The sequence below is a fragment of the Watersipora subatra genome, chromosome 8, assembly GCF_963576615.1.
Source record: "Watersipora subatra chromosome 8, tzWatSuba1.1, whole genome shotgun sequence".
NCBI lineage: Eukaryota > Metazoa > Bryozoa > Gymnolaemata > Cheilostomatida > Watersiporidae > Watersipora > Watersipora subatra.
Genome location: NC_088715.1, coordinates 22,575,509 through 22,647,597, shown reverse-complemented (window position 1 = coordinate 22,647,597; position 72,089 = coordinate 22,575,509). Strand labels below are relative to the sequence as shown.

General features: G+C 34.1%; 1 protein-coding gene across 1 annotated transcript; it reads left to right on the top strand.

Annotated features, from left to right (window-relative positions):
• The first annotated feature begins 38,734 nt into the window (after nucleotides 1–38,734).
• On the top strand, nucleotides 38,735–39,235 carry LOC137402375 (coagulation factor V-like). Its single transcript, XM_068088876.1, has one exon. It carries the CDS (start codon nucleotides 38,735–38,737, stop codon nucleotides 39,233–39,235), a length of 501 nt encoding a protein of 166 aa, XP_067944977.1.
• The last annotated feature ends 32,854 nt before the right edge of the window (nucleotides 39,236–72,089 follow it).

Here is a 72,089-nt window from a genome sequence, read left to right as displayed (position 1 = left end):
ATATATATATATATATCTGAGTACAGTAAGTACAGCTTAGGGTGTGAAATGTTGAAAAAATACTTTACCGAAATTGATTTCTCACCTTGGAGCGGATTAAAATCTACCTAATTTTTTTTTAATGGGAAAAATTGTTTCGGATCTCGAACAACTCCGTTTTCGAACTACCTTCAGAAACCGATTATGTTTGAGGACCGAGGTTCCATTATACGATATATATATGTAAGAACAACTGTTATCCCAGTAGTCATTGGGGAACTGGGCGCAATAACACTGGCTCATAAAATGTGGCTTGCCCAAATTCCCACAGCAATCAACTCAGGTGAGTTGCAGATTAGTGCGCTACTGAGAACAGCTAAGATATTGAGGCGAGTGCTCAAACTCCCAGGTCTCTGGTAGGAGACCTGAGTTAGAGCAGAAACTACCACCCATACGGGTTAACCGGGGTAAGAAAACAATTATATAAATATATGTGTACATATATCTTTATGTATACATATATATATATATATATATATGTGCATATATTTATATACATCCAAATATATATACATCCATACATATATACATACATATACATGTATATATACATACATATATATATGTAAGTGTGCGTATATACATTTACCATAAAACCTCTGATTGAACGCCATGGCGCTCTATTTTCAACTGATCTTCTAAAGTGGCGGTCAATTGGAGGCGGTGTTCAAATATAGGCTGGCAGTCTATTTTTCAACTAGCTTGTCTGAATTTTTGGAAGATAAATTTAGCGCTATTACGTGTCACCCATATTTGGCACACTTTTTCGGTAGACCAATAATAAACGTTTTGAATGCAGTAAATCTGCTAACCTACCTTTTAACTTATCAGAGAACTTCTAAAAAATGTGAATAAAAAACCAAGAATTATCTCTGCCAGATGATATCTGGCAGAGATAATTCTTGATATATCTATATATATATATATATATATATATATCTATATATATATATATATATATATATATATATATATATATATATATATATATATATATATATATATATATACAGTCAAACATGGATAACTCGTCCTCGGATAGCTCGAACACATGGTTAATTCGAACATTTCCTTTGGTCCGTTCCCACATAATGATAAATTGCTATAGATAACTCAAACTCAACACTGTTAATTCGAACTGTTTTTTTGCCCAACGGCTACCGAAACGGTTGTTATCGCTTTAGAAAATCACTTTATTCAAAGCCATAGAGGTAAACTTCATCTTTTCGTAATTCATAAGCGTCGTTATTATCACAATCGGCAAAATATTTTTGTCAACGACTTTTCTAAAAGTTTGGTGAAATTTGATTTATACTGCGATACGATGAATAGCACGGGCTAGCCGGGTCACGCGCGCAAGGATTTTTGCCACGCACATACAAAACAAAAATTGCATGTTGTTTTGTATGTGCGTGGCGAAAATCCTTGAGTGCGTGACCCGGCTAGCCCGTGATGAATAGTTTTCTGACGCTGATTCCGTGTTGAATCAACATCGGAATTTTGAATGTTTAAAACGTCTTAAAAATTGTTGTAATTAAACGTATGTTGTCTTAGCTACACAAAAACTATTCATCGTTTGACCTAAACACAGAATACGTGTGTACATTCAATAAGTATCTATTAAAAAAGCGTGAGTGATATAGAATGTACCATAAAACCTCGTAAAACTTCTAATTGAACTGCCTCGGAGTGTTGCTCTTAACGAATCCCAGGTAAAGTAAGGTAATCTGCATAAACTTCAAGAAAAACCGGCAAAATTGATCGTGGGTAAAACCCCAAAAGAAAAAAATGTCTTTTCTTTTGAGCATTTCAACAACGATCAAGTTTTGTCAATGTCAATCTGAAAAACGTCCTGGCAATAACATCAGTAGTTTGTAGAGAGCAGATCTACACAAAAAAGTGACGGATCCAGCGGGGGGATAGAAAAAGGGGGTTGCGAATAAAATTGGCTAGGGGTGTAGATTGAATTGCGTGGAGTTGAATGAGATGTTGGGGTTAGGGGGGAAATTGTGGTGTAGAGTAGGGGGTTGAATTCGAGGGGGTATGGATCCACTCCTGGCGTAATCGGCGGATTATCTGTGGATGAGTCATCCGATTAGTGGGGGTATGAGTCATCCGATTAAACGTGGATTATCGCGAGATTAGTCGGGGGAATCGTTGCGGATTAGTCGGCCGAATCGTCGCGGATTATCGGTGGATTAGTGGGGGTGAATATCTGGGACATCGAGGGCTGGTTGGTTTTCCGGAGTGGATCTCGCGGATTATCGAGGAGAGCGAGAGATTACCGGATGAGTGAGGGGGTTAATATCTGGGACACCGAGGGGTTGATTTTCTGGAGATTGTTATATATTTGAAACATTGAATATATATGAGAAAGTGTTTATGTACAAAGTTATTTTTTGAAGATTTGATGTTTTTGTAATGTTGAAGCTCTTGAATGGTTAAGAATTTTAAGGAATTTATTTTCGGTTTTTTTTTTGCGTATATGTAAGATTGAAATTTGTTGGAGAAATTAATATGTTGAATGAAAGATCAGTTTTATTACAAAATTATTCACTTTAAAAGATATATTTATATGTATTATTCATTATTTCCATCATCATTTTGTTTCAATAAAAATAAAATAGTTTATGTTTAACTTGAAATATATGAAAATGTTCAAGTAGATAGGTCACAATAAAGATAATATAGTATAAATGAAACATTGAATATATATATAAGAAAATGTTCATGTACAATCTTTAAAACGAAGTTTGTATCGAGTTGTTCATCAATCACTCATCGTCATCGGAAATATCTATGATAGCAGGATCCTTTTTGCATTGTGCCGAACTCTCGTAAAATCTGCTTGCTTCTTCATGTCCCATGACTACTACGTCGTAGTATTCGCGAGTATTGTGAGATGTTACTAGTCCCTTGTATATAATGATACCCGGATAATTTTCTTTCAACGAAAGGGAATATCTCGAAGGCATCGTTAAAGTTCCTTGAACTTCCTCTCCATCAACTTTGGTTGAAAATGCTACAGTTGGTACCACATTCACCTTGCCTTCAGCATCTTTGTATTCACTTGTTCCAACATTGTGATAGTAGAAAATAGATGGTGCTTTGATCTCCTTGAGATGACGAGTCTCGAAAAGTTGTATAAGTTTTTCAAGTCTCTTCGTTCTCAGATTGGCTAGAGTGCGTTTCATGTCCAAGGGAGTTGAGGTTCCTTCTGTTACTCGTCTTAAGTCATGGTAACTTCCCTGTCCATTACTCTTAGGTTTTAATCCAAGATATACCATAATACTTGGATAAGACAGCGATTCATCTAGAAATCGTTTTGGAGCAAATACAGCAGTAGATTTACTAATCCCATTTTCCACATAGTTGAAGTGAATGATACAGCACGCTCCATGGATCAAATGAGCTTCTTCCGTTTTTGTCACCTTCATAATCAATCCTACTGAAAGGTCTGTCATTTTCTGCAGTGATTTTGCTTCCATTAAAGTATCCTTACTTAATGTTCTTAACTTGTCTGCCACATCTTTTGCCCTTTGCTCCAAATTCGTTTCGATTTGGTTGGATTTCTTCTTCTTCGTTGGAGGAGTCGTGTTAAAAAGAGTTACAGGTGAAATTTTCTTTTTCGACATCTTCACTGAACTATTCGATCCAGGTTTTATCACTCCAGATTGAGTATTATCCTCCATAGTTGTGTAGTGTGTTAATTCTCTGAGTTTGAATGAAGAACTGATATCGTTTTAGTAAAATTCCGCTGGTTATATACAATTCTCCTCATCAAATGATTAATGAGTTTTGATAAATTTAGCTGCATCATCCATAATATCAGAAGACTTTTCGCGAAATTCACTTTCGCGAAATTCAATTTCGCGAAAGTTGACTATATAATATATAATGTGTAATTTCGCGAAATCCAATTTCGTGAAATTCAATTTTGCGAAAGTTGACTATATAATATATATAATGTGTAATTTCGCGAAATCCAATTTCGCGAAATTCACTTTCGCGAAACTCAATTTCGCGAAATTCACTTTCGCGAAACTCAATTTCGCGAAAGTTGACTATATAATATATATATAATGTGTAATTTCGCGAAATCCAATTTCGCGAAATTCACTTTCGCGAAATTCAATTTTCGCGAAAGTTGAGTGAGACAAGATGGATTAGAAGTGATTTATAGCGTTTGTCCGGGTTCCACCTCCTTGAACTTGACTAGTATAAATACAGCCAAGTTTGATGGGCTCACCATTATCGAGACTTTTTTTTCCTGGAGTTATTATACATGAAATTCTCAGAACTTCGAACTATTTCTATACCTAACTGGATTATATATCTTACAAAAGTTTGGATTAATTCTACAATTTGGATATCTACGTATAATCTTCTCTCAGAACTTTGGATTATATTTCTCCGAACTAACTGGATTATATATCTCACAAAAGTTTGGATTAATTCTACAATTTGGATATCTACGTATAATCTTCTCTCAGAACTTTGGATTATATTTCTCCGAACTAACTGGATTATATATCTCACAAAAGTTTGGATTAATTCTACAATTTGGATATCTACGTATAATCTTCTCTCAGAACTTTGGATTATCTCTGTTTCACTGGATTATATTTCTCCGAACTAACTGGATTATATATCCCACAAAAGTTTGGATTAATTCTACAATTTTGATATCTATGTATAATCTTCTCTCAGAACTTTGGATTATCTCTGTTTCACCGGATTATATATCTCCGAAATTTGAATACAACAAGGAAATGTATCCGGCATCTTCCCATTCAGAAGGAGACTGGAGCAAATCTGATGAGGTAAGTTGATTTACAATAATTGGTGGAAAAAATTTTTATTGAATGAATAAATGTAGAGAGAATAGTAAAATGAGAATTCTTGGCAGCGGGAAATCTTCCTCAAAGATGTTCAAGCTTTCACAAGAGCATAATTTAATTTCATCGGAAAATTCTACTCCTTCCACTTCAATTGATAATAGAGAAAGAAGCAGAAGTAGGGAAAGAAGTGCATCATCCGTTTCAGTTAATAAATATATCTGCTTAGAATGTTCGACTTCATTTAACAAAAAATCAATCCTCAAAAGACATGTTAAACACATTCATCTCCAATCGAATGAAAGTTCAGAATCGTTTACAACATCAACTAATGATTCTTCGGAACAATATCACGAATATGATGACGATGATGATGCCTCGATTATTATACAAGTTTCCAATCCCCCTTTCATTTTCGAAAAAGTAAAGAATGTTTCTCATCATTCTTCATTTCGTTCTGCTTCAACTCAAATTGGAAGAGGAGAACCTAGTCGATCTAAGATAACAGTAACTCCTATTACTCGAAATCTTGCTGATGATGAATCCGATGAATCAGATGTATCAGAAGAAGAAAATACAAATGAAATCGAAGAAAATAGATATTTATCTGATCAAGCTACAAAACAAATCGAAAGAAACGAAAATGAAGTTGACGCTGATGATGACAATTTAGTTGGTATTAATGATAGAGTCGAGCCCATCGTTCCTATTGAAAATGAAAGAGAACAAGTTAATCAGGATATCATTCCTGTTAATGATGATGAGGCATGGGATGAGTTAATAAGAAGATATTGGAATGCTATGAAAACAAAAAGACGACGAGGAAGAGTTGTTGAAACGTTAAACGTAAATTTATGGAATGGAAATATTCCTCAAGCAGAACTTCCAACTCCAAACCATTCGGAAAGAATATGGAACGATATGTTGACAACTTGGAATGGGTTACAAACAAGAGCTAAGTTAAATTGTAGTGTGGGATGCATTCTTGAACATAAAGCCTCAGGAGAATTAAGATATTTTCATGCTTCATCGAATAATGCTACAATTTTCAAAAAAGCAAAACTGATTACAACAAGACAGGAACTACAGAATTTCTTTGAAGAATTGACAAGATCTTGCTGCTATAGCGATTCGAGAACGCCCGAATACAGCTTGGAAATTGAATGTAATTACCAATATTTCATTCTATTTCTATAAATTGATTGGAATGGGGCAAATAGGAGTGGCTTCAGATCTTCCGACTCACATTCTTAACAATCGACATGTAATCACTATGAGCTGCACTCCTTACACAGACAATCTCTGTTTCTTCAGATGTTTAGCATTGAAGAAGATGTGTGAGTGTTCAAAGCGATGTAGTTGCACCAGACAAAGACCAAAACAGCAACTTGTGAAGATGCTATTTCAAAAGTACTCGAAACACATTTCTTCTTCTTCCTCATCCTCCAAAGATCTGATGAAGAATTTTCCTGGAATTGAGTTAGGAGACTTAATTTCTCTTGAGAAATGTTTTAACATCCGTATAACCGTATTATCTCTGAATGCTGATGAAACCTCAACAGTCATCTGGACATTGACCCAAAAAGAGGGAAAGGAACTCTTCCTCGATTTGCAGAACTCTCATTTCAGTTTCATCAAGGATGTTAATGCTTATACTAAAGGGTTTAGTTGTCCTTCCTGTGAAGTGAGCTTTCCAAAAAGAGGAAATTTCAAGAGACATAAATGTAGTCAAGAAACAGTAACAAACTTCATCTTCGAAGGAGGAAAGTTTGAGGCAACACCTACAATTTTCGAACAACTGAAACGAGAGATAGGAATATCCGTGGCTGAGGAAGATACTTATTATCCTTTTTTAATCACCTATGATATCGAGTGTTATCTTCCAAAATCCGACCTTCCACCAAATTCCAATTCGGTTACATTCACATCGAGACACGAATTGATGAGTATATCAGTTTGTTCAAATGTACCCGGATTTAAGGATCCAAAGTGTTTTGTAAGTGAGGGAGATACTGATTCTTGTATATATTTTTTTGTTCAGTATATTTCCCAAATTGCTGATGAAGCCCAGGATATCCTTGAAGAAAAACTTTATTACATTAGACAGTTGATGAAGGCAAAAGCTGAAAAGCAAGGAAAAGTTGAAGAAAGATTTAAATCCTGCAAATTTTCCAATCCTCGAGTATACCATTCAAGAGAGGGATTTCGTCATTTATTTCAACGTTTCGACAAATTCATCTCATGTAGTCCGATTCTAGGATTTAATTCACAAAACTACGACCTGAATGTGATTAAAAGACCTCTACTTCGATGTCTTCAAGACACAGAAGATGAAGATTTTGATTTTGTAGTGAAAAGAACAAACAAGATGAGCTGTATTCGATCAAGAAGATTCAAATTCTTGGATATTTCCAACTTCATTGCTCCAGGATTTTCCTATGCAAAGTATCTCAAAGCTTTCAAATGCTCTCAACAAAAAGGATTCTATCCTTATGAATATATGGATGATCTTGAGAAGTTGAAACAACCGTTTCTACCACCTAAAGAATGCTTTTACAGTTCTTTGAGAGATGAACATATTTCGGATGCTGATTATGAAATCTGTTTAAACATTTGGAAACAAGAGAAGATGAAAACGTTAAAAGATTTTCTTGTATGGTACAACAATCTCGATGTAGTACCATTTGTTGAAGCTGTAGAAAAACAAAAAGAAGTTTACAGAACCATGGGAATCGATATGTTGAAAGACGCCATTTCACTTCCTGGATTGGCAGTAAAATGGATGTTGAAACTTTCAGATTCACCTCCTCATCCTATGAGTTCTCATCATCAGACAATCTCATCACAACATTTCAAAACTGTCAACCTGTCTGTCTGATCAAGGAAAATGATAAAGATATTTACTTTACCATCAAGGACAATATCGTAGGTGGACCTAGCATTATTTTTCACAGACTTCATGAGTCGAAGAAAACACTGATTCGAGAAAGAAAGTTTGGAAAGGAATCCAAACTTTGTGAACTTATTCTAGGAGTTGATGCAAATGCATTATATTTGTGGAGTATGATGCAAGAAATGCCTACTAGAAATCCTAGAATAAGGCGATTCGAAAATGGATTTGCATACACTCATCCTCGAAAAAATAGCAAGGCTGCTCATGGATGGTTACAATTTTTGACTTGGAAGGACAATATTCAAATCTTACATGAAAACAATGATAAAGAATTTAGAATTGGACAACATAATCTTCCTGTTGATGGATATTGTGAAGAATCAAATACAGTGTTTCAATTTCATGGATGTTTCTGGCATGGACATAACTGTAACAAGACCAAAGGAATAAGTATACATCCATATAAGAATCGACCCATGAGTGAAGTTCTGGAGGAAACGATAAAGAAGGAAGAATATGTTAAAGAACTTGGATATCGTTTAGTAAGAATCTGGGAGTGTGAATGGGACAAGATGATTGAGGATAACACCGAGATAAAGAACTTTATTAGTATCTTCAACGAAGAGTTTTATCCTTCCAATTCCTTTGCCACCGAGGATGAGATTATTCAGCAGATTATAACAGGGGAGGTATATGGATTCATTGAATGCGATATATCTGTTCCTGAAAACTTATACGAAAAGTTTTCAGAAATGAGTCCCATTTTCAAGAATACATCTTTGAATAGAAATCATCTTAGTGAAAGTATGAAAGAATTTGCTGAAAAGGAAGGAATGCTACCTCAAGAACAACGAACTTTGGTGGGGAGTATGTTTGGACAAAAAATTTTACTACTCACCACTTTAGCAAAATGGTATCTTAATCATGGGTTGATTATAACCAAAATATATCAACTCATAGAATACACCCCTAGAAGAGTTTTCCAGTCATTTGGAGAATCTGTCTCAAATGCTAGAAGAGCTGGTGACAAAGATCCTGACCAAGAGTTGATAGCCACAACCAATAAACTCATTGGAAATTCATCTAACGGGAAAACAATCACTGAGAAATTAAAACATCGAAATGTCAAGTATATTCAAGGAGATTATGAAGCATCCTTGAGAATACGATCACACAGATTTGAATCTTTGGAGGAAATCGATGATAGCTTCTATGAGTTGACTCAACACAAGACTTCAGTTAGTAGTATATATTTATTATCTTATTGATATAATTGATTCATAATGAAAAATTTACTTGGACTAATATATGTAAAGGAATCTAATAAGACTGTATATATATTTATTCAGATGAAGATGGATATACCTGTACATATCGGATTCTCCATATTACAACTGGCTAAACTTCGGATGTTGGAGTTCTACTATGACTTCATGGATAGGTAAGTAATCTCATTTGTATCTTCTAGAAAAAATATGTATAATGGTAAACATTTGAATGATAAATTTTTGAAATGAGAGTATTATAATACTAAGATAACAAGAATTAAGGATTGAAATTTTTTTATTTTAGATACTTCGACAGAAAGGACTTCCAGTATGTGGCGATGGATACAGATAGTGCCTACATGGCTCTTTCAGCACCTATAGATAATATTGTTAGAAAAGAGATCGCTGATATATACTACAAAGAATATGGAAAATGGTTTCCTAGGATGTATTGCGAACGACACGCGGATGATTTCCAACTCTGTGAATCTGATCCTACAAAGTTGTGGGAATTACAAAATTGTTGCAAAGAAGTATATCAATATGATATAAGGACTCCTGGTTTATTCAAAGTAGAATTTTCAGGTCATGGAATAGTAGCCTTAAATTCTAAGACTTACTTTTGCTGGAATGCTGAAACTCATCCTACAAAGCATAGCAGTAAAGGATTAAGTAAAACTACGAATAGTTTTACAAAAGACACTTTTTTAAAAGTATTACAATCAAGATTTCCTAAGGAAGGGATAAACAAAGGCTTTGTAAAAAAAGACAATAGAGTGTTCTCATACACTCAACTTAGAACCGGATTAACATATTTTTATTCAAAAAGAAGAGTATGTAACGAGGGAGTGAGCACAGAATATATTTTAGCATAATTTTTAGAAGTGATTTTGTTGCTAAGTATATATGATAGTAGAGTTTTGCTCCTCGATGTATTATTACTATAAAATTTTATTTTCTTCATTGACTCTTCTTTTCGTATATACAATATCAATAATATATAACTAAGCTCATATAAATTCAATATACTATCCAATGTAAAATCATTTCGAATGTAGACTTTCTCATAGTAACATGGCTCAAAACATTCTGATTAAAGATTTTGTTCCATTCGAGGTTGCAGAAATAATCCCGGATAACATCTTGGTTCAACTTGACAAAAATGAACAAATGTGTACACATCTCACCAAGGAATGTTTATACTACATTCTAGGAACAGTGCTTTTAGAAAAGTTGTGTCATTGAAAAGATTAAAGTCCAACTGTGTCTGCAGTGCGTTGGAATGCAGGGAATGTTTGGAATCAACAATATGTGTAAAAGAAATATCGATAACACCCTCAGATTTGAAGATGATCTTTGAATGGGTTGATCTTGAAGCTACCATTCGAGAAGGTAAAATTGGAAAAGAGGTTGATTTAGAATGGATTAACAGATTTATCGCGATCGATTTTAAAACGATGGAAGAAAAGATTTTTGAAACCGTGCTTTGGAATAGAATTCGGCACTACATGACTCATCCTACACAACATGATGAAACGAAACAACTGCTCTTCAGAAGACTCCTTCATATAGCACAATTTCCATTAATCGGAGAAATACTGGAAGAGGAAATCGAGCATGAAATTGATGATGTAATTATAGATGAAAAAACTGTTGGATGAAAATAAAAAAAAGATTCGGAATGTTATTAAGTCTACTCCTCTAGAATTCTCCACCATTCTTCAATTTAGCTCTGTTGGTGAAGGAACCAAAAACGAAGAAAACAGAAACAATGTCGGTTATATTTCTAGAGGAGTTTATTCCAGCTCATCTTAAGGATGGACAATTATCAAGAGTGGTTGTAAAGAAAAACACAAAAAAATTCATCAGAAGAGTTACTGAAGAAACTTTTTACTATGTTATCGGATTCTATATCTATAAACGCTTCGTAACATATTTAGAAAGTCAGTGTAGATGCTTCGAGGGAGCTCAAGGATGTCAACATTGTATTAGAATAATGCAAGTACGATATGGAAATGAAGGATTGACTCGACAAGAACTTCATGAGACTTTTGCCGAACTCGATATTGGAACGTGTTTGGAATCTGCTCAAATCGGACCAAGGAGTGACAAAGTCCAACTATCATTATTATCCTCACTTGATTGGAACACACCTTCAAACATAATATTAACCGAATCAAGACTTTATCCACATTTGAGAAGAGAAGCCAATGATCAACAAGTTACAAATCATTACCTCAGTGAACTCCTACATATCAATGGGAAGAATTGATAAACATCACAGTTAGACTTTGCATAATTCTTTATATTTAATCACTTCATATCCAAGAAGGATTGAGTCATCAAACAGAATTGAATAACTTTTTTGTATAGTATTTCAAGATAATTTTGAAGAATGAACTATATATATTATATCGACATACTTTTTATTCATTTTCTTTGCCTACTTCAGTCAAGAGAGTAGTATTTTAAAAAGACACTATGACTATAATGAATTTGCACATTATAATATTTCTCATTTTACGGTTTACGGGAATAATAAATGGAAATCAAATAATTCAATATGTTACCGATGCGAATAACTGCTTAAGCAGAACACTCAATGAATTTGAAGTTTCATTACTACTTCCATTCGAAGAAACTACTTTATATCACAAGAATAATGAAACATGCGGAAGAATATTTCCATCAGACTACTTTCATTGTGGTTATCCATTACCAGGCAATCACAGATTTGCGTGTAAAGAACTACTAAATGAAGATGAAACAGATGGAGAAAACCTATACCTTAATCCTATAGTGTCAGCTTCATCGGAGCAAGTTCTAACATATTCTGAATGTGAATATTCAGCTCAAAATTCCACAATCAATATTCTAATTGATTTCAAATTATTCTACAGAGGAGAATTATGTGGATATAACTCTACTCTTTCAATGTTGCAATGTCCTCCAGGATCGAATTTTCCAGATATTGACTTTATCTGTAATCTTCAGCCTATTTCAAATTCTACTACACCTAAAAATACCTTAATTTATGATAATATTGGAAATAATGAAGGGTTAGATTTGTTACTTCCTGTTCAGTTTCTCAATTCTTTGGGAAAATCAACTCTTATTTTAGTTCTTCGATGTGACACAGAAATTGATGAAAGATGTATTCCAAAACTTTCCTTTTTAAAACGAATGACAGAATGATTTTGAATTTTTTGTAACATTTATAGTTTATATTTTATAATAAAAACTTATCTCTCATTCAACCAAATATATAACAATCTCCAGAAAATCAACTCCTCGGTGTCCCAGATATTAACCCCCTCACTCATCCGGTAATCTCTCGCTCTCCTCGATAATCCGCGAGATCCACTCCGGAAAACCAACCAGCCCTCGATGTCCCAGATATTCACCCCCACTAATCCACCGATAATCCGCGACGATTCGGCCGACTAATCCGCAACGATTCCCCCGACTAATCCCGCGATAATCCACGTTTAATCGGATGACTCATACTCCCACTAATCGGATGACTCATCCACAGATAATCCGCCGATTATGCCAGGAGCGGATCCATACCCCCTCGAATTCAACCCCCTACTCTACACCACAATTTCCCCCCAAACCCCAACATCTCATTCAACTCCACGCAATTCAATCTACACCCCTAGCCAATTTAATTCGCAACCCCCTTTTTCTATCCCCCCGCTGGATCCGTCACTTTTTTGTGTAGATCTGCTCTCTACATACTACTAACATCACCTCAAACAACAAACCAATCTCAAGTGATAGAAAAATCTCTATACTTTTTCATGAAAACGTTTTAAACTTTACGTTAGAAGCATTTAATTTGAAACAAGCCATTTGTGCTTTTGATTCATATTATAGTTTGTATATGTACATGTGTCTACTAATAAATAAGTAAATATATGGACTTGTGACAGTGCTCTGATAACTTGAACGCTCTGATAATTCGAACACTTTTGCTCGGTCCCTTGAAGTTCGAGTTATCCATGTTTGACTGTATATATGAAACGGTTTGTTATCGCTTTAGAAAATCACTTTATTCCAAGCCATAGAGGTAAACCTCAACTTTTCGTTATTCATAAGCGTCGTTATTACCACCATCAGCAAAATAGTTTTGTTAACGTCTTTTCTAAAGCTTTGGTGAAATTTGATTTATACCAAACATCCGATTAACGATCCTCCTTCGGAAGCAAGGTGAAGTGAGGTAATCTTTGCCAATGTCAATCTAAAAAACATCCTAGCAATAACATCACCTCAAACAACAAACCAATCTCAAGTGATAGAAAAAATCTCTATACTTTTTGATAAAAACGTTTTTAAATTTACATCAGAAGCATTTAAGTTGAAACAAGCCATTTGTGCTTTTGATTTATATTATAGTTTGTATATTTACATGTATCTACTGATAAATAAGTAAATACATGGGCTTGTGGCAGTGCTCTGATAACTTGAACGCGCTGAAAATTTGAACACTTTTGCTCCGTGCCGTGAAGTTCGAGTTATCCATGTTTGACTGTGTATATATAAAAAAAATTGATTACTCACCCCGGTAAACCCGTATGGGTGGTAGTTTATGCTCTAACTCGGGTCTCCTACCAGAGACCTGGGAGTTTGAGCACTCGCCTTAAGATCTTAGCTGTTCCCGGTAGCGCACTTTTCTGCAACTCACCTGAGTTGATTGCTGTTGGTATTTGGGCAAGCCACATTTTATGCGCCAGTGTTATTGCGCCCAGTGCCCCAATGACTACTGGGATTACAGTTGTTCTTACATCCCAGCATTTTTCAATCTCTTCTCCAAGAGGGAGTTATTTCTCTACCTTTTCTTTTTCTTTGCTGTCTAAATTGTAGTCATTGGGTACTGCTATATATATTATAGTAGCTCTCTTGTTCTCCTTGTCCACCACCACTATATCTGGTTGGTTTGCTAGGACATGCTTGCCAGTCCGGCTGTAGAAGTCCCAGAGGATCTTAGCGCGATCATTTTCATTGACCTTACTAGGAGTTTCCCACAAGTGTTGTGGTTTATTAAGGCCATACTTGTCACATAGACTTCTATACACAACACCTGCGACATGATTATGCCGCTCAGCGTATGCATTTCCTGCTAGCTGCTTGCATCCATTGATGATGTGTTGGATGGTCTCAGGTGCATCTTTGCACAGTCTGCATCTAGGATCGTCTCTAGTGTGATAGATCTTTGTTTGGAGTTGCCTTGTTTGGAGCACTTGCTCCTGGGCTGCCATGATTAGCGACTCTGTATTGGCCGTTAGGTTTGGTTATATACATATATATATGTATATACAAATATATATGCATATACATATAAATACATATATACATATATATATATACATGTATATATGTATATATATATGTATGTTAGTATATTTATATATATACATACATACGGGTTAACCGGGTGAGGTAACAAATTTTTTTTAATATATATTTATATATATGTACTATGTGTATACATAGTACATGTATGTATATGCATATATACACATGTATTTTTATACATATTTATATATGTATATATGTGGCATATATACATATATACATTCATATATGTATATAAGTTGGCATTCATCAAATCATTCTTGTTGAATAAAGTATTCATGCAGTCTGGTTGTTTTATATCTGACTAGCGAAATGGCCAGTGTGACCCGGGGTAATAAAACTGTCTTTGCGCTAAAAATTGATTTCTTTTTAACATATAACAGCAGTTACCACTTTAATTTTCAATTTTCGTATCATGGAAATTATTTGTACGGTTCAAATAAACTGAGAAAAAAAAGTGTAAAACTGAATCATCATAATTTCAAGTGTTAACTAAAAATACTAAAAATTGTCAACATAAAGGTGCTAAAGTTTGTAACTATATTTATTTATAGCAACCTTATTGAAGTTATAAGTTATGATCTGCAAAAATGGTAACATTAAAATGTACTATGTGCAGTACATACCATAAAAGGTTCTTACCTTTGAGGCAAACGTTTAACAAGAACGTATGATAAACTCTAATGAATTTAGCTTACTAAACAACTCAAAGCTACGTTTTAGTATGTAGTTTACAAAACCATATTTCAGCCTTTTCCTTATCTAAAACTTCATCAAATACCTGGTATCGCTTTTGTTTTAACTATAACCTAAAATAAATATCAATGAACTGAGATTGAGAGCAAGCAAACATCAAATCTCTTTCAGACGGTGTGAGGGGTACTTTGGTAAATAACATTTTGGCTTTTTCGTTATTTTGACATGATTATCATGCCAAATATGAAATTTTAATTTTGATATAATTTCTGGTCGATATCATATGGTCGGAAAAATCAAAGGTCTTCTTCCTTGTATGGCCAGCGCAAAAAAAACATTGTGCCCAACTTTTGTGGGCAAAAAAATCCTTAAACCGATTGTCATAATCAAAAAGGGCACTGAATAAATCGATAATAAAAAATTGCACGACTAGCGTGTGCATATGCAAAAAGAATATCTACTATATAAACGGCAATCGTTGTCTGTGGGATTGATTGATTGTCCGCGTTATAGAGCGGTCTTTTCTTTTATCGTCGTACGAATTTCGGTCGTACGAAGCAAACTGAATTAATATGTGTAGTAACTGTAAATAAATTATAGAGCGGTCTTTCTTTTTCCATTCGGTCGAACGAAGCCAACCGAACTAATATGAATACTAAATATCGTAATATGGACTATTAGCCGCTACTTTTCTCTGACGATTTGAGCCAAGCGGCTTATATAAAGGTGCGGCGAATCTGTTGTTTTTCTTTCACCGCTCTGGCGCATTAACCGAAATCCCCGGTTAGCACGCTTTTTAAACGGCAAATTTTCTGCCGTGTTAAAAAGCACCTTCCTGAGTTCTGCGGCCTATACAAAGGTGTCTATACAGCTATACAAATGTACTATTCATTAAATAAAATAAATTAACGAGTAGTTATTTACATGCAATTAATATTTACTGCCAACGTGTACCGAGAAGGTCACGTAAACGTTTGTTTCTTGGAGCCACTGGGAAAACGCATTACTCACCTACTAAATTTCCGCATCAAAAAGGTAAGTGTTTCTTATACGATGTTGTATTGTCTATGAATTGCCACATCTCTACTACTTAATAAAGTTGGATTTGCCGCTGTTCGTGATAGTGGGTCATGTTCATTTCCTTCAGCAGCCGAGTTACTAATTTTTTCCAGCTACGAGTAGGCCTACTGTAACTTACTATTACAGAACTTTCACCAGTACTCCGAGGGTTGCGATACGCTATTGTGAAAAGAAAGAGAGCAGCTGCTATCGACTTACTGTCACCCTGCATCAGCTATGACCAGCTATACGTCACCTGCTCAAAAGTAGGTACACACCGAAAACTGTTTCTTCATACGCCCGACAGAAAACCCAAAAATGTTGTCTATCCGCAAGTGTTGCGTTGAACTAACATTGTGTTATTGTTTTATGTCCTTCATGTTCTGCTATACCACATGCAGCATTTTTTAACATATTTTTCAGTATATATATCTTTTCATTCATTTCTTTTCCTTATTGTATCTCATACAAAGGCTATCATGTCGGCGCTTTGTTTTACTATTGTAATAAAGTGCTAATTCTGTATCTGCCTTGACATCATACTGTCTGTGCTGTTATACTTATAAATTTTATTGACACAACCTCATTACTGTTTGTATATACCATGTCAAAACACAGGCTATAGACGTAAAACTGGTGAGCTATGATTAGTGTTTTAAAAATGTAGAAGTCTCCATTCAATAAATGCTGGCGATAGCAAAATATTTTGTATAATTTGTTAAAAGATGCAAAACTTTTCAATACTGCCAGTTTGAAGAACTTCAGTTTGCCTAGCAATGTCAATTTCATTATCAGTTCTCTGTACACAAATAGGGCAACTCCGATTTGAGTGGTTTGAGACTGATGCATTGTAGACTAGCTGTAAAACGTATGGCAGATTTACATTGTTCTCCCCTACATTATTGACCTATATGACTGCATATGTGTATGCGTAGTGTGATCAGGGCAACAGAATTCAGTAAACTGCATATTTGGAGTTGTTTTACAGTATAAAGGACAACTCTCACTAAACCTCTTGCTGTACATGAATCTGTTCCCGTGGTCGGGTTATGCAGCTAGCGGTTTGGGGCCGTGGCGTCACTTGGGGATGTGCGGGAGACCTTTTTCGCCCCGAGTGCAGCGAGTGTATCCAGGCGCGGCTTTCCGAATGAGTTGGCGAGTGCGAGGCGATTGATTGCGAAGCGATTGATTGCGAAGCGATGGAGTGCTAGGCGATTGATTGCAAGGCGATTGATTGCGAGTGCGAGGCGATTGATTGCGAGTGCGAGGCGATTGATTGCAAGGCGATTGATTGCGAGTGCGAGGCGATTGATTGCGAGTGCGAGGCGATTGATTGCGAGTGCGAGACGATTATTGCGAGTCGATTGATTGCGAGGCGATTGATTGCGAAGCGATTGACTGCAAAGCGATTGAGTGCGAGGCTATTGATTGCGAGGCGATTTATTGCGAGGCGATTTATTGCGAGGCGGATGCGGTCTGGTTGATTGCGAGGCGATTGATGGCCAGACGAGTGCAAGAGCGCGATGGTCAACTGCGAGGCGGGTATAGACAGGTCAGTCAAGGCGGATAGACGCGCCATGGACGGGTATGACGGGCCAGGCCATAGACGGGTATGAACGGATGCATGAATCTAGACACATGAATCTAGAATATTTACTAGATTTTACACGCATCTAGCTGTAAAACACATTGTAGATATCTATTGTTTTCCTCAACATTATTGACATCATAATATGTGTATGCATATTCAGGGCAACAATTTCAGTATCCTGCATATTTGGAGTTGTTTTACAGTATGAAAGACAACTCTCAATAAACCTTATGCTGCACGTGAATCTGTTACTGTAGGCGGGTCATGCAGCTAGTACAGTATATAATAAGAGTGATGGGTTGGAAAAGACAGCTTAGCCTTTTAACAAAGTAGATTTGTGGTTTCAATGTCACAAGTTCAAGTCCAGTACCAAGGTGATAATTATTGCTAAAACTTTGTCACTATTACTGGCCAAATGACAGACTGGTCAAATGTCACTATAGCTGGACAAAAGACAGATGACAGGAAGATGAGAGACACAGAAACTTTAAGATGCGTATACATGTATATTTTTGATTAGTAATTTAAAAAGTAAATTATAGTCACTTTATAGTCAATATTTTCTACCTAAGAAGAACAGTTATCAGTGAGCCGTTCATTCGCTAATCGCCTCTACGTTCTCAATAATTGAATTCTGCATAGAGTTCTTCACCTATTGCTACCTACATGTATTTATTAATAGATAAGCTCTTAAGTAATTGTTATTTGATATATGAGAAATTGATTTTTAGGAATACTGCAGCTGCAGGTGACTAATCTTGGAAAATCAGTTTTTGGGAAGTTTCCAAAAGTCATGCAAAACAACAATCTAATATCTCTAGGAAATTGGATTTTCCAAGTTTCTATAGCCTCACAAAAGAACAATCCTTGAAATGTATCAGAGTTTAGCAGACTGACAACCAGGTTTGATGCACACTTACTTTGTTAATAGGTACACACAATCTTATATGTTAAAGGTTAGTAGACTGAGTATTTAGTTTGATACATATTTTGTTAAGTTTGAAAAACGACCTAATTGTATATACTTTAATTTTTGAGATACTTTGGATCATTTGTTCAAATATTTTACACATCAGAAGGATAAGCAGGTGCTTTCCAGTTTCTTGTGTGTGTGTCATCCAAGGTCAGCATTTAAAATGTTTGCTGCTCCACAATACTTTCATTTAAATACTCACATTTTCAAAATTCAAACTAATATCTTTGTAAAATTTTATAGAACAACCTTTCATGGTAGTGTGTATGAATATAGCGTAGCAAAGGGCGGCAGTATTTGTAGATCGAACTGTTCAAATGCGGCAGTAATTCTGTTGCCATAATATTTGAGGTTGAGTTTGTGTAACTCATATCAGCTATTCAGTAAAGCAGCCACGTAAACACAATGACATTTTAGATCTCTAACATGTATAGTCACCTCTTTAGCTAAGATTGGCTAAGTCTATTGTATATATCCTAATTTTTAGGCACCTCCTGTATCAGTTCTTAGCTTTCAGATCTAGCATCTTCTCCTTCACTTATAAGCATAGTAAGTGCTGTTTCATGTAAGTTTGCTCTAAGTTTTTTTGCTGTAACAATTACACTTTTTCTAACCGTATTGTTAAAACATGAGCCATAAACATACATTACCTACAGATTATATACATACAATAAAATTATTCATGTCATATACTTCAGTTTAAAAAATGATAGAGCACCTAATATCGTTATTTGTCTATCCATATACACTTAATTGTATTCTTGTGTGAGTATATTTATGCATATCTAGATACCCTGTATATGATGTATATAATTTAAAATAAAGAAGTTTATATCAAAAAAAAGTATATATATATATATATATATATTTATATACATTCATTACATATATATACAGTGGAACCTCAGTTCTCGAACACAATCCGTTCCAGAAGGTTGGTCGAAAACCGAGTTGTTTGAGATCCGAAACAGGTTTTCCCATTAGAATTAATATATATATAAGTTTTAATCCGTTCCAACACCCTGAATGTTTACCTTTTTAGCATTTTATACATTATTTTATGCATGAAATTGCACATTAAAATGCTGACCAACACATGAAAAGCAATGTATATCTCAGAAAATGTTAAGCAAAATGGCAAAAACACAAATAACATAAACATAAATGTAGCCCAGGCTAATCGTACGTTCGCGTTGTCGTAATCTTCCATACGAAATATTACACTAACATGAACGTGTAAAATTTAATAAAAAAGGATAAAGAAAAGAATTATGAATAGGATTTTTTACTCGGCTGCAGGATGTTCTTTTCTCTTAAAATATCTATCCAATGAAACTTGCTTCTGCCTTCTTTTTAGCACTTTTCGGAAGTGGTTCATGATAGTGTCGTTAAAGTCATTGATGACTCTGGAGGCATCAGCTTTATCGGGGTGGTGGAGTTCGATGAAATTCTGTAACTCGGCCAATTTGCTACACATTTGTTAAATCTCGGACAATGCGACAACAGTTGGTCACGGAGAGAGCGATCTACACCCGTACGCCGCTCAGCATCCCACCCTCATGTACGCACTCACACGTCGTACCGGCGTTCGAATTCCGATTTTTGTTCGAACTACGAAGCAAGAATTTCTCGAATTTTTTGTTCGGACTCGGATTTGTTCAAACTGCAAGTGGTTCGAAAACCGAGGTTCCACTGTATATATATTCATTACATATAATGTATGTCAATTCATACCTGGTCATATGAGTCTAATGCTTTTTAGGACCTTATATGGAAATTCTTTGGTCTCTCATATTAATTTTTTAAATGTGCATATTAAAATACTTATTAACTTGCTCACATCCTCTGAAACAATAATAAAAAGTGGGATATCTCAACAAAAAAAACAAGTTTTTGTTTGTTCTAATTTACCATCCTACAGTCACTGCCTATCTGGTGGTTCCAATCTGCCATGAAATGTAAAATTTAATATGCCAGTGAGGTATATAGTTTTTGCTTTTAAGACCAACAGGAATAGGGAATGGCATTATGATAGAGACGTTACAGCAGAACATATATAGTTTGGTGCACTCTTGTGATGCTGCGCAATATAATACCAAATTTAATTATTTGTAAAATAACAGCTCGCGATGTGCAAAGTAAAATAGGTTAACATTTTACATTATATTCCAATTCCCTTTTGCAGACCTTGTTAATGTATTATACAAAATAATGTATAAAAAAGACTAGCAGTGCTGTGAATGTGGTCTCTTACATATTTGGGTACCTAACAATCGAATGGCTAACGAACATGTATGGTCGTATTTAAGACTTGTCTTGTGTCTCAATGCAAAGACCCGCTTTGAATTTTCTTTGAATCTCAAGTTTCTCAAATGTTGGGAAATGTTTGAACTTGTTTGTTTGAACTTGATTTTATAGATTATTCAAAATGGCTAATTGGACCTCACTCATGTCAGCCCTGAAAAAGTTAGGAATACCGACAGAAATAATCGTAGCAGGTTGGTATATTATATTACTGACTACTTTGAGTCAAACTCAAGCAATTGTTTCCATTTTTACAAAGCTGTTGGAAAACCTCTGAAATTCTTCTTCTATATAGAATCATTTTTTGCTTACTTGAAAAAAATTAATTAGTATTCAAGCTGCTTGCACGCTATCAACTCAAACTCAAATTAAACTCACTTCTGGAAATAAAATTTATTTATAGCAGATTTTGCCTGTAATTTACGACTGGTAACAATGCTCTAGTACTTTAACATGTACAAACGTCGTTGACAGCTTGCCTTGATAATATTCACTCTATAATGCTAACCAAAATGTGCTAAACTTGCCATGCTCAAAATGTGAAACTATATTTGCTACCCATCTGTTTATTATATTTGTATTGTAGCTTGTGAAAATGAGACACTTGAATGGGCATTAGCAGCCCTTATAAAGGGGATGACATATTGTACTATCGGCTTGACTGCTCTAACAGCATTGATTTTGGCAGTTGATGCAGCTCACTGGTGGTATGCGTGGTGGACCGGTCATGAATACACCCCTTTCACAGTAGAGCTAATAAAAACTGTTAGCAATTGCTTAGCCAACAGGCCATAAAAACTGCAAGCTATTGAGAACAATTTTGTACCATTTATCCCTGTTTTCATGTATGTGTTTGTACGTTTAAAAGATAAGCACATTATAACTATAAGTACAAGTACATATTTGTGTACTTGTATGTACTTGTATCTGTTTTCATGTATGTGTTTGTACGTTTAAAAGATAAGCACATTATAACTATAAGTACAAGTACATATTTGTGTACTTGTATGTACTTGTATCTGTTTTCATGTATGTGTTTGTACGTTTAAAAGATAAGCACATTATAACTATAAGTACAAGTACATATTTGTGTACTTGTATGTACTTGTATCTGTTTTCATGTATGTGTTTGTACGTTTAAAAGATAAGCACATTATAACTATAAGTACAAGTACATATTTGTGCAATATTGGAAGTGCTAGTTGTATTTTGCTTTTAACCACTAACAATAAAGAGACAAGAAGTATAAAGACCTCTCTATGGTTTTACGATTTCATCATTTTAAGTTAATATCTCTTTGATAAATTTGGCTATTATTATTTTGCTTTTAAATACCAGATATAAAGGGTCTAGGATTAGCGAGGTAGCGGCTAGCACGGACCCTTACATAGAACAGTTCTTGCAATAAAATTTTACCAACCTGACTAAAACTTCAAATTTTAATTATTCATATTTATTCTCAGCTGTGACATAGTTATGACCTAGACTTCTTTGTCACTACAAACTTTAGGTGAGTTTGAATATCAAGGGCGGATGATGGGACTATGAACACCAGTTAATAGGAAGAAAATGCTTGATAAACTCAATGTGAGCAGCTCTCTGCGACCAGTTACAACTACTTTACTGCTTACAAAAATATTTTTCATCAAATATGTTGTTAATGAGTATAAATATAGCAGAAAAATTGAGTGTGAAGGCAACTGCACAGTTTGTTTATCATCAACATGTTTCTGAAAGATGAAAATGGAGGATCAGTCAGCAATCTCATGTCTCCCATTTTACTGTTTAGTAAAACTCGCATTCAACGAATAATTATTATTAATTAACGTGCAAAGAATGAATGACATTGCTTGTGTTTACAGAATCAACTTATTTTTAAAACTGATCAGTTGTTTCGACAGAATTGAATATTACCGATACTGTAAATAGATTTTTAGTACATAAATCCCATTGAGTATATAAACTATCAGTGAGCAGTCATTCGCTGACCACCCTCATTTTTTCACCGATTGGCTCTCTATAGAGAGGGTTCTTTACCCATTACTACCTCCTTACTAGCAGGGAATGTCTGATGTAATGATTATTTAAGATATAATAAACTGATATCTAGGAATACCAAAGGTGACTACTTTTGGAAAACTAATTTTTTAGACGTTTCCAAAAGTCATGCAAGTTTTCAAACCTAAATATCTAAAGGAAAAAGGAGTTTCCAAAAATTTCCAAACAGCCTCACAAAAGTTCCGGCCTAGAATGTTATCAAAGTTTGGTGGAGTGATAATCAGGTTTGATGCACATTTTGTTAAGAGGTAGCCACCATCTTATAACATAATTTTAGGGACATATTTGCGTTGTTTGTGAAAAACTTTTACATATTTATGTTTAAAAGATGGGTGTAGGCTTTTAAGTTTTTTGTGAGTGTTATTCAAGACCAGCTTAGACATTGTTTGCTATTCAGCTATAAATATTTATTTGGTTACTCACATTTTGAGAGTTCAAACTACTCTGTTTGTGCAAACAACTATCTTTGTACTAACCTTTTGTAGAAGTGTGTAAGTATCTTGTGCAAAATAAATAACATCAATTGTAGATTGAACTGCTCTATTGTGGTGGCAATGTTGTTCACACGGTTTCTAACCTCTATTTTTTTGAAACTCATATCAGCTGGTAAGTTGATTAATGTATGTAAACACAATGACAGTTTATATGGCTAACAAATCCGGTGATACTTTCCAGTTATGATTGGCTGGATCCACTGCATAATGAACTTACTCATCAGGCATATCTTGTATTAGTTGATAGTTTTCAGACTAGAGTTTGCTCATACAAATGGAAGCATTTTACTTGCTGCTTTGTGAAAGTTTCCGTCTTGCATAATTCTATGTCGGCTTCAGTTGCTCATGTGTATATATATAGATATATATAGATATATATATATATATCTATATATATATATATTTATATACATATATATATCTATATATATATATATGATGAATTTATATATATATATATATATATATATATATATATATATATATATATATATATATATAGTTTGAGTAAGGTACTGAGGTAATTTGAGTCGGTTTTAGTAAACCACAGGTAAATGCTGATGATGGTTTCATTTTAGCTAACTGCAAACAATGCCTATATCCACAACTCTGTGAAAGGATGATGAATTTATTTAGGTTGCAATGAGTAAGACGCTTGACGGTTTTGGATAATAGTCACCTGTGCTTGCTATGTAAAGCTGCTTGTTTGACAGAATTTCATAATGGTACATTGTCCATAGCTCTTATCAGGATAAGGTTTGCTATTACTTTGATTCAAGTCAGCAATGTTGTTGCTATTTATTAGCAAGTGTTTTCTCCAAACTAAAATGGCATAAAAAGCTCATGTCAACAAAAAGCATTTGAAAATGACAAATAAAATAATAACAAGCATTATATATGCAAAAAAATAAAATTATGCCGATGAGTAACATATCACTTTTATGCTCTCACGAAACTACCCAGTCAAAAACTACAGATAGTTTGGTGGATGCCATTGGCCTTCTATACCGATTCTTACCCAAAAGAGATACTAGCTGTTTGATGACTTGGCTAACCGTATGAAGAAGCTGCAAGCAGCTGAATCAACCTGGTTCAAAGCTTGTTAAAAATAGCAGCTGTTAAAAAGCAGCTGTCAATAAAGAAAAGTTTTAACAAGACTCATTGCTTACATACTTTTGTGCAGCTATAAGAATGACCATGTACATTATGCCTAATTAATACGTATATTAGCAGATAATATAATGTCATTTTTTTATATAATATTTATTTTGTGACTGCCATCGCCAAATGGTTTTTCGGTCACTTTAATTGGTTCACTTTAATGCAGTTATCCTATTGCACTGCAGTGCCATTTGACTGCTAATATTGCATTCCTCAACCATCAGTACCCTTTCTTTTTTTCCAATATCACTTTGGTCGTGGGCTGCATGACTAGGGAATTTCTAGTAGTATTTAATCTACTAATCTAAATTTTAGTTTTTTCATTGGCTAAAACTTCATCCATTAGCTGAGTTTGGTTTCATTTTCACTATAACCTACAGCAACTATTGCTGAACGGCAATTGAGAACAAGCAGGCATTGTGTCTCTCTCAGGCGTTGTGGGAGGTATTTTGGCCAATATAATTTTTGCATTTTGTTACTTCGACGTAATCAGCACACTGGCTGTAAAATTTTATTTTAAAATGACTTTTGAGTTGATGTCATATGACGGGAAAAAGTCAAAAAACTTTCTTTCTTGTATGGCCAGGACAACAAAGATTGTGTTCCAATTTTTAATGTAAAAAATTTGTGTAGCCGGCCATTGTAATCTAAAATTGCACTGCATTAATAAAAAATAAAAAGTGCACACCTAGCGCCCGAAATTGCAAAGAAATTATATACAATATATAATAGGAGTCATGGGTCGCGAAATAATGGCTTAGCCTTTTAAATTTAAAACTTTTTGTAAATTCAAACTTGTGTATTCCTTAAAAAATAGGACTTTCAAAAGTTTCCAAACAAGCCTCACTAAAGGTCAAACTGGGCGGACTGACTATAAGGTTTCATGCAAAATTTATTAAGGTATACAACAAGCTTATGGTACATAATGTAACATATTTTAGAGACCAATTTTGAAGGCTCGTGCAATTCTTCTCATTAAGAGGATAAGCAGGTGCTTTCCAGTTTCATGTGTGTGTAACTCGACTACGGCCTGTACAATGGTTGTTGTTCGGAAAAAAATTTATTTAGCTACTTACACTGTCATAATTCAAAATACTATTTTTTGCACAAACATGTTAAAACAACCTTTCATGGTATTGTGCAAAAGATAGCGTAGCTGAAGGCTGATCTTTGTAACTGATATCAGCCATTGAGTGAAGCAGCTTATGTAAACACAATGACAGTTTAGATGGCCAACATAAATGGTGATAATCCTTAGCTCCTAATGGCAAAATCTACTGCATATTTCCCATTCATTAGGCCCCTAATGTATCAATTCTCAGCTTTCAGAGCTAGCGTCTGCTCATAAAATTAGAAGCATTTTACCTGCTGTTTCATGTAAGTTTGCGTCAAGTTTTTTGGCTTTAGTAATTCCATTACTTTCATGTGTATCATTGAAACATGAGTAAACCATGTGGTACCATTTTTATTGGTACCACATGATTTCAAGGCATAGAAAAGACTCAATGCAAAATTTATCACCTTTACAAGTCTGTGTGAACCATCAAAAACTAACTTTTGTTATAAGGTTATTTCTTTCAGAATTGAAGGAAATGAATTAAGCTCTACGCTGTTTACATGATATCCAATCAAACTCAAATTAAATTCATTTTTGGAATTCGAGTTTATTGATTGCTTATTTTGTCTGTATTTTATCACTGGTTATTAGTGCTTTACTAACTTAAAGGGTATACAAGTTGTTAACAGCTTGCTTTGATAACAATCACTTTAATGCTAACTAACCTGTGCGAAATTTGACACACTCGAAACACGAAGCCAAATTTGGTACTCATTTGGCTGTTCTATTGGAGTTGCATCTACTGAAAAAGACATCGCATTGGCTCTCAGACTTAACATATTCAATATCACACCGTATGATTGGCTTTACTGCAATAACAGCAACGATCCTGGCAGTTGATGCAGCCCACTCGGGGTAAGCTGGGTGAACTGGCACAGAATACACCTTTTTTACATCAGAAGTTACTAAGGGTGTGCGTGATTGCCTAGCTAACAGGCCATAAAAAACTGCAAGCTGCTGAAATAATGTATAGACAATAGAACGCTTTGAGGGGCTACTTTTAGATAACTTCTCCTAAGTTTTATGGTTTTTTAACGTGTAATATCATTTGCAAGCTATTATTTGTTCACAACATTAGAAAAGTGCTAATGGCATTTTGCTTTTAGATACTGGCTATAAAGATTGTTGTTGTCTTGTTTGGAGTTCAGTTACAAGAAAGCCTAAAATTAAATAATTACCACCACTTTACTGTTTGTAAAAGATTTTCATTAAATATGCTGTTAATGAAAATAAATATAGTGCACACTTTGAGTGAGAAGGCAACTGCGCAGTGTGTTGATCATCAGCATATTTCTGAAGGGTTAAGATAGATGATCAGTCAGCAATCTCATGCCTTGGGAAAACTCATATTCAACGGATAATTATTGTTAAATAAAGTACAAACAACCAATTACATTAAATGTGTTTACAGATTCATACCACTTTTATAATTGATTGGTTTTTTAAAGTTTTAATATTGCCATTTCTTTAGGGAGGGTTTTAGTCAACAAAATCTCATTGAGTATAACAAATATCAGTGATTAGTTCATTCGCTTCACATTTTCAAAGATTGAGTTTCTAGGAAGTTTCCTTCACCTATTGCTACTTATTTATTAATAGATAAGCTCTTAAGTAATGGTTATCTGATATATGAGAAACTGATTTTTAGGAATACCAAAGATGACTAATCTTGGAAAATCAGTTTTTGGGGAGTTTCCAAAAGTCATGCAAAACTACAAACCTAATATCCCTAGGAAATTGGATTTTCCAAGTTTCTAAACAGCCTCACAAAAGGACAATCCTTGAAATGTATTAGAGTTTAGCAGACTGACCACCAGGTTTGATGCACACTTTGTTAATAGGTACACACATTATTATATGTCAAAGGTTAGTAGACTGAGTATTAAGTTTGATACACATTTTGTTAATAGGTACACACATTATTATTGCATATATTGTAATTTTAAAGACAACTTTAGATTGTTTGTAAAAATCTTTCACGTATTTATAAGATATGCGTGTGCTTTTATGTTTCTTGTGTGTGTTATTTAAAGCTAGATTGTACATTGTTTGCTATTCAACTATAAATTTATTTAGCTCTTCACATTGTAAGAAATCAAACTACTATCTTTGTGCAAACCTGTCATGGTAGTGTGTAAGTACCTAGTGTAACAGTAAGTGGCAGCAATTGTTGGTCAAACTGTTCAAATGTGACAGCAATGTTGTTTACATGATGTTTATGCTTGATTTCATCGAAACGCATATCAGTTGTTGCGTTAGTCAACATATGTAAACACAATGTCAATTAAGAAGGCTCACAGATCTGTTGATACTCATTAGCTATGATATGTAGGGAGGGCACTTTGTATGTTAGGGCACTTGTTTTCTGAGCTGAGACTGTGTCATATATACATACATTTAAAAATGCACAAAAATACAAAGCATTATCTTAGAGAAGCTATATGTTTTAGGCATGTGAATATGGTTGATCGGAACTTGTTGAAGTTGGCACTTGAAGGGTGTGAAATAAGTTTAGCTTTTATCACAGCAGGTTGGTAAATCATACCATTGAATACTTTTCGTCATAGAAAAAACTCAAACAAACTACATGTATAAGACTTTCACAAAACTGTGTTAAACATCTGAGATTCCTGTTTAGTATAGGATTACTTTCCTCAAACTTTGAAAAAAATATTTAGGCTTCAAGCCGTTTATACACCGTCAACTAAATTCAATTTGAACTCATTTCTGGAATTAATTTTTATTAATTTATGATTTTGTCTATAATTTGTTACATTTTGTAAGCGCTCTATTATTCTAAGATGTATCAAAGCCATTGATAAATTGCCTTGATGGTAATGATTTAAATGCTTATCAAGTAAAATATCGCCCCAGCCCTGCCTGTAGGGACTGTGATCAACGTGAAGAAGACATGAGATAAATTTGGTACTCTCATTATTGGCAGCCAAACTTGGTACTGATTTACATGTAGTTGTTCTATTTTTTATTGCAGCTTCTCAAAATGGGATACTCACATTGGCTGTCGTATTCATGATGCGTTCAATGTTGCATTGTATGATGGGGCTTACCGTTATCACCGCGATGATTATGATAGCTGATGTAGCCCACCTGGCGTACGCTCGATGCAGTGGCCAAGACTACACCATGTTTACAGATGAACTCATGAAGGCTATTAAAGATCGCTATGCTAACCGCCAATAAAAAAGAGCCAAAAAGCTGGCGTATAATAAAAATAATGTAAAATAATCATGAAAAACTCTTTATCTGGAAAAAAGGCTTTTTCTGCATATTTATATTCTAATAACATATTCATTCATAACAGTTCATTAATCCTCGTTTGAAAATTATTATGCTGTCAAATAATAAGTTGCTTTGAATTACTGGTATTAGAATGGGTTTTCTTTCTCTTTGATTTCCAGTAATACGAAAGCTTATTGTTCACAAAATATTCTACAATAAAACATATGATGACCCAGCAACAACTTCAAAGTTTTAATTAGTCTTAGTGATTTGCAGCTGCGTTATAATTATAACCTAACATATTTTGTCACAGTAAGAAAGACGATTCAGGGCAGAGGACGGGACCATACACATCAGTTGAATTTAAGGTACCGCCTGATAAATTGAAAGTGAGCAGCTCTCTGAAAGCTATGACAAGTATTTTACTGTTTGCAAAGATATTTCTCTTTAAATGTTTGATAGTTTAGGAATTAATGATTAGTTGTAATAAAATAAGTATTAATGATTGCTTTTAATCAAGGCCATTGATGAACTGCCATAAACTAAGAACTTGAAATTTGACTATTTTGCAAAAATATCTCCCATTAAATTGAAGATTGAAAATCAGTTTGCAACTTCATGACTTTAATATTACTGTTTGGTAAAGCTCATATTCAACAAAAATTATTGTAAAATAGAGTATCTACACAGTCAAAATATTTTTATGATTTATTAAATGTTTTAAATTATTGCTATTACTGTAAGGAGGTTTTTAGTCAACAAACTCCCATCGAGTACAACAGTGAGCAGATCATTCGCTGAGTTTTCACATTTTCAGTTATTGACTTTCAAAATATAGTTCTTCAGTTATTGCTTCTTTTCTGCCAGTAGGCGAAATCTGCTGTAGCGGTTATCTAAGACATGATAAACTAAAATTTTAAAATACCAGTGATTTTGGAAAAAATTAGCTTTTTTCGAAGTTTTCAAATGTCACGCCAACTCCAAACTGAAATATTTGGAGGAAAATGGATTTTTCAAAAGTTTTCAAACAGCCTCACTCATTATCAAACCTCAAATTGTATTGAAATTGAGCAGACTAATAATCAGGTTTGATGCATATATTGTTAAAGTTTCCCACAATTTTATTGCATATAACATAATTCATATTAACATATTTCAAATTTAGATTGTTGGTACAAATCGTTTACCAATTTGGAAGATAAGCGTGCGCTTTTAAGTTTCTCATGTGTGTCACTCAAGACCAGCTTGTGCATTGTTTACTGTTCAGCTATAAGTTTATTGAGCTACTCACCTTGTGAGGATTTTAGCTACTATCATTATGCAAACTACTATATTTGTATAAACCTTTCATATTAATGTGTAAGTATCTTGTGTAGAAGAAAATAGCAGCAGTTTTGAATCAAACTGCTCTATTGTAACGGCAATGCTGTTCACATGACGTCTACCTCTATGTCTTTAAAACTCATATCAGCAGTTAAGTTGATATGAGTATGGAAGCAGAATGGCAGTCTAGATGGCTAACAGATCTGGTTACACTTTTAGCTATGTTTGAATGAATCTACAGCATATATATCTTATTCATCAGGCATATCTTGTATCAGTTGATAGTTTTTATGGCTAGACTTTGCTAGTACCTGTAGGAGCATGTTACCTACTGTTTCATGCAAGTTTCAGTCTTGCATAGTTCTATGCAGGTCTCAGTGGTTTGTTATATGTATACTAGCTGTGTTGGGTGGTGATGCCTCTGTATTCAAATCAGTTTATAAACAATGAGAGGTAATGAGAGCTGCTAACCACTTGCTATTAGCCTGGCACATTGCCAATGGATTATTTGAGTAAACTTACTAATAAGAGCTACCACTTCTCATAGCGTTCCGCCATAACCTTGCCTCAGGACCAAAAGTGTAGCCTATTGGCTCGCACATACTGACATATATTGCCTAGAGTATCAGTGAAGCTCTTTTAGTTTAGTTAGGAAGGTGTCGGACTGGGGAACAAGAGGTACCAAAATCAAATCTTCTGTTTTTCGGATTCTTTTTCCCATGATTTTAATAGCTATAGATGGACATATACAATGACGAACGACCAGCTTTGAGAAATATATCTACTACATAAATGGCAAAAAATCTGTTTGTATATTTGTGTGTGTATGTGTGTGTTAGTCCACCTTATAGAGCAGTCTTTCCTTTTGTCGATTCAGTTGTAAAAAGCAAACTGAATTAATGCATTAATGAATTATTAACTAACTGGAAAATGTCGAGTCAAAAATGTGATATATCAAGCAACAGTGAACAACCATACAAACAACCACGTAGCGACCTACATAGGACTTTGCTCAACATAATTTAAAACTAGATACAGCAACCATAAAGCCTCGTTTAATCACAAAAAACAACTCCACACAGAATTGAGCAAGCACATTTGGAAGTTGAAAGACAGCAAATCAACATACAACCTAACATGGAAAATATTAGCTCAAGCACAACCATGTACAAACAAAACAAAACGATGCAAACTATGTTTACTAGAAAAATACTTCATAATATGCAAACCAAACTTAGGCACATTGAATAAAAGAAATGAATTGACCTCTAATTGCAGACATGCTAGGAGTTATCTTCTCGGTTACACTTAGCACTAAATACATGATTAACACAGCGAGCCCATTTCTCTCATTTCGGCACAGTCGGTAAAGCTTTTCATTTTAGTACAACCGCGTCTGATGAGTGCACCACACGAAACCAATTTGTACCGCAATTACTGAAAGTTTATACTTTTTTCTTAATATTTTTTTCAAATATTTCATACTTCACTAATTATCTTTTAGGTTTTTAGTGTAGAGTTCTCTTTTTATATGCTTTTGCACCTGCTTTTAGTTACATGTACTATAGATTGACTCCACTGGCGTTTTTCATATCGGCAAATATTTTTGATTTTCAATTTTAATTTGTTGAGAAATACTATGGTGTTGAGCACTCTCCCAAAATCTGAAAATAGAAAAAGGAAATATTGTTTACTCTATGAAAAATGTACCGATACCAAGAAAATCAAATTACCTATAAAGAATTATAGAAATGACCGAGAAGGTAACTCACCGAATGAGATGGAAAGCACATTTTTACTTGAACCCAAACCAGCAATCAGAACAAAAAGAAACCTATGGACTCAAAACAAATCAACTGCCACCTTTTATAAAATAGATATCAGATTTTGAAAGCAAGATAACAGAAATTATACAAAACATCAAATTCAAGCCATACAACAATGAGCTTCAACGAAGACCCCTTCAAGACACTAAGACAATATACAAGCAAACAATAAATACTTGTCAAAGCCGACAAAATAACCAATTTTTACAGACTTGAAATTGATGAATACAGCAAAATGTTGCAAAATAATGTTACTAAAACCTACAAAAAAGCTGACAAGACAGCAGTAAACCCAATTACATCAAAAGACAAAAAGATAGCGCACAAATTAGGACTTGAGAAAAGAATTGAGACAGTAGCAGAGAAACAGCCATTCATAACGTTAAAAGACCACAAAGATAACTTCACAAACCACCCAACATGTAGACTAATCAATCCAACAAAATCTGAAATAGTAAAAATTAGCAAAACTCTGTTCACAAGTATCAACAACAAAGTGACAAGAGAAAGTAATGTAAAATTATGGCAAAGTAGGGTGACGTACTGAATTGGTTTAGAGAAATAAACGAAAAACAACAGCAAGCATTTATTATTTTTGACATTTGTAAATTTTCCTCTCAATAACAGAGACAGTATTAAAAAAGCATTAAACTTTGTAAGCAACATAACATATATCACAGAAGATGAAAAGACAATCATACTACAAGCAAAAAAGTCGCTTGTATTTCACTACGACAAGGCTTGGTCAAAGAATAACTCTAATAAATGGTTTGACGTGACTATGGGTAGCTATGACGGAGCGCAGATTTGTGAATTAGTAGGAACTTACTTACTGACCGAAATACCCAAGGAATTGATTTACAGTATTGGACTATACAGAGAGGACAGACTTGCGGTTTGCAAGCTACACCACCAGCTATAGAGAGAACTGTCAGGGTTGGAAAGTTTGAAAGTTTGAACGCTTGCAGAAAGCCGCAATCACGCTAAAATTGGCATCACGGATATTGTAATTCTAAAACAAAGACTTGATAATTTGCCAAGTTAGGAATACATAAGTATTGGAAGCTATGACAGATCAGCGTGTCAGACTGCAGAGATAGGATTGCATCAGTGATAGAAGTGATGACAGGGCAGCATGAAAAATCTGCCAAGCTAGGGCAGCATCAGTGTTGGAAGCCTTGCTACAACACTACATTGCTTGTCAAAACTATTTATAAGTAAATTGGTTGACGGGTAGCGCTGGCATAGGAAACTTGGAAATGCTAAAACTAACGGCAATATCTCCCCACTGCTACAACCAGCGTAATAATTGATGTATTACCTCTATGCTCTCATATTCAAAACATAGTAGCCAACTAACCATTACAATGGATGACGAGATATTAACAAGCCCGACTGAATATGATGTCACCACTACACATGAAGGAGATGTATAGCCATACGCTAATCAATTACAGGGACAAGCACAAGCAAGGACATACATACATCGAACCGTCGACCAGTCACAAACAAAATCAAATATTTACAGCACTTTTATAGATATAGTCTATAACATCATTTATTATAGATAATATGACTTTGTAAAATCATAATATAACTATGCATGAATTTCAATGTTTAAAAAAATAGAAATGATGTAACGAATATAGAAAAGCATGAAATATGAATATCTCTGTTACTTTATGTAAGATAAATTATTATTACTGTCTCAGAATGAATATTATAGCAAATTCCATTTTATATGAATCAGCTATTGATGGTTTTTCAGGTTATGGCCAATTTTGTAAAAATTATTGACTTAGTTTAATTCACGAATGTATCGCAGCGTCATGGAATCCCATAAGATGTCAACTGTCAAGGCGTCAGATACCAAACGTCAGAAAGGACCGCTGCCTGACAACGGAGACACTAGAAACAGACATTACGAAAATGTTGTAAGAATCCAGTGACATTAGACACTTATCCGAGAATAAGTATATAAGGAGGAGCTGGCAGCAAGCCAAGGCAAAGCGCATCTGGCAGCGAGCCAGAGACAGTAACTTGGCAGCGAGCCAAGCAGCAAAAGAGGCCGCAGAGATAGGCTAATATAAGCCATAAAATGCTGCAGATAGCCTGCAGAGGAGCATCCCATTGAGGAGGAAACATACAGCATATACAATCTATCCAAAGAGCCAGGAAGCCACAAAACCCTGAAAAAATAGATTTCGTTCAGCCCCTGCCAGCAGAAGGAGCCGTCGTTACACGCCTGTCACTCCATGCCTCGTCACTACACGCCTTGCAGACACGTAACTATTAAACCTAGAAAAACCATAACTAATAGGGCTAATTACATGTATACAAGCGTATTGTTATTTTTGCTTGCTTTGGCTAGTAGCATTGACAGAATTACTGTTATATTTTTGTTCTTCTAAAGGAAATAGAGTTACAGACATTCTTGTTGTCTATGACAATAATTGCCTACAAGTACTAGTAGTCCTATCAATACTACTTGTTGTGAACTTTGATACTTGGGCTCATCATTGCAATAGTGCGCGTTACTGTCAAAACAAGTTTCAAAGAGAACTATAGGAGTGCCCATCTCCATTGATTGAGTTGTTATTTCAATTTTGCCTTATATCAGCAGTCTAATTTTTGTGGGGCAGAAGTGCCACTTTGTCTGCGGTCAAAATTTATCTTGGGAGAAATTGAACTCAAGGTCCAGAGGCTAACCATTACACATAGAACCATAGAACCATACTATTATTACACTCAGAAAAAAAACTGATACAGTTTTCATTACTCATTTCTAAAATTATAAATTTAAAGTTTTTAAATATAAAATTTTAATAATTTCAAATTTCTCCCTTGACAAAGTGGAGGTTCTACCGAGATTGACTCGAATACTTTTAATTAAAATAATTTTTGGAGTTAATTATCTAGCTTTAGATATCTGCGCTACATATATTTCCTTTTTCCAGAAACATTCTTTTTGGAATTATCACCAAAAAAAAATAGCTGTATCAACTAGTTAGTACTGCTTTGAATATTTGATATATAATTTTGCATATTATATTAAGCTTATGCCATTATGAGCCGGCTATGAGAGACAGCCAAATATCTAATCGGAGTACAGTCTCCAAGAAATGGAAGGAGCAGGAATGATACGCGAGCAGAAGAGACACAAAACATGCGTGAATCAGAAGCAGAAGAAGTAGCTCAAGAAAACATGAAGGGCAACGAAATAACTACTGAAAACTTACAGCAACAGGAAGAGCTTCTTCACCAAGACGATAGTCGAGACGAGGAGGCGGGTGATAAAGCAGCTGTAGACAACGAGATCGGTTCTGATGATGTATATACTATTCGGAGCCAGACGCCTATGAGACCAAGGCTACAGATGAATGTTGATTCAGATGGCGAGACATTTTTCTATCGAGACGAATACGGAAATGAGTGCAACTGCACATCCCCTTGCTTCCACACCTGCGGTACGTCTGTCACCAATAGCTAGAGCACCTGCAACAGAAGTTAGTGAAGATGATGAGGAATACACAGAGCGAGCTATGTTAGCACAACCACCCAATCGTAGAAGTGATACTACAGCCAGAAGGTGGCAGCACAAACTAGATATAATGACTGGCTATATAGATTGACCCATGACAAGCTCAGTGATGAGGATCCTCGAACTAAACATCCCAGCTACAAAGCACACATAAAAACAATGGAGCATAGACACCATGCTAACTTACCGTCATCCCCTTTAAATATTTGCACAATTAATGAAGAAGTACGCCTCGAAGGTATAAATCTTCCCCAGCTCTCAGTTACAAGGGAATAGAGTCAATACCCCGCGCCAATCAGTACATACCAATGAAAGATGCCTTGTTAACCCTTTCGCAGGTGAGATTTTGAGCCTATATCAGCTCGTCTTGGGTGAATTAACTTTTCAAAAAAATGAAAATTTTGAAACTTTATTGAAATGATATTTTTTTGCTACACTATGGTTGTATGATAGGTTTGTATCACATAACAAGGCACTGTACAAACAGTTTTACACCCTTTGTGCCTATATGAGCTATTTAAACTACCCTTACGCATGTAAATTCTCAAGAAAATTGAAAAATTTGATTGTTTTTTGCGATAATGTTATATTGTTGAATAAAACATATTCTGTATTTATATTACAAATAAAGCATTTTACAAGTAGAACCACACTTTGAAAGGCTTAGTATCTTACCGAGTAAAAAAACACATCGATATTGATAACGATCGCCCAAAACAAGTTGAAATGAAAAGATACATGTCTAAAATGTAGTTATTCAAGTCCTCACATGTGTTCTTTTACTTTAAAAGTATTTAATTTGATAGAATAACGAACACAGACCAATAGCAAGTTCTTTTGTTCACATAAAAGCATAAAATTCGATTCGGTGGAAAAGGCTTAGTATCTTACTGAATAAAAAAACATTGAATGACGTTTGATAACGATCGCCCCAAAACAAGTTGAAATGAAAAGATACATGGCTAAAATGTAGTTATTCAAGTCGCCACATGTGTTCTTTTACTTTATAACGTATTTAAATGATTAGAAAAATGAAGATGGACCAGTAGTAAGTCTTAATACGTAGTGCGTACGATATCGACATTAATGTCGCACCACCCACTAGGATCGATATCGCAAAACGACATTAATGTCGCACCACCTGTAAAAGGGTTAATTAGCAATGAAGAAGAAAGCTCAGATGAAGAGAACTGTACATGTAGAATTATGCAACCAAGCATGCAGTACTAAGAGAGCGCAGTACTAAGCGAAGCTATTTTAAAATAGAAGGTAGCAGAGCAGACAAGCATGACGAATACTTCATGAGCCAGGCAGCAGACAACTACAAGCCAATGCAAAATTACAGATAATAGAGAGCGAACATGCATGATAATGAGCAGCCAACCCGCTACGAGCGAAGACACCGAGAACAGGAAAGAGCAGATGAAGAATGCTATCAGCCTCGAGAAGCAATGCGTTATAATTACTCACCCGATATAACACCAAAGAAAAGCATACTTAAATCAAAACAGTATTGCACAGCTGAAGTGGACAGAGAGCATGGCAGAGCATCATGCCAAAAAAGGAGACAATTCCTACAAGAACCATATCAACAAGATATGAAAGGCATGAACAAGAGCAGTTAGCACGGTTAGAAGAACAAAGACAGCGAGAGCTAGATGAAGAAAGATTATATAGCAAATCACAACATAAATTAAAGTCGAGACAGGGATTAAACTATCCAGAAGGTGGAGTTAAAAATAATTAGCCACAGATGCTACTGGGAAGACATGGTAATCAGGAAAAAGAGACGTATAAATCAACACTTTAGCCAAATACAGCAAACCAGGAGCTTTACCAATAAAGCAACCAGCCATTGCAGGAACAGTGGATGTCTTACTATGAACCTGACAGCTTCGACTTAGACAAACAAACACAAGGACTACCTACCAAGCGACTGCATGGACCACCGACAAAACAAATTATGACGCGAGCTGATGGGCAAACTACAAACATAATAAATGTAGCTACAAGACTACCTGAAGTAGAAAAGTTCTCAAATGGACCCTCAGCAGAAACTACCTTCAGTGAATGGACAAACAATTATGAGCTGAGCTGCCAAGCCTTAAGTATTCTGCGAGAAAACTGGGGCAAAATACTCCCACTCTATCTCACAGAAGGCGCTCTCATTACTTATCGCAATATAATAGCGACAAATCCAACCATTAAAGAAGATTACAACATACTCATAGATGAACTTGCTAAAGAATTTGCAATGACAGATGGAATAGCTAATACAGTAGACCTAAACAACAGAGTAAAACAGGAGTTTGAAGGTGTTGGCAAGTACTATGCAAGCATCACTACTACGGCTAAAAGACTGTTTCCCACAATGACTGCTGATGCGCTAGATCAGATAATATTATCGTCATTTGTCAGGAGCCTGCCAGTGACCTTCAAGAGAGGCTTGCTAAACAATCCCAGCAATACTACAGCAGACAGTGCTTTCAAAGCAGCACAAAGGATAGAAAAGACAAATGCTATTCTACATAATGAGTCAGCACACGCAAATATTAGTGCAGTAAATCGTGACATACGACTGGAAGAACAGATGGAGGCAATGATGCAAAGCCTAAAGAATTTTGGGCCGGGAAAAGCTGAGAGAGTAGCAGAGAGCAAACGTGGGCATGACAATAATAACAACTGGTTCAGGCAAGATAGAAATTACGGTGGTTATGTAGCAACTAACTCAAACTGGCGAGATAGAAGAAGATGGAATAAACCAATGGGTAGACAATTTTACGGCAATCATAGAAACGGCCAAGCAAGATATGACTCAGGCAGAAGGTTTGAGAATCGTTGGAAAAATCAAAGAAATAACAACTTTCCAAGAGCGCCTCAAGGACAATCATAGAGACAGAACCAGATGCAACAGCAAAATAACATCATCGCCAGCATGTGGGTCAAGAGTTCACAATGGATGGCAGACCCATATGCAGAAACTGCAATGGCATTGATCATCAGCACTACGTCTGTAGGAGAGCAGCCAACTCTATACCAGAAGGACAAATGACCCCACAAAATTGCATGGTGCGCTTTCGAGACACCAGAAACCAGCCAAGGGCTGTCAACACTCTCAATAGTCATAAAGGTCAAGACACTAATAGGACAGGAGTGGTAAACAATCTATACCAAGACCTACCTACACCAACAGTTCAGGCAGAGGAGAAACTTGAATATGCTGCAACTGAACAAGATCAGAAAACTCTTCAGCCACATATAGAACAGACCACTTATCAACCACATAGAGAACAGACAACTCTTCAGCCACTGATTGAACAGACCACTCATCAACCACATAGAGAGCAGAAAACTCTTCAGCCACAGATAGAACAGACCACTCTTCAGCCACAGAGAGAACAGACAACTCCTCATCCACAAAAAGAGCACACAACTCCTCAGCCATTGAAAGACTAGACAGCTCCTCAGCCACAAATAAAACAGCCAGACACAGAAGCAATTGCCACAACAGAAACAAACACAGTGCAGCAAGTAACAAGCCGAACAGAAAAACATGTATCGGAAGCGTCAGATAGCGCTAAAGACAGTTCTTTTGAGTTTCAACAATTGCCAAAGCATGATATTGTTCAAATTGGCACAATACATAGGACAGAAAGACTGACAGCTGCAATGGAAAAAGCAGTAGGACTGATTGCTGAAGCAGCCATAATTATTTTCATTAGCAGCCAATTTGGAAAAACAAAAGCGTACCCAGTCAATCCAATGCTATGCCATACAGAAGATTGAGCCAGATCACACCCACATTTAATACTGGACTTACCTGAAGAATTAACGTGCTCCAAATCTAAAAACTTTACACTGGAGGTAAAAGTGCTGAATCAACAAATAAACAAGAAGTATTGCAGTTGGCGAGCAATTAATTGCTTCCGAACAAAGAAATAGACACTATCTATCGCGGCTAAAGATAAACGGGAAAAACAGCTGTCAAACTTTTTCAACCGATTACCTGGATTTCATGCACCTATGTCTCTCAAGGATGAGCCAACAGCACTTAAGTGAGATAAGCAACAATGCAACAAAGGCAATACATGGCGATATACATGTATCTGAACTGTCAAACGACATGCAACACATTACCGAAGACTTGGAGGAGAAAATACGCCTAAAAGTATGTCAACAACAAACAGAAAGTACGAGCTATGAGGCCGTACAAAGAAAAGACGCATGACGGATTCTATTTATGACAATAGGCCACAGGATGAATGGGAGTAGCTTACAGCATCTAGCTCTACACATATATCATCACATATTTTAAAAAAACTACAAAAAAAGATATTAAAAGAAGAAAATACTATACAGCCTGATCTCAAGGCAGATACGCTACTGGATATCTATCGACAATTGAGGATAAATGGATCCATAATAATTATAATTAACTTACATGAAAAAATAAGCAAGTAAATATAGGTATATCCAATACAGTTGACTGTCATGATGATGTAGCGAGCACTATATATTTCCCGAATGACCTACCAAGCGTGATAGAGGAGTGATTGTCATTTTTCAGCCTGATGCAAATTGGCTATGGGATAGAGAGCCATCTAATGAGGACTGAAAACCTGCAATAAGACACGCCCACAGAGCCTAATTATCCAAAACCATAGATATATAAACCATATATATATACAAGGTTTATATATCTATAATAGTGGTTGCGCATAAATATATCTATATCCAAAACAAAGAAAAGATACAGAAGTGCGTAATGAATATTAATGAATTGAGATAGTGATCATTGTTGTGAAAGATAAAGATTGTTGGCCGATAAAGACCAAACGCCAAACACCATATAGATGGAAGATGATCAGGACGGATTCCTGCAAATGTCTAAGCCAGAGCCCTAAGGCTTTACCTTAGAGCCAGTATGTGTCAGGGTTGGAAAGTTTGAAAGTTTGAACGCTTGCAGAAAGCCGCAATCACGCTAAAATTGGCATCACGGATATTGTAATGCTAAAACAAAGACGTGATAATTTGCCAAGTTAGGAATACATAAGTATTGGAAGCTATGACAGATCAGCGTGTCAGACTGCAGATATAGGATTGCATCAGTGATAGAAGTGATGACAGGGCAGCATGAAAAATCTGCCAAGCTAGGGCAGTATCAGTGTTGGAAGCCTTGCTACAACACTACTTTGCTTGTCAAAACAATTTATAAGTAAATTGGTTGACGGGTAATGCTGGCATAGGAAACTTGGAAATGCTAAAACTAACGGCAATATCTCCCCACTGCTACAACCAGCGTAATAATTGATGTATTACCTCTATGCTCTCATATTCCAAACATAGTAGCCAACTAACCATTACAATTGATGACGAGATATTAACAAGCCCGACTGAATATGATGTCACCACTACACATGAAGAAGATGTATAGCCATACGCTAATCAATTACAGGGACAAGCACAAGCAAGGACATACATACATCGAACCGTCGACCAGTCACGAACAAAATCAAATATTTACAGCACTTTTATAGATATAGTCTATAACATCATTTATTATAGATAGTATGACTTTGTAAAATCATAATATAACTATGCATGAATTTCAATGTTTAAAAAAAATAGAATTGATGTAATGAATATAGAAAAGCATGAAATATGAATATCTCTGTTACTTTATATAAAATAAATTATTATAACTGTCTCAGAATGAATATTATAGCAAATTCCATTTTATATCAATCAGCTATTGATGGTTTTTCAGGTTATGGCCAATTTTGTAAAAATTATTGACTTAGTTTAATTCACGAATGTATCGCAGCGTCATGGAATCCCATAAGGCGCCAACTGTCAAGGCATCAGATATCAAATGTTAGAAAAAAGAATCCTAGCTGACATGGAAGACATGCCTTGTACAAAAGATTAGTTTAATTCACGGGCGTATCACATCGTCATGGAATACCATAAGATGTCAACTGTCAAGGCGTCAGATACCAAATGTCAGAAAAGACCGCTGGCTGACAACGGAGACACCAGAAACAGACATTACGAAAATGTTGTAAGAATCCAGTGACATTAGACACTTATCCGAGAATAAGTATATAAGGAGGAGCTGGCAGCAAGCCAAGGCAAAGCGCATCTGGCAGCGAGCCAGAGACAGTAACTTGGCAGTGAGCCAAGCAGCAAAAGAGGCCGCAGAGAGAGGCTAATATAAGCCATAAAATGCTGCAGACAGCCTGCAGAGGAGCATCCCATTGAGGAGGAAACATACAGCAGATACAATCTACCCAAAGAGGCAGGAAGCCACAAAGCCCTGAAAAAATAGAATTCGTTCAGTCCCTGCCAGCAGAAGGAGCCGTCGATACACGCCTGTCACTCCATGCCTCGTCACTACATGCCTTGCAGACACGTAACTATTAAACCTAGAAAAACCATAACTAATAGGGCTAATTACATGTATACAAGCGTATTGTTATTTTTGCTTGCTTTGGCTAGTAGCATTGACAGAATTACTGTTATATTTTTGTTCTTCTAAAGGAAATAGAGTTACAGACACTTGAAAACTAACCACTGGTGCATTCTTGCTGTCTATGATAATAATTGCCTACAAGTACTAGTAGTCCTATCAATACTACTTGTTGTGAACTTTGATACTTGGGCTCATCATTGCAATAGCGCGCTACTGTCAAAACAAGTTTCAATGAGAACTATAGGAGTGCCCATCTCCATTGATTGAGTTGTTATTTCAATTTAGCCTTATATCAGCAGTCTGCTTTTTGTGGGGCAGAAGTGCCACTTTGTCTGTAGTCAAAATTTGTCTTGGGAGAAATTGAACTCAAGGTCCAGAGGCTAACCATTGCACATAGAACCATAAAATTATCACACTCAGAAGAAACATACAAAACAATACAGTTTTCATTCTTATTTCTAAAATTATAAATTTAAATTTCTTAAATATAAAACTTTAATAATTTCAAAATTCTCCCTTGACAGAACAAAGAAATTAAGATGCAACATATTTAATAAAAACAACTTGAAAATTACTATTGAGGCAAACAAACGATCAGTAAACTTTCTTGACGTAACTTCTACAAGATGGCAGCTTTAAGCTTTTTCAAAAACCAGGTGACACAATACTATATGTGCACAAACAAAGCAACCATCCACCTTCCATATTGAAAAACTTACCAGACAACATAAACAAACAACTAAACACACTTTCATCAAATGAACAACAATTTAACAGAAAAGTGCAACCATATGAAGAAGCACTCTACAAGAGTGGATACAACAGCAAACTACAATATGACACTAACATGAAAACGACAAAGACAACTATATATATATATATATATATATATATATATATATACAGTGAAACATGGATAACTCGCCCTCGGATATAGCGAACACATGGTTAACTCGACTGGATTTGCTTGGTCCGTTCCCACGCAATGATAAATGGCTCTATATAACTCGAACTCAGCATTGTTAATTCGAACTGTTTTTTGCCCAACGGTTACCGAAAATCGCTTTAGAAAATCACGTTATTTCAAGCCATAGAGGTAAACCTCAACTTTTCGTAATTCATAAGCGTCGTTACTACCTCCATCGGCAAAATATTTTTGTCAACGACTGTTCTAAAGGTTTGGTGAAATTTGATTTATACGTACTACTATACGATGAATAGCACGGGCTAGCCAGGTCACGGGCGCAAGGATTTTCGCCACGCACATACAAAACAAAAACAGCATGTTGTTTTTGTTTTGTATTTGCGTGGCGAAAATCCTTGAGTGCGTGACCCGACGTGGATTCCGAGTTGAATCAACGTCGGAATGTTGAATGTTTAAAACGTCTTAAAAATTGTAATTAAACGTATACGTTGTCTTAGCTAAAAAAAACTATTCATCGTTTGACCTAAACACAGAATACGTGTGTACATTCAATAAGTATCCATTCAAAAAACGCTAGTGATATACAATGTACCGTTAAACCTCGTAAAACTTTTAATTGAACTGCCTCGGAGTGTTGCTCTTAACGAATGCCAGGTAAAGTAAGGTAATCTTTGGATAAACTTCAAGAAAAATCGGCAAAATTGATCGTTGGTAAAACGCTCAAAAGAAAAAGATGTCTTTTCTTTTGAGCATTTCAGCAACGATCAAGTTTTGCCAATGTCAATCTAAAAACGTCCTGGCAATAACATCACCTCAAACAACAAACCAATCTCAAGTGATAGAAAAATCTCTATACTTTTTGATATAAAACGTTTTAAACTTTACATTAGAAGCATTTAATTTGAAACAAGCCATTTGTGCTTTTGATTTATATTATAGTTTGTATATGTTCGTGTATCTACTAATAAATAAGTAAATACATGGACTTGTGACAGTGCTCTGATAACTTGAACACTCTGATAATTCGAACACTTTTGCTCGGTCCCTTGAAGTTTGAGTTATTCGAGTTTCACTGTATATATATATATATACATATATATATATATACATATATATATACATATATATATATATATATATATGTATATATATATACATATATATATATATATATATATATATATATATATATATATATGTTTGACTGTATATATATATATATACAGTCAAACATGGATAACTCGAACTTCACGGGACCGAGCAAAAGTGTTCGAATTATCAGAGCGTTCAAGTTATCAGAGCACTGTCACAAGTCCATATATTTACTTATTTATTAGTAGATACATGTACATATACAAACTATAATATAAATCAAAAGCACAAATGGCTTGTTTCAAATTAAATGCTTCTAATGTAAAGTTTAAAACGTTTTTATGAAAAAGTATAGAGATTTTTCTATCACTTGAGATTGGTTTGTTGTTTGAGGTGATGTTATTGCCAGGACGTTTTTCAGATTGACATTGGCAAAACTTGATTGTTGTTGAAATGCTCAAAAGAAAAGACATTTTTTTATTTTGGGGTTTTACCCACGATCAATTTTGCCGTTTTTTCTTGAAGTTTATGCAAAGATTACCTTACTTTACCTGGGATTCATTAAGAGCAACACTCCGAGGCAGTTCAATTAGAAGTTTTACGAGGTTTTACGGTACATTCTATATCACTCACGCTTTTTAATAGATACTTATTGAATGTACACACGCATTCTGTGTTTAGGTCAAACGATGAATAACTTTTTGTAGCTAAGACAACATACGTTTAATTACAACAATTTTTAAGACGTTTTAAACATTCAAAATTCCGATGTTGATTCAACACGGAATCAACGTCGGAAAACTATTCAACACGGGCTAGCCGGGTCACGCACTCAAGGATTTTCGCCAGGCACATACAAAACAAAAACAACATGCGATTTTTGTTTTGTATGTGCATGGCGAAAATCCTTGCACGCGTGACCCGGCTAGCCCGTGCTATTCATCGTATAGCAGTATAAATCAAATTTCACCAAACCTTTAGAAAAGTCGTTGACAAAAATATTTTGCCGATGGTGGTAATAATGATGCTTATGAATTACGAAAAGATGAAGTTTACCTCTATGGCTTTGAATGAAGTGATTTTCTAAAGCGATAACAACCGTTTCGGTAGCCGTTGGGCAAAAAAACAGTTCGAATTAACAGTGTTGAGTTCGAGTTATCTATAGCAATTTATCATTACGTGGGAACGGACCAAAGAAACCGTTCGAATTAACCATGTGTTCGAGCTATCCATGGATGAGTTATCCATGTTTGACTGTATACATATATATATATATATATATATATATATATATATATATATATATATATATATATAAGCTATATATATATATATATAGGCTATATATATATATATACATATATATATATATCCAGCATAACCATGGTAAAAAATGTCATTTTATATGCACATTTCTTTTCATCTCCTAATGAACCAGGTAGGTCATATTTTATTATTGTTGTCACTGGAATAAAAGAATAACATAATTAAAATATTTAAATATGGTAAACAGGCAAAACGCTATATTCTGCTGTTTAATCAGTAAACTTAGTACACATATCTGGTTCCAAGGTTGTGCTACGCAGGCCGAAGTTTTATTTAGTAGACTCTCACCTTGAAGGCAAGGTCAAGGCTATCTTATATGATCTCTTACTATTTTAAATGAAGGAGTCAATTATATTATCATTCTGATTGAGCTTGTAGAGAAGCAAAAGGGTGTTTGACTATTAATAACAAAAGCCAATGGCGCGAGCAATGCATGAATGACGCAAACATGTTCTACAACCAGATTGCATTGGCACATAACATTTCTAGCAAAACCAGGAGAAATTGATATCTGATGGTTTCATTCAAAATAAAACCATATTTTAGTTACTATTATGTATTCTAATATATACAACAGCCGATGAGAATTTTCTTTTGATGCTGATTGTTGTAAATCGTGTTGCTGGGTTTGCTCGATAGCTAGTGCGTGTTGCCACCCTACGGACATCCTCGCACCTTATTTTTAAACAATATGGATACTTTGTAATAATGTGAGAAGCTCTTAGATCACCACTTGTCCTTGTGTAGACTGCTTATTAGCAACCCAATTCAAGCACTTACTACAACAGAATAAAAATGCTACATTTTTGAGTCTTACCATTACATTCAGCTTTTACTCCTAGTCGGTAATTTTCTACAACAGCAGCTACTAGTTACGCGCTGGTGAACAACAAGAGCTGGCTATTGCCTTGAAATCAGTGAGAAAGCCTCAGCCAATCAAGCTTACAAAAGCTGGTCGCACCCTCCTCAGTGTAAAGGAGGCGGAGACTATTCATCCCTGGTATGCAACCCAACGCCTTGAATAGATTTGAAGGTCGCGTTACTAGCGCCGCGTCTCATACACTGCACCGAGCCCTGCTGTGTCCTGATTGGTTCGAAACTGTGATTACGATCAGGTGCAATATCTATGCAAGAACTGGCTAGGGAGAGTAAGTGATAACGCAGCTACAGATGACTTTGACCTACCTACAACCTGCAAAGTGGTTGACACATTGACTTGTTGATGCTGCAATACTGTAAATAGCCTCTTGTTCAGTAAATAATACTTCAGTGGTACAAAAATGAATACAGAATACTCTTACCTACCATCACTAAAACACGAATGTTTCTTGTTAAGCTACTGCCACTGAAAACTATCACATTTGTCTAACTTTGTGACCATGTGAGCAGAGATAATAGCTACTTAACTTTTACATTTCTGTATTCTGTAATTGTTTATAAATAGTCATATTATTATGAAAAAATTGAGCATTTTAATCGCGGTCAATTTTTATCAAACTTAATCTTGAAACATTTTGATAATCACATCATCTTATACATCAACAACAGTTGCACATGATAGAAAAATACTGTTATATTCTGATAAACTCTAAAAAAATTGTGTAAGTTCATTTTCATTGCCAATGTATTCATGGCCAAATTTACATTAACTCTTTCACTGTTGAGTGCAGACGACTCTAAAATGAGTAATTATTAAGCTATTCAGTAGCGCATTTCAGACTAATTTTAGACAGTTAATATTACAGTTTAATAATAACTCGATAGAACCAATCATTGTCTATTTCTTATTTAATCTATTTACCAAAATTTTACATAACCTAATTTAAATATTTGTAGACTACAAGCCCTTATTATTATTAGTAACATATTCAAAATATTTGGTTGATAGCATTGTACAATTCAAAAAAAGTTAATGGCCTTCTGAAGCAATTCGAGTTTCTCATGTGGCCTGTGAAAACAATTAATCACCAAAGACCATGAAAACTTAATTAATCAGATATCTGAAGATTGTAAACAAACTTCAATTGTTTGGTTGTGTTTCTATAGCAACAAAAAAAGATAAATGTATATTGAAACATACTTTTAGATCGTTCCTATAAAGATTTTTTGGTTTCATTGGGATTTGAACTCGGGACCATTTGTGCTCACAGCAAGAATAATACCCTTAAACCATCAAGCTGCAAATTCTGTCATGGAAAGCTGATTTCTCGGTAGTCACTCCCAAATAACAACAGATTACAGATAACAGAACAACAGATAACAACATTTTCAAATCATTCTGAACAAATCTGTTGGCTTGACTTAGATTTGAGCTCAAAACCTCTCGCATTCAAAACAAGAATCCTACTATAAACTATCAAGCTACAAATTACATAAAAAACTGTTTTCTTTAAAATCTCACCCAAGCAACAACAAAACATTGTGACACACGCTTTCAGATGAATCTTTAAAAAATATTTGCCCAAAAAAGGATTTGAACCTGGGACCTGTCGCACCAAAAGGCGAGAATAGTACCACTACACAATCAAACCATGAGTAATGTATACTAAATCTGACTTGGTACAGTCACGACAGCAGTAAACAATTTTTTCTACCGTTGCAAGAACCGAAGCTTATATATACATGTATTTAATATATTTTAGTTAATATATTTGTTGCAAAGACAGAAATTTAAAGGGCTGCAGACTGATTTTGTACCATAATTTTAATATTGCGTTCATGGTTTAAACATCACTAAGTTTCAACACTTTAAAATTGCTATTAGCACTTTGATATTGCTATTTAGCAAATAAAAAAATTATTAATTATGTAACTTAATAAATTCAGTAAAACTCGGCTAACTCGACCTTCAAGAAACTGTTCGATTTTCTTCAAGAAATTCAAACTTCAGAGAAAGTGTTCGATTTATCAGAGCGTTCAAGTTATAAGAACACTGTCACAAGTGCATGTGTTTATCAGAACATACCGGTATACAAACTATATATAAATCAAAAGCATAGATTGCTTGTTGCAAGTTAAACATTGCCAAGTTTTACTACTTAGCTAATTAACACATATTAAATAATTGAATATATAAATAAAGTTTTATTAAAAAATGAAAATAGCGAATGCTGTATATGTCAAATCAAAATGAACTTTTTGTGTAAAGACTTGTTTATTATCTGTGCAACGCTGGGATTCATCTAGTTACATTATAAATCCAGACATACTAGTTTTGAGCTTAGTCACTAACAATCAACTAGTCAATCATGGCAAATCAGCCAGGGCAAACATCAAGCAACCCTAATATATACAAATATGATAGATTTCCCTGCTAGCATTAGCTGTAACAGTATTATGCATGTGATTTGATTAGCTCTTTGACCAGAGAAAAACTATGAATGATAACAAAGTGGTAGTTGTTAGCAAGCGTAATTCAATGTTGCAGTAGTAACGAATAGTTCATTGAAGGAGCTAATTATTCTAATACTTTCTTCAAAACTTTCTAATTTATAACATATACTCAAATTAGGCATCAGGTACATCAGCAATAAATATATCCTGCCACAATGATACTTAATAATACTGATACTGATTACTGAATCACTGATTCTTAACAAAAATTACATGAAAAAGCTATGAAAAGCAAAAAAGAGTAAACAACTCCGACTTATAGATTTTCCAGACTACTCATAGTGATAAGACTGACAACTCTTAATAACAATAAGTTTTTGCACCAGAAATATTAGTTAATAGATATGTGCGTTCTGACTGAAAGCGTGGATGAAGCACTTAACCTGCAGGTCATCATAGCTTCCTCTTATGATAAGTTCAGTATGTAAGTCACAATTCGGTAGTAGTAGGGAAGCAGGAAAGTAAGTCTTGGCCTCCTTAATTCGTTTGAAATTTATAATAAACTCGTTCAGCTGTACTTTTACTCAATTTAGATATGTATGTACATGTGTGAGTGTCAGAGTTTAAACATCGAAAGAACTTTCTTTAACCATAAGTCGCAGCAAACATAAATGACAACCCAATTAAAACAGTAGAAAATACCAAGCATGAACAATTCATACAGCCAATCAGCATAAGGAACTGACACTTTACCTTACTCAATTGCAGCGTGACACCTGCTCTCTGATAATAATAGTAGCACTTGCTTATCTTAAACAGATTGTAAACTAGTAAGTTGTCTGTAAAACAACTAGCCTTTATTCTCATTGACAGAGAGAGCGACAAATGCGAAAATCTCTAGCACAGGTGGTGACAACTTCTAATAGAATAATATTTTGAAGCTATAAAGACAAGGAACATTTACCAAGGTTACCTTGCATTTATGTTATTGACTTCTATTGCAATTATTGAAGCGCCTTGTGGATGAACAGACGAAGCCATATGGTTAGAAGTCCATGAAAATAATTTTCTGATGTGAAAAGCTTTTTGCTCATTGATGCAGATGGTCATGAACGAGCAAGCGTTAAAAAACAAACTACTGCATGTCTTTTTTCAAAATAACCAATATGTCAGAAATATATAATATTTTGGGATACTAAAACATAATTACTTGAAAAGTAGTATTACCAGTACATAATTAGTGAAAAGCTCGCTATAATTGGTTAGCTGTTGTTATTGAGTCAGTCATCAGTTTTATGGATTATAATTTTAACTCTTAAATAAGACAATGACATCGGACGAGATTGGAGACACGAAAAGTTACAAGGTACACGGTGATTGATTACACGGTTACTCTAACCTTGAGTCTGCTCAATAGCCAGAAGTCACTAACCATTCTCAGGCATTAGTTATTGGACATATGTCCGATACATACATTATGAGTTTTGCTCATAAAATCTGCTGTCAAGTTGCACGCACATTTGTGTATACATTTGAAAATCCGTAACATGTATTGAGCATTTATTGCGGTATTTTAACCTTGTTTGTGGTTTACAGTGATAAATGATAAACAACAGAGATGAATTATGCAAGACATAATCAATTATGTATAACATGTTGTGTCATTAATTTAAATACTTACTTTCAATAATTATTGCAACCAGTATTTTGCAGTGAGCTTGCATGCCCCACCAGTGTCTACTTAAATTTGTAAAAGAAATGTCATTATAAAAAGATCTGGGTATGTAATATGCCTACGACAGTGACATACCACATACCACAAGCAAATTCTTTCTTGCATTTTTACAAAATTGTCAGAAGTTCACAATGGTTTCAAAGACTAACATAACTGCTTCAAAAGAAATGTCAACAGCCTAATTTAGTGAGATGCTTGCCATAATTGCTAATCAACTAGTCTTGAGTGAGTTGTCAATTGTAAGGAATATAATTTTAATTCACAAATGAAACAATGACTACAGACGACGTATGAGACACAGAGATTGGAGTTACACTAAGACTCTTTGATCTTACTTTACATCACATGACCAGACAACCTGTTTTTATTGATGGTTATATAAACAAATCTACGTTTAGCTATTTCTAAACATTAAAATTGTTAAATTATTTAAAACTAAAAGTTTTACGATTACTTTTAAAATCAATGTAAAATATACTTTACAAATTTTTCAATGTTTCTAAAATTTTAAAACACTAAAAATAGCTTAGAATCATACTAAATCACAATGATTATCTTTTTTAAAATAAAAAAGTATAACAATAGATGGAAAAAAACTTTTACAAAAAAATTTAAAAAATACTTGCTTTAAGTAATGATCTTTTTAAAAGAATATAATTTTGAGTTACTTCTTAAACGTATATTTTGTTTACTATAAACTTGTATTTATCATACGTATATAAGTACAGGTATATGTATTTAATTCATTATCCACAGAATCCGATACCGATAAAAATGTTACAAGAAGCAGGAAAAATAATTTTCGTAGCAACAAAGTTAGAGATCATAAATTAATACAAAGAAGGCACTTGTATTGGTAGTATTGCTAAGGAATATGATCGCAACCACTCAAAAATTGCAACCATTATGAAAAACAAGAAGCAACTATTCAGAAAAGTCATTCTTGAGCACATTTCATACAAGACAAACAACAAACTTCTCTTGACTTTTTATGAGCATTTTCTAGCTACCTATTTTCTGCATCGCATCAGAATTTACAGTGCACCAGCAAGTATCCTCAATAAATCATGAAATAGGCAACATTTTACATTGAATCAAGTTTGCTTGTTTTCTTCGAGCACTCTCTGCACAGCAAGCAATAGTAGGCTACACAATAAACAAGATATGCAAAAATTAATATATTCTGTCGCAAATGTGGATTTTCAAAGTTAAACCAAAAAGTTAAAAGTACACCAAGTACACTAAAAGCCACACCAAGACTCCCTAAACTAAGTTAGATAAATAGTAATAAATAGTAAAATCGTCACTAAAAATATGCTGCCATCAGGCATATGAGTTCAGTTCGCCGCAAATAATTTTAGCGATATACAATCTCTAACTAATGCCAGTCAATGGTAATCATGCAGGTAGGGCAGTCACATACACAGAATCTTTTTTCTATAAATGAAAAGGGCGGTCTGAATTTGAAACACTGCTTTCAGATTCAGTACACCTAGGTTATTTCGCATGTGATTTTCATACACAGTCTGTGTTTGGAATCCAATTGTGTTTTTCTCAATTTTCTAAGAAAAAATATTTTAGTTAATTTTTGACTGGAGTTACAATGGTACATGACGAATAAAAAGGTTCAGCCATATAAAACATTAAAACCAAATTTTATGTTAAAAAATTTTAAAGCAGTATTTTGCAGTGAGCTTTTGTGCCACCAGAACTTACTGTCATCTGACAAAAGGTTGGTATTATGAAAACACAAAGAGAAAACAAACAGTGCTTGTTGGCAAGTGTAAAGGGGACGTGTGCTGATGTATCATTAAAATCAATAGCCTGAGATCATAATAAACAATTAATACTGGAGAGCTACTATAATTAGGCGCTTGCTGCTTAACAGGGAATCCAATTTGGTAGAATAAAGGTTTTTATCGCATTGGTACAAAGGTTCCCATAAAACCAATCAAGGAACTACTCTGCAAGTGGCATACTAACGACAGCGTTATGAAAAGATAACTCCAATTTTATGAACAAAAGTTTATGGTGTACCACACAAAATTAAAGAAGAATTCGTTTTAAATTTTTATCATGCATAAATGTGACAAAATACAAAATCCTTTCAAGACAACCAGTGTGAGATGACCAATAACGTATTAACCCATCGAGTATTTTCAAAAGAAAAATTCATTATTTGTATGAAAATTTTGGAGATTATGCACTCGGAACCTGAATGTCCCACAGGCACTGAATAGTGTACGACTTACATACACAATGTGAAATCTCCTTAAATGTAGTGACGGCATGGTTTAACGTACCTATAGGTCATTGGGTGCCAACATCAAGACATCTCTTAGACAAGTTAAAATGATACCATTCAACGCTAGCATCAGCTTCAGCAGCCAAACCAGTAGATTTTTCAAAAAATGAGTTCTATCGTACTTCATTGTGTTGCAGCTATCTTGTGAGCATTACAACAGCCTGCAAATAATAAAGCTGATACAGTCGAATCTATACTTACATCAATTTCATCGAACAAACGTTCTAACATACAATGACTGCAGTGAATACAATGACTATATAGTAAAAAGAATTTGTAATATTCAACTCGCAAAATCTTTAAATAAGTGAGATTTTTTGGCAGAAAATGATGACACTAGTAAAAACTGAAAACTAAATGCAAAAAGATATATTTAATTCAAATATATATTTTAACTTGAACTAACTTATTGTGAAAGTATAGGGCAGAGTAGCTTGCAAAAATAAATATGTACAAAGGTAACAGGTTGCAAAGTAATGCTAGGTATTCGTCTGTACTCATTCGAAGCAATCAAACATAGCTTCAAAGAAAGTCCATAAATAAATTTTGTAAACCAAATTCTGCATCCAAAACATGAATTATGTCCTAAACCATCAAGCTTTGCCTTAATCACTTTAATTAAACAAAATTTGAATTTTTTTTAGTGTTTCCCAAACAACAACAAAACATAAATCCAAATGAACTTACATATAAACCCTCAAAATGTTTTTTTGGCTTCACCGAGATTTGAACTCGGGGCCTCTCCCACCCAAAACAAAATCATGCCCTAAACCATCGAGACTCGAATTATGTAAACAAAATTTGACTTTTTGCTAGTGTCTTCCAAACAACAACCAAACATATATTGAAACAAATCATAGACAATTTCTCAAAGTTTTTTTGGTTTCATCGTGATTTGAACCCAGGACCTCTTGCAACGAAAACAGAAACTATGCCCAAAGCCATCAAAATCTGCCTTCTTAGTCGTGTCTTTCCGCAACTACAAATCATGGGTTGAAGCTCTCTCTCTCAGAATGCTCTCTAAAAGCTAAAAGGTCGTGACCGAGGTTCGAACCCAGGCTCAGTAGAAGGAGCTTACTGTTCTATTACTTAATTTTTTCAATTTATACAAATACTTAAATTACACACCAGATACAGAAGCAATAAATATATTCCGTCATGATGACACATTTCTCCCATGAGCTGACACTTAACAAAAATTAATGGATTGAAAGCTCTCCACGGTTAAAAACAAAAAGTGTAAACAACTCCGATTTATAGAATTTTCAGACTAGTCATACCGAATGACACTGACAACTCCCAATAATAATACTTTTCTCGACCAGAAATATTAGTTAATAATTATGTGAGTTATGACTGAAACTGTGAATGGAGCACTTACCTTGAAAGTCATCATAACTGGTTATCAGGATAAGTTCAGCATGCGAGTAGGGATTCCGTTATAGCGTAGAAATAGAAAAGTACGCTACGACCTCCTTAAGATATCGGTTGAAATTCATGTTAAATTTTTGTAGCTACATTTTCTGGTTAATTATGCTATTTATGTCAAGGTAGAAGAGTGCAAACATCTGAAAAACCTTTTTTATAACAATAGGTTGCCACAGACATAAAGAGTGATTGAATAAAACAGTTGAGAAGATCAAGCACAAGCAATTCGTGTAGATAGTCAGCATAAGGAATTGACACTTTGCCCTACTCAATTTCCAGCATGACATGTGCTCTTAGATGAATATCATAGCAAATGCTTATCTTAAAAAGATTGTAAGCTAGAAAACTATGTGTAGCCTGTATTCTCATTTACAGAGTACACTGCGGGTGCGACCACCTCTAGCATAAGAAGAGGCAACTTCTAATAGATTAATAATTGGTTGTTATGCAGTCGGGCAATGGTCGCCAAAGTTACCTTGCACCTTGGTCATTATAACTTTATAGAGAAGTAAAATTTCTTTTCTTTTCAATTATGGAAGTGTCCTAATCCTCAAACATTTTTCAATTCGAAAAAAACAGTTTAATGATAATTAGTGGTTCATATGAATTTTGAATGGTGGAGCAGCTCCAAAACAAAAGCATCAAAGTTTGTCAGCAGACAGCTGAAAATATAGACACATTGTCTAGTTCAGTTCTCATAGTCTATTGAACAGTTGTTAAGAAAGAATTGATAATCACTTCAAAGAATCTAAAGCAATAGTCTCAAATAAGGATAAACAGGATATAATTGGGGTTATGTCTGCCATGATTGAGTTTCAGTTCACAGTGAAAACATGTATTAAGTAACTCAGATATATGTAACACTGGTACAAAAAGCCGAAAAAAATCTTTACCGCTCTGGACAGTTCCATTATAAAAGTTAACATGAAAGATAGAAATATTCTAGTTTATCAGTGGAAAGACTAATAATTAAATAAAGAACATTATTTTGCAATAATTAGTGGTTTGACATCTTTGGACATCTAGTTTTAAGATAACTTGATTGGCTTGGCCGAGATTTAAACCCTGTACCTCCCACACGCGCACTTTCACAATACAAAAAGGATGCACAATTAGTCAAATGCCATTGCAACCTGGTGTCTATTTAATGTATAAAAACAACTATTCACTACAATATTTTAAAAATTGCTTTTACTTTTTAAAATAGTCATCGCAAGTAATTGAATTTTCAAACAAGTTGCCAGTCAGTTGCTTTTATAAAAGTGCTTTGGATTCTCTATGTAAACTCTAAAAGTGCTCACTTGAGAAAATGTTGAAAAGTAGTTATTACAGAACCATTGTAGAATAAAGCGCCTGATAATCATTTGTTTAGTTCTTTGCATATTTGTTATCTTGAAGTTATATCCTACATGCCACTTTTAGCGACATGCGCTAGAAACCATTATTGTTTAATAGCTTATCACCTACAGATAAATCTAAAATCGTTTTCAATCTAGATACACTGTGTTTAGACATACCTGCAAGTTATTGGGTGCAAACATCAATAAGCTCCCACACACGTGAACATGGAAGCATTCAAGCTTCTGCATCTGTACCAACAAATTTTTTAAAAAATATGCAAGATCGCATGTCATTGTGTTGCAGCTTTCCGAACATTACAGTTACTTTCAAACAAAAAATTGGATACAGTTAAACCTTTACTTATGCTCCGTTCAGCAAACAAACAAACAAAGCTTTTAACATACAACGACAAACAACAGCAGGTACTTGACTCTATATTCTAAGAGTATTGCAATATTCAACGTTCAAAGTTTTCAAAGATTTTACATTTTTTGACAGAAATTAATGAGACTGGTGAAAATCTAATATAAAATGTAAAAGATTACATAAAAGACAAGTTTAAAATAGCCCTAGTGTGAGGTAGCCTAAGTTCCAAAGACAATTATATACCAAACAAGTTGCAAGGTATTGTTAGCTACTCATCTATACTCAGTTGGAGAAATAAAACAGGGCTTCACAGAGATTCAAAAACTCATCTTTGCAAGAATGACATCAATTAAAACTACCTGGGTATAAATTAAGAGATAAGCAGTTGATTAATTCAATGTAATGCCATAGTAATCATGGCCAAGTTTAAATTAACTCATTTGCTTGTGAGAGAACACGACTCTGAAGTGAGTAAATATGGAACTATTTAGAAGTACAATTTGTACCAAATTTGAACCATAAATATAATAATTCAATAATAAATCAATCATACAATTCAATGTTTATTTCTTATTTAACCAATACAACCCAATTGTGCTTTGTCTAATATAAATATGTACGGAAGGCTACATACACCCTTGTTATTTGCGATAGCAGACCCAAAATATTTAATTTAGATTAATGTGCAATTAAAATAGTTCATGGGCTTCCAGAAAGCCAAACAGCAAACAACTGCAAGTTGTTTGCAATTATATAATGACTGATTTACGTATGAGACTGACCCCTCCTTATAAAGTTTTCTGGAACAGAAATATTAGTCATTAACAAATTTTAAAGATGTGGGATACCTGTGAGTTTCAAAAGATATAGATGAGAATGAGGTCACCTAAGATGAGCAAGGCCTGAGAGTATGTTTATTGTATCCTTAGGCTGCAGGAGCCATAAAGAATGATTGAATGAAATAGCGAAGAAAGTCAAGCATTAGCAACTTAAGCCAATAATCTGCATAAAGAGTTGGCGATATACCCTGCTCAATTTCCATTGGAGCACAGGCTCTTCAATAAATGTAGTAGCACTTGTTTATCTTAAAATTGGTAAACCAGTAACCTGTCTGTAGCCCATATTGTCATGAATCATTATTATGCAGAGTGAGCGGCGAGTGTGATCACCCTGAGCATAAGAGGAGACAACTCATAATAGATCAACGTTTTGCTGCTATACAGTCAAGCAATGTCGGCTAAAGTTATTTTCGCTCCATAAATAAGCAACTTTTATTTCTTATTTGTAATTGAATAAAATAGAATTTTTTGATATTAAAAAACTAATTTAATGATTTTAGTGGTTGATATAGTTTTGAATGGCTGAGCAGCTCCAAGAGTAACAAAGCATTAAAGAATTGCAGTAGCGGGTAGAGAGGGATGGACACACTGTTTAGTTCAGTTCTCATAGTCTACTGAGTGACTGATAAGAGATACTTAAGGTTGACTTTAAAGGACATAAAGGAATGGCTTCAACAGAAAGACTAACAGTATATAATTAGTATTATGCCTGCTATAATTGAGTTCCAGTTCACAGTGAAAACATGTATAAGTTAATGAAACAGATTAAAATTTTACCTCAAAAACAAAACAATGACATCCGAAAGTAGGTAGGATCAAAAGAAACAAGCTATAAACCTAACCTAACATTGCAATTTTTGAGATATCCGTTTGAGATAGGATTTGCTTGCGAATCGCGCTTAAAAGTATGCAAAACCGAGAAAATCCGTGACAAAGCCTGTTGTTCTCCGACTAGTTTTGATTTTAATCATAAATTAAACATGTGGAAATTCTTGTTATTAGTACAAAATTGCGCAACTAAATAAAAAGAATTATATCGAAATTACTACTTGCTTGACATTTTAGAGACCCGAGTCCTTATCAAACAAGACTGACTTGACTAGGGTTTGAACCCAGGACCTTTAGCACCAAACCAATAATAATACTGAAGACAATCAAGCCATAAATAATGTATAGAAAATCTGATAGGGCAACAACAAGGTATTTTTAAAGCACACTTTCATTGTCAACCTGGACAATTTTATTGTGCTTCATCAGAATCTAACCCGACACCCAAAATGAGAAACAAGTCCCTTGGAAATCAATCGGGAGCCGGCAAAAAACAAAATATGAATTTTTCTAGTAATTCAAGTGCTGAAGGCTCAAATTGGAGCTACAAAAATCTCAGAAGAAATTGTTTCTTTGGGACAGCAAATAGACAATAAAATAATAAGTGGAGCCCTTCTAATGAGTAAATTTATAAAACAAATATCTTCAAGAACAGATAAACAAACTCAAAAAACAAATTCAAGTTATAACTTATATTTTATAAAATAAATGCGTAAATCTTTGAGAAACTGTAGATTGATTATGTCTCTACATAATCGGCTAACACCTAACAAAGATCAAATTTATGAGCACAGAAAGGGGGAACAACTCCATTTTTTACTTTTATTCAGGCTGATTATATCAGTTAGACCAGGGATTTTCAACCATTTTCGGTCAGTTCCCCCTTTATGCCTTTTCATAAATTTGATTCCCGATGAACTTTTAACTTGCTTAACTAAAATCAACTGATACAAATCATAATCCCATTTATATATGTCAACATATAACAACATATTATTAATTTTTTACAGCACGCATACAAGGCACAACAATACATGACTTTCGGCATTGCTGTGAATTGGTTTATGACTAGGTTTACTTACTATCCAATCAAAAACTGGATGAATGTGTTCACATATAATTATCTGGGTTCTGATTAGTGGCTTATTATTAGCAACTAGTGTTATAGATAAAATAAAAATGCTGAAAGATGAAACCAAAACTCACTCGGCACTGCAGGACATAAATTAAAGATTTAACAAATCAGTACGATTCTGTAGACAGGAAATACATCATGGCCACTTGAGGATAACAGTTAAAATTCATTGTCAGCTTGTGCTGTGGTGTTTTTTGAGTAGTTTGTATATGTATATTAAAGTAGCAGAGTGCAAACATTGCAGTTCCACAAAAAAGTAAATTTTCATTTTGCATCAATGATTAGAGTGCACTATTCCTTAAATATTTTCATTACTAAAAATACAAATTTTATGATTTTTCATGGTTCATATGGATTTTGAATTGTGGCAAAGTTCAATAAGTAACATAGCATAAAGATATGCCAGTAGGTGGCGGAGAGAGATAGACACACTCTCTAGTTCAGTTTTCATAGTCTATTGAGCAGTTGATGTGATAATATAAAACGACTTCAAAGAGTTCAGAGCAGTACTTTCATCGGGATTACTAGTGTGTAATTATGTCTGCCATAATTGAGTTCCAGTTCACAGTGAGAACATTATTTAACAAAAGAGATTAAAATTTAACTCACAAATGAAACAATGACACCAGACAGCAGACAGGATCAAAAGAAACTAAGTTAAACCTAACATAGCTTTGCTATTTGTGGGAAGCCTCTTTGTTGTTGGAGTGAGTCACGCAGAAGCATCCAACTCCAAGACAACCCGTGACAGCCAAAGCCATCTTTTGCGCTTCTATTTCAAATTAGATATGAAAGGAGTAAATATTCTGATTTAATGTTCCAAAAACAAGTAACTAAATAAAAAAGATAACTTGAAGAGACTTTACGTAATCCACTATAAATATTTACAAAGTGCTACACCCTTATTACTAACAGTAACATATTCAAAATCTTTAGTTTAGAGCATTTTAAAATAAAAGAAAGTTGATGGCCCTCTGAGACAACTCAAGTTGTTGATGTGGTTCCTTAATAGAAATTAATTGCCAAACGTTCCTTGCCCTAGAAGCAGCCCTCTCTTGACAACCAAGCCTTAATATAACATATATCTTGAGATCACAAACAAATTTCAACTTGTTGGGTGGGTTTTCATAGCAACATAAACATATAGAAACACACTGAGATTGTTCTAAAAAACTTTTGGGTTCACCAAGATTTGAAGCCAAGACTGCTCACTTTCAAAACAAGTACTATTATTATGTTGAAACTGTTGAGCCATGAAATATGTGAACAAAATTTGACCTTTTGCTAGAGCCTCCCAACCAACAACATAATGTTTATTGAGACACCCTTTCAGACCATTCTTAAAAAGTGATCGGTCTTCATCGAGATTTGAACTCTAGTTTTCTTGCCCACAAACCAAGAAACATATCTCTATACCATCAAGCCACAAATTAATTAATACTGTAAATTTAGTTTGTGTGTAAGTATTACTTACAGTACTGCTATGAAGCTATTGCTGTTGCATGGCCTGTAAAACAATTGTTTGTTCAGCAATCAACTGTGGTTTTAGACAAACAAACAGAAAGACAGACAGCTCTAATTATACAAACTATTGTATATGCAAATAGTCAGTTTCATCGGCATATAAAACTATCTAAGAATGATAATAACATAAAGTAGTTGTCATTGTGTCAGAGTTGTCATGAGAGTTGTGTACAAAACATGGGAGTGTCAAATATGAGTTTAATATTTCGTCCTTGGCATTGATATAAATAAATCTACATTTAGCTATTTTAAAATTTTTAAATTTTTAAATTGTTCAATTACATAGAGTTAATAAATTTCAAACCTAAACTCAAATTTACCTTTACAAATTTTAGGTTTTTAAAAACTTCCAAAAGTATTGTTAAAAATCCAGCAAAGTTTGAACAAAAATTTATAAACGTTTCAAATTTTAAAATGTACTTACTTAATACTTGAATACTCACTTCAAGTAATTACACTTTTAAAACCACCAATATCTGAATTACATTATGAATGCCATTTATGAGTTTCAGTTCCCAGTGAGAACACATAGAAACACGCAACCCCAAGACAACCCATGACAAAGCCAATGCAATATTTTTAAACATTTGTCATAAAGAATTGAATTTTCAAACAAGTTGCTAAGGAAATGCTTTTGTAAAAATGTTTTGGATTCTTCATACAAACTTTAGCAGCACTCACTTTGGAAAATTTACTTTAGAAAACTTCACTTTAGAATTATTACATTATCCTAGCCTGAAAACATACGTAATACCATTTTCAAAGGTCCTCGTGCTATAGCACTTAAGAATGCTTTGCGCAATCGTTGACTTTTAACAAAGAAGAAACCATCATTTTTTATCTAAAGATTTTATAGATTATGGAATCAAAACCTATAGGTCTCACACATACTGAATAGCTTATCACCTACAGATAAATCTAAAGTTATTTTAAATTCAGTGACACTGTGTTTAGACATACCTGCAAGCCATTCGGTGCAGACATATATAAACTCTAACGCTCGTGAACATGAAAGCATTCAAGCTTCTTCTTTCGTAAATTCTTAAAAAAATTGCGGTATCTTATGCTATTGTGTGGCAGCCTTGTGAACATTACAGTAACCTACTAACTAAAAATTGGACGCAGTCAAACCTTTACCTATGCTCATTTCAGCAAACGAACCTTCGAACATACAATGTTAAACTTCAGTAGGAACTTGACTCAATAATGGAAGTAAATTGCTATATTAAACTGTCAAAGGTTTCAAATACTTCAGATTTTTTTGACAGAAAATCGTGAGGCTGGTAAAAATGTAAAATGAAATGTAAAAATCTACTTGTAAGCTAAAATTAAACTTGCTCTAGTGCAGGAGTCTGCAACCTATTTCACTCAAAGAGCCATTTAGATTCGTTTTCCGCAGGAAAGAACGCAGTAGGACCCCTTTGATATTCTAAATTGAAAAATAAATGAACACTATTTGTAACGTTTTTGTTTAGCTTTTACTGCTTTTATACCAAGTGACTCCGTAAAATGAAAAGGTGTGGCATTTATAATGACTTAATAATTCCAAAGCATTTTATGAGAGTGCGCGCATACAAGTCTGTAACATACAGTGTCTAGTCACGATATAAAAAAGTCGTATATAAAATAATGAGAGGCTGCAGCACATTTTTACATTTCTTGGTCCCTTTAATGTTTATATAGAAGCAGTAGAAGGTCTACGAACCCAAAAAATTGAGCCAGTATATTAATGTTCTTGCTCTTATGCAAATGTGGCATTATGTTTGCAGGATATTACCTGTAGAAGAATTATGATGAATGTTGCTTTAATGCAAGTATAGCAAACAGAAATTTTTGTTCATATTTTATAAAAGCAGAAAGGACATATCTAACGACTGTATGACAATTGCTTTAAATGAAGTATTAATTAGTGATGTGCTTGCTGCAATTAGTCAAAATTTAATCTCATTGAGAATAACTACTAGGTGCAATTACAATTTTAACTCCCAAACAAGACAATGGCATCATACATGACGAGAGACACATATAATTAAAACTATACTCAGACTCCCTAATCTTAGGCTACATAGAATGCTGAGAAATTGTCAAATACTCACCAAACTTCAGCAGGTGTTAGGTATTAAACGTATGAAAGTTTACCCCAAACTGGTATTTTAATTCAAATATTTGACTTTCAAAGTTTTCAAATACCTCAGATCTTTTGACAGAATGTTATGATAATGTCAAAATCTCAAAACATAATATACAAAATAATACAGCAGTATTCAAATAATATATGTTTCATGCTAGATTAAATTATGACAAGAATGACTCTGCAACTATTTTTAGCAAGATAGCTGATACTCGAAAGTATGAAACAACAACTAAATTTTATTGAATCAAATATTAGTTGGTTAACATAGTTTTATACATATTTTTCAGATTAAATTAAATATTGTACATTTATGTCTACAATATACTTTAAAGTTACTAGGTAACTAGTACCTACACCATAGCTATGGAGCTATTTTTGGTATTGCAACTTGTAGACTAACCCATAAACGTAGACAGTATTTATTCTAAACACTCTGGCGAGGTAACTAAATTTACATAAATGTCAACAATTAAGGACGTCTTCAAAGAATTTAATAAAAGTTGACAAAAATACTCCCAGCACTTATTCTGTGATGCCGTCCCTAAATTGTCATCGGGTATTATTGAGTGAAAGACTACACCATCAGATGAAATCGGAAACGCAAATAACTAAAGTTATATCCAACTCCCTGATCTGGGACACACAAGATCAGCAGAGCTCGTCAAGCACTCGCTAAATCTCTGTAGATCTAAGGCATCTGACATAAGGTCTGTGAGTTTTGTTTATCGCAAATAAGTTGCAGCATTATAAATCACTATCTTAACTCAATCATCCAAAGTCATGAAAATTAAATTAGTCCTTAAAAAAGCTGTTTTTATACGGAAATAATAAATAACTGGACACGTTTGAGTTAGCTACAAATGATTTATACTAAAACATTTAAGTTCTAATTGATGGTTTTTTATGTTTCACAAAGGTTTCGAAGGTTTGAGCAGCTGTTAGGCTGAGGAGGTACCGATACAAGTTGTTACCAAACACGACATGATGGCAAACACTTTCAAAGACTGTTATGTATTGATAAATGAATGAAGACATCAAAAGCTGAAATTAAATTCAAAGACTGTGAATCAAAAACTACAAAAGAACGATTAAAGTGTATAATTGGTGTTATTTCTGCTATTCATCAGTTATAGTCTGCAGTGATAACTAGAATTAGTTAATATCAGCAGAGATTATAATTTTGGCTTACTACATCAAGCAGCCAGTAAGATCAAAGGAAACAAGGTTGCACCCAACCTTGCTATGCTATTATTGAGTTACATGATATATATTCAAAATTTGCAGAATTCTTTGCAAATAAATTCTCATTGACTGCAAACCTTTGCTTAAAAATTTACAAAATGGCAAGTGCTGATTGTATTTTGAAACATTAAAAGAATTGTTTTAGATTTGCCTCTTTTCCGAGAAACTCCAACACATAGTGGACTAATATAACCTCAAAAATAAAAAACTGTCATGTTGCTAAAATGTTTGTAAAACAGTGTATGATATGCTATTCATATAAGTTGAATATCATGTGTATAAACAAGCACATCTTAAGTGGATGAACTCATCAAGTCTTTGTGATAATTGTGTTCTCATGTCTCACCGTGGCAGCCATCACAACATTTCAACCAATATAAACTCGGAGTAAACAAGACTATCGGTAGTCAGCAATATTGTTTGCTCATGCCGATTCCTGAAATATTGCATGCATCTCTCACCACTTGCTTTAGTAAATTAATCTAAGAATATTATCCTATCAGCTAATATCAGGTCAGTCAGTACCACATGTACATGTATATGTTCAATATTGTTATTAACACTGCTGTAAGCACATAATTGAAAGGTTCAACTTAGAGTTCATTTGGTTTAGGTTATCAATCAGCTATTAAAGATCAAACATAATTCTACTCCAGCCCAAGCTTGGACAACTTTGCATTTAAAAAGTAAACAAGTACTTGCTACTGAAGTTTCTTGCCAAATCTTTCTATCAAATAACCTTATGTTTTCTCAGATAAAATATGTAAATAAATATATGAATAGGCAGTCACACTTTTACCATGATGTTCTTACCATAACTGAGAAGGGCGCTGATCAAGGAGTTAATTTGGCCAGATTAATTTTTAATGAGCACTTTTCTGTTTTTTAGGTCATAAATAATATAATAAACGTTTGACACGTGCTTATATTAGTTTTACTTACAAAAGTGTACATTACTATTTTATATTAATTTTTTAGTTTGACAAGTGTCAGATATTATTAATTTCTAATGCTATGTAAGATTCTTCATTAAAGCAAGCCATATGACCGACAAACAAAGCAAATAAATGTAGTCTACGTACCCACCATGTCAGAATGTATGAGTTGTAAATTGATGCATGATCTTTTGCAGCAGAATTTTTTTCAACTTGCAAAACTTTCCAAAATTTTGCGTTTAATTTTTACTAATGTGAATAATTTTTTTCAAAAAAGCATTGCATAAATGAAGTCATTAGAAATTGTGCTAGCATATGGTTGTTTTGAATTTCAACAATTTTTAGTAAATAAAAACTAAATTCTCATGTTCAATCTTTTCATGCTTATTGTAAAAACAATAAAAAAATGTGGAAACATTAAAACTAAGGTCTACACAACATTTTTTATTGGGCACAATGCTGACCACAACATTAACATTGGTTTTAGACTAAAGTGTCTTATAGTCATCAGTAATTCAAAAAAAATAATGTAGAGCGCAATAATTATATAATTACGCATGTTGGCAGCATAATTATGGTATTAGTTTGCTTTTATACAAAATTATTTTGTTTTTTTAAAAGGCGTCATAAAAATATGTGTATCAAAAACACTTTCAACAACCACAACAAACATAAAAAAGCATTTAGAAATTTCAGCAGCAGTTAGCTGAATTTCCACTTATTTTTCATCCAAATTAGAATTTTTTGAACAAAAACATGACTTTTGTAAAAAATTTTTCAATCTTTAACTGGTTACTTGGTTTACAAAGAACAACCCATTACAGTTTTAAAAACAGTGCTGCTGTCTGACACGTGAGAAATTTGCATGGCAAGTCAGTAACCAAATAAAAAGGCTGCGATATTCATATCAAAAGCAAGAGCATGATTTTGTAGAAGCTGTTATACTACGATGTTATGTACTTCAAAGCTTAGTCTAAACGTGAAAGATTTTTATGTAACCTATAAATTCGATGTGTATTGATGTTCAGTAGAATAATTATAAATGGTAGTTCATAATGGATGACTAACATGCCAATGTTATTACAACCTATTATGAGTGATCCAACATGACAACTCAACAATAAGTTTGGTTGGAATGCGTATCCAGGTCTACTGCCCGCTAATTGAATGATTAAAATTTGATCTTTAGCTTGCAGGATAAGACTCTCTGGACTTGAAATAATAATTTGTAAAGGTTGATGTTAATTAAGTACTACAAACTAGTTTGAAATGGGAGCAGAAGGGAGTTAGACATGCCAAACAGACTATGCCAAATAGACTGGCCAAACAGACAGAAGGTGACTAGAAAGAGAACATATACATGTAGAATGTGTGAGCTTTGCAGTAATGGACAGGTTTGTAAATCTTTAACTTATACAGTACTAACCACATTTGGCAACAAGCAGATCATGCTTGAAACAGCGAACTATAATAGTGTGACACCTCGTGTTAAGTTTGCATTTTCAAAAGTTGAAGGACACAGCTCCCCATGGCTATGTGGAAAGTAAGAAATCTGCCAGTTCTCATGACATTATTTATAGTACACAGGTTACTAGTTAATCAAGTAAAGCAAGACTAGAAAACAGTGCATGTACAAGTGCAATGCTGTCGGTCTGTATGGTCATTTCCATGGTACAAACATGGCGGATTGTATGAGCGTCTCATTTGTAAACATGCAGTGACACTGAATCATGAAAGAATGAGAGAAACACAGCTGTTTCCATCATTGCATCACCGTGCCATACGGGGTCAATCTCTGTGCTAGGATTGTATAGAAATCTTGTAATTGATTCACAGAGAATAGTTACAAACATTTTGAAACCATGGTTCTACAAATGTGGAATTATTTTTTGTTGCCTTGCAAAAATTGATTTTCAATAAATTCTGTATGTGGCACTTTCTTACGAATTATGAAATGTAAACTATTAACAAGGTTATCAAATGATATAATCGGAGTTATGCCATTTCGAAAATCATTTTGCAATAGGAATAAGGTGGCGAAAAGGTTTTTGGCACTGGTACAACCTGAAGTAGATAAGATACATCGCGCTGTGAAACGAGGCGCTAATTAAAGCTGCAATGCAACAGCTGGTTAATGTAATGAGATCTTTGCAGGTTATAGTGGCATGTAATGACATTTACGTCTGAGCGAATCCGTTAAAATTTGTTGTATTATTTCAACTGGCTAAATGTTTAATGAAAAGGGATGACAAACTGCAGAATGGCAAAGAGGCTTGTTCATCACTCCATATATGAAACAATATTTTAAACAGACATTACAGATGACTACGAGTTGGTCTAATTTTCTGTGGCACAGGTTGTCTGCAAAAGTTTTTTCTTTTGATGGTAATACTCCGACTCAATTGCTTTAAGCTCGCGCTTCTATTAAAAGCTGCGTAATTGAATCGCACTAAATGAAACCTGAAATTCATCATGGGATTTATCCACCCACGACACAGATTGTCAAATCACACACATTGCCTCTTTGAAAAGGCAATAACTGCACTAATTCTCAAACAATTATCAAGATGACTGTGTGAAGTGTGTCTGGTCAAATGTAAAGTGCTAACAACTTGTTTTTAACAGCAAAGAACATTATTGCGATAAAAACGCTGCGTCTATTGATCTGTTGAAACTGATTGCAATGAAGATGGAAAATAAATATTGCCATGCATGAGTATTGTGCATGACACACAACCTTTTGGATATAGAAAAAATATAACCACGATCTCGTTAATACTGTGCCTTTATACCAAGGGCACCATGGTATTAAAGACTACTGGCAAATTAATTTACCAAAATGAAACATAATTGTCCCACAGGTCAGGTATCTTCTAAATTGAAATATTTTTCAATTTGATGCTTAGCTCCATTTTAAACATATCATGGCCATATTAAACATTTCAAAGATAATAACGCTAAAGTGTTTTTTTGCCTTTTTGTGTGCCCTAAAGGGTTTATCACAACAGACTTGCAGTCATTACTTTGAGAACTTTTTTAAAGCGCGCATGCAATTTTAATAACTCATTCATGAAAAGAGAAAAGCTAATTTGATTTTTTCGAAAGTTTTTAAAATTACTACAATTAATTGAAAGCTTTTTTACTGCATTGAATTTTGATTCTGAAATGTCCTGTGGTTTGCGATGAATGAGCTTTTCATAAAAACTCTGTCCATATTTCACTTTCCTGTCATGTCTTTAAATATTGTTCTAAACTGTCTGACTAACTTTAAAAGTTATCTTTTAATTTCATTTATACAACTCCTTTTTGGGATCTGTCTTTTGACTGTGTTAACAAGAGATATACACAGCTATAGTTAAATGCGGCTCATTATTCAGTATAGTTTATACTATTTTAGTTGGGCCAAAAAATGTGAAAACTATTAACAAACGGCAGTAGCTCGTGTTGATTTAGCCTCAAGTTCTATAATGGAAAATAATAAATCATAAGGTGATGTAATAACCACATTTAAATTATGCCATTTTGTATCTTACTGTAGTTTTAAGATAGGTGGCCTACAATATTTTTAAATATTGATCTAAAGTAATGACTGAATTTAGAAATAAACTTATAACTTCATTTAAACAACTCTTTAATGGCTCTAATTTTGACTGTATGAACAGGGCAAATAAGTGGCTATAGCTCAACAAGGCTCATTTTTCAGCAGAGTTTATATAATCTAAAAAATGCAATAACTATTAAAAAAATGCGGTAAGCAATGTTAAAATTACATTAAATTACATAATTTGAAATAATAAATAATAATATGATCAAATAGTAAAACTAGAATTATGTTATTTTGTACGTTATTTGAGTTTTGAAAGCTAGGTGGCCAAAAGATCGTGTGCAATGGTAAAACTTAAGAGGTGTTAAACTCATCGCGCTGTAACATGAGGTGGTAACTGATCTTGCAATGCATTAGACATATTAATTTAAAGTTTTTTTGACCAACTGAGGAAGCATACATTTTTCAATAAATCTGAACTAATCCATTGAAAAACTTTTTGTACTATTTCAACTCTCTAATCGATTTCATAACATGACTGGAACTCGCGGTGTGCCGGAGAGGCTTGTTATAATTCCTACATGTATTTTGAAACAATAGTTTAAGCAGACGACAGGTGATAGTGTGTTGTTCTAATACTTAATGGCGCGAGTCGTCTGCAAAACTTTCTCCTTTTGATGTTAAGAATCTGACTCAAACATCTCGAGCTTAAGCTCTCATTAAAAGTGGCAACTTTGAATAGCACTAATAGAACCAAATCTATTCATTCTTTATTTCCGCTACGCACATTTTCAAAGCACACACATAAACATGTTGAAAAGCAATTACCTGAACAAGTTCGAAAACAACTATCAAGATTATTTTGTGAGATAGGTCTGGTCAAAATTAAATTGCTAACAGTTTGTTCTCCACAGAAAAAACCCTTTTTGTAATAACAATTGCTGTGTTCATAACTCGGTCTGAACTGATTCCAAAAGCTTTGAAAAAAATATTGCCATGGATGGGTATTGAACACACGGCCTTTTGCGTATTTGCCCGTGGCATTTTTGGTTAATACGGCGTATTGTTTCCAGGTGCACCAGGATTTAAATACTACTGGCAACTGAATTTACATTAGATGACACATTATGGCCTAAAATGATCATTTTCTTGATATCTTCCTAATGCAACATTTTTCAACTCTACGCTGAGCTCGATATTAAACGTATCATATACAATAAGAAAAAACTGTCATATTCTCCATTTTATGAGCTTTAACAGGTTTATCGCAACATGCTTGTATTTATGACGTTGAGAAAACTTTTTAAAAAATGCATGAAAAAGTAATAACTCAATTGTGGAAAGATAACAGCCATATTGATTGTTTCGACAGTTTTTAAAATTACTATAATTTTTTTCCAAATTGTTGTAATACAACACACTGCAATTTTCAAATGTCCTGCAGCCTTTGATGACCAAATTCTTACTTTATGAATAAGTAGGCTTATAAATGTATTTTCTTACGAAATTTTGGCTTATTTATCTAAATAGTTTGACTGACTTTTAAAAAATATCTTTTAATTTCATTTGAACAATCCTTCCTTTGTCTTTGACTTTTGACTGTGTTAACCGAGAAATTACTCAACTAGATTTTATTGAGGCTTGATTTTCAGCAGAGTTTATACCGTGTAAGTTAGCCATAAAGCTGCGCAAACTAGTAAAATCAACAGTAGAGCGTGTTAATACAGCTTAATATATATAATGTGAAAAAAATCATTAATAAAAGGTATTAATAATAAAAATAGATATATGCCATTTTGAACCTTATTGTAGTTTTAAAAGTTACAAGGCCAAAAGTTTTTTGCAGTTGTAAAACTTAAAGTGTCTTATATTCATCGCACTGTGAAATGAGGTTGCTGTCTGAAATTGCAATGCGGTAGACGCTTTATTGTAAAGAATTCTCTGCAAGCTGTGGTAGCATACATTTTCAAATACGTCTACATAAGTTTATAGAAAAACGTTAAATTCTATGATGTAAAAAAATCTATAATAAGATGATCGAATAACAAAATTTGACTATTGTACAAAATTGTACTTGCGTATTTAATAGCTCAATCGTGAAAATATAACAGCCATTTTGACTTTTCCGAAAGTTTTTAAAATTACTACAATTGCTTTCATATTTCGTTTACCATAACTCGATGTAATTATCAAGTTTCCTGCAATCTTCGATGACCAACTTCTTAGTTTATGAAAAAGTATGTTTATAAATTTATTTTCTCACCATTCTTTTAAATATTGATCAAAATAGTTTGACTTACTTTTAAAAAATATCTTTTAATTTCATTTGAACAATCCTTCCTTTGTCTTTGACTTTTGACTGTGTTAACCGAGAAATTACTCAACTAGATTTTATTGAGGCTTGATTTTCAGCAGAGTTTATACCGTGTAAGTTAGCCCTAAAAATGCGCAAACTAGTAAAATCAACAGTAGAGTGTGTTAATACAGCTTACAATATATATTGTGAAAAAAAATCATTAATGAAAGGTATTAATAATAAAATTAGAATTATGCCATTTTGAACCTTATTGTAGTTTTAAAAGTTACATGGCCACAAGTTTTTTGCAGTTGTAAAACTTAAAGTGCCTCATATTCATCACACTGTGAAATGAGGTTGCTGTCTGAAATTGCAATGCGGTAGACGCTTTATTGTAAAGAGTTCTCTGCAAGCTGTGGTAGCATACATTTTCAAATACGTCTACATAAGTTTATAGAAAAACGTTAAATTCTATGATGTAAAAAAATCTATAATAAGATGATCGAATAACAAAATTTGACTATTGTACAAAATTGTACTTGCGTATTTAATAACTCAAGCGTAAAAATATAACAGCCATTTTGACTTTTCCGAAAGTTTTTAAAATTACTACAATTACTTTCATAGTTCGTTAACCATAACTCGATGTAATTCTCAAATTTCCTGCAGTCTTCGATGACCAACTTCTAAGTTTATGAAAAAGTATGTTTATAAATTTATTTTCTCACCATACTTTTATATATTGATCTAAAGAGTTTGACCTACCTTTAAAAAATATCTTTTAATTTCATTTGAACAATCCTTCTTTTTCTTCGACTTTTGACTGTGTTAACCGAGAAATTACTCACCTAGATTTTATTGAGACTTGATTTTCAGCAGAGTTTATTCCGTGTAAGTTAGCCCTAAAAATGTGCAAACTAGTAAAAACAACATTAGAGCGTGTTAATATAACTTACATTATATAATTTGGAAAAAATCATTAATAAAAGGTATTATTAATAAAATTAGAATTATGCCATTTTGAACCTTATTGTAGTTTTAAAAGTGACGGGACCACAAGTTTTTTGCAGTTGTAAAACTTAAAGTGCCTCATATTCATCACACTGTGAAATGAGGTTGCTGTCTGAAATTGCAATGCGTTAGACGCTTTCTTGTAAAGAGTTCTCTGCAAGCTGTGGTAGCATACATTTTCACATACGTCTCCATGAGTTTATAGAAAAACGTTAAATTCTATGATGTACAAAAATCTATAATAAGATGGTCGAAAAACAAAATTTGACTATTGTTTCAAAATTGTACTATTTCAACTCCATAATCGATTTCATAACATGACTGGAACTCGCGGAATGCCGGAGAGGCTTGTTTTAATCCCTACATGTATTTTGAAACAATAGTTTAAGCAGACGACAGGTAACAGTGAGTTGTTCTAACACTTAATGGCACAAGTCGTCTGCAAAACTTTCTCCTTTTGATGTAAGAAATCTGACTCAAACATCTCGGACTTAAGCTC

Excerpts from the sequence above, each read along its gene's own strand:
- LOC137402375 (XM_068088876.1), top strand. The coding sequence starts at position 38,735 with ATGGATGGCAGACCCATATGCAGAAACTGCAATGGCATTGATCATCAG.